General features: G+C 38.0%; 1 protein-coding gene across 2 annotated transcripts; it reads left to right on the forward strand.

Annotated features, from left to right (window-relative positions):
• Positions 1-3314: 3314 nt before the first annotated feature.
• LOC126411338 (C-factor-like) lies at positions 3315-50689 on the forward strand. 2 transcript variants are annotated; one of them, XM_050081357.1, is made up of 5 exons: positions 3315-3678; positions 4451-4502; positions 23090-23283; positions 33923-34072; positions 49982-50689. In XM_050081357.1, the coding sequence occupies exons 1-5, from the start codon at positions 3649-3651 to the stop codon at positions 50204-50206; spliced, it is 651 nt and encodes a 216-aa protein (XP_049937314.1). In that variant the 5' UTR covers positions 3315-3648; the 3' UTR covers positions 50207-50689. The 2 variants fall into 2 exon arrangements, with proteins under 2 accessions (XP_049937314.1, XP_049937313.1); XM_050081356.1 differs by lacking the exon at positions 3315-3678 and adding an exon at positions 3765-4287.
• Positions 50690-69271: the final 18582 nt, after the last annotated feature.

Consider the following 69271-nt stretch of genomic DNA (forward strand, 5'->3'; position numbering starts at 1 on the left):
TACTCTTCCTCAAGCTCTTTGTATAATGTGGGAAATTCCCCTTCTGTTCCACTTAATGCCTTTTTTTCGGACCCACGCACTTTCTTTGTGTTGTTTTGCACTTCCGTGTTCCTTCCCAGCAAGATGTTTTGCACTTCTGTCTTCCTTCCCTCCAAGTTGCGACCATTTTAGTCCAATAAATGTCATTTTCGTACAAAAAGTGCGCTCCAGCATCCATACATACAAGCTACCAAATTGTGCAAGTGCATTGTGGAGTTCACGCATAAAAACAGTTGAAAATGGCCTTGCGAAGATCGCGATTCTCGCGAAAAGAACAGTTGAGGACAGCAATGCAAGTTGATGGTGTTGTGACGGACAGTGTGAATTGGCCTTTATGAATTTGTGTTATTTATTAAATAATTGTATGTTTCAAGTTTTTGAACTTGTAAACAGAACGACATACGTACCTAGTGCGAAGTCAAGGGAACATTTTAATTTAAATCTTCAGTGCTAATCTTTCATACGGTCCTTGTCATTTCACATAATGTGATTCAATTTCTTTTCAATTTATAACAAGTGTTACGATATCAGTAGCGCTGCTATTAACAACATCTCTATAGATACATCGAATAAATTGTGTATGCCTAAACACTTGCAGTTAAACATCAAGACTAATGAATAGAAAAGGAATTGGGGACTAATAAACATGAAAAGAATTTCACTGGCATGCTGGAAAGTTCACACAATCGATTTGGCATCGGTGCAAAATGTAATATATGCCATAAAGTAATCTACGGTTCCCAAGAAAAACGTTTCAAAACAAGTTTAATAACATGTATTTAATTTATGTTTTGCAAGTATTCATGGTGATACGGAAATCAACTGCAATTGCTGCTAACCATAGTACATTTTCCACAGCAGAACTACTTGATATTGTGACGCACATTATATTAATTACAATTGCTTGGCAAGTCTCTCGTGTGGGGGTGTCGAGGCGAGCGACCGATTGCAGGTGACATCGCAGGCAACGGATCGCTGTGATCCTCCGCTCGTGTGTGGGGCCCTTTTAAGGGGCGTCACTCGAGTGGCTCCACAGGAATTTGGGCGTCTCCCACGTAACTTCGATTACGCCATTTCACTACAGGCTATGACACCTCACTTTTGTTGCATGCAGGGGGATGAAAATCATATAGCGATTTCCTGTAATACGACTTATTTTGCTGCTGGGCCATTTGGAGCACTGCAAGCTTATCAGCCCTTCCTTATTTAGTTCTCATATTGATTTAAAGTTGTCCGTATTTGTTTTCATCTTGTAGTAAAGAGAAAGAGATTTCGTTCCACTGTTTTTATGACTACGACTTCTTGTGTGTATTGTACTCTTTGAACTGCATTGTTGCTCGTATTCTGCCACATTTTTCTCACATCCGTAACACTGGGCGAAGTAAAGCATTCCACATTTGTTTTTGTTTCATATGTAACAGAATTTGATTTCGTCACATGATGTCTTGTGGACTCAAGTATAATTTATCCCTGATGGCGTATCCGTGTGTCAACTGCTCGATTTAAATATTTTGTTCTAGTCTGCTTTATTTTTGTTCGCATCCACTTTCCCAAACCCTCTCACACTTAAACAGGGTTCTCTCAAATGTAGATTTCAGTGGTGCAACTTAAGAGACGCAACTTTTGCTACGCCACAAAAAATTGAGCTACTTGTATTAACATTTTGTTGCGCCACTCTCCCACCACCATTCTCCTTGGTGGCAGTATTTCGAAACACGAGCATTCTGTCGCAGATATATTGCAGTAATTGCTGTTCTACGCCATTCGATTTCAATGTGTTTTTATTTTATTTCTGGAAAAAGTTAAAACAATGGTCAGCAGGTACAGGTACACTTCGACAACTTCTAGAACTTCAATAACACCAACCTGTGTGTGTGTGTGTGTGTGTGTGTGTGTGCGAGGATATCCCACAGTCTTCAAAGGTTTTTGAATGAACAAATAAATAAATTTAATATATGTGACCAAAAAAGTGAGTCGTACTAACTTCGTAATTTGTGAGCCCTGGTCGTAGGTTGTGTTCCAAAAATGGACAGCATGGAGACAGAAGTGATGACACTTTCAGCAAGACCTGTCCATCATTTTGCAGAGCAATGCTCAAGCACGTACAATGAATGCTGTTGCTGATTTGTTTGACTGATGGGGCAGCTAACTTGTAAGTGCTATACCACTTACTGCACTCCCCAGACTTAAGCCCTCGTCATTTCAACTCGATTTCTAAACTGAATGACACACTTCACGGCATTCGCTTCAGAACTGCTACAAATCTGTAGGGCAATAGACAGCGCTGCTCGAACTGTCAACACAACTGGCAATGCTAAGAGTATCCTACGATTTCCACATCGCTGGCAACGGGCTACACACAATGCTGGTGACTACTTTGAAGGTCAGTAAAACTTTGAAACACGTATCTATTTTGTACGAGCTGTAAATAAGTAGTTGCTACTATTAAAGTTACAACCCTCGTATTTACATGCCAGCAGTTGGTTAGTTTGCCATTGCAGATAGCATTTTCGCCTATGAGTGTTATTTCTTCTAGAAATGTATTTGTTTCCCTTGATTTATCCCTGTGCGTAATCTATTTTCGAATCCAACATTTGGGTTTACTCTTCCCTGTATTTATATCTTGTCACAGCTCTAAGACCATAACCATCACTATAACATTTATACCCGCCCACGTGATATCAGATGACGTCAAAGCGGAAGGTGTGCAACTATGTAAAATTTGCAGCAGCCTGTGTGGACAGAATTGGCAAAGAGGCTTCTGACAGGATTGGCATTCGGTTTTATTACTTCTTCACGGAATGAGTATGTAATTCTGCTTTGTATGGTGTTGCTTCTTTCCCAGAGTCTTCGTAGTCTTAATGACTAGAGAATTCTTCGCTACAAATTTTGTACGTGCAACAGTAGTTACACAAATTTGTTCACACGTTAATAACAGATACTGCAAACTCTACATTTTAGCGAGAATAAATGTATTAGTATCATCTGCTCACTGCAATGAAAATTTCGTTGGCAATCATGAACAGCGATAAAATACGAAAAACGTATGCAAACGTATATAATGTATGAGTAGATCCCAAAACAATGATAAGATTAGGATCGAGTGTTATTGGCTATCGACGATTACATATCGATGTAGACTTCTTAATAACAATGATAACTTCTTATCGATATCGCGATTCTTTGTTAATTTTTGTAGTGTTTTCTTTTCTGTACACTGGCTACCAAGTACCAACCTTGCGATTGGCGTCCCTCATTATTTCTCGATGTGTTCAGATTTATTGTGAAACAATGAGTGCTGAAGCCAGTTCCTGATTTGTCTGAGCGTAACACACAACTCTTTCTCGAAGAAGAAAGGTTACCATCACCCACTGTCAATGTTGCTTGGTGTGAGACGAAATGAATCATGAGTTTGGTGGCTATTCTGCTTCAAGGAGGCGTGCCTCGTTTCTTCTGCAAAGTTGCTCAAATGCTCAGTGAATTGACTACCTTTTTCTGCCACCACTTGGGACAGATGCGTGTCTGTTTCTACAGGTTCACGTAAATGGGACTTGAAGTCTGCCAAGAAATGTTTTTTTTTAATTCCTGAGAAAATTTCCCATATTAAATATGCTAATAGTATACACGACAGCTAACAAGGTTTGTATGCTACTAATAAAATTAAAAGACAATCAATGTAATATACGAGTGGCTAGTAACACCACCTCAAACATTAAAGACGTTATTAAGGTTTTGACAGAAACCGCGGTTTTGTGGAAATTGTTTTAACGAATAACAAACAGAGAAATGATTGCAGTATCATTAAGACTGGGATACGTTACAACCTAGAACCACGAATGGGCATCATTTTAGTTGATCGTCAGTAAACGACAAATGCTGCACACTTTCCACCTCAAGGTCATACAATGAATTTGCGCGCTACTGAGGTAGATATTAACTAGACTGACAGTAATCTAAGTAGCCTGAAGGCCTCGCTCTTGCGTAATTGAACGAGTTTGGTAGGATTCTAGTACGACAAAAAAAGTGAAATTAGTGGGCGCCTGCCATTCAACTGTGAGCAGCATTATCCTGTACGAAATCAGTCTTATCTTTCTTATAAATTCTAACAATAAAAACAGTCAAATGAGGTCGGTACTGATTACTGGTTGTAGCAGAGGCATTGGTCTCGAGCTGGTAAAGCAACTGACTGGCCACAAATCAGCCCCAGAATTCATAATTGCAACATGTCGCAAACCGGAGGAAGCAAGGGTAATGTTCCACAATGTTTTATTATAGTAATTTTAAAAGCTGTAGCACAGAAATCGCAATAGGCGTAGCTACAGAAACATGTCTCTACGTGAACTATAAAAATTGTAATTTTTTCCCCCTTCTGTGTATAATCATGGGGTGTATCACTTTCTTTCTCTTTCAGGCTCTTCAAGAACTGTCTAAGAAACATAAATCTATCCACGTGTTAAAGTTAGGTAGGTGATCTAAAAACTTACCTGCACGTCTATAATTTTCGCTTCTTGTACCTTCCCAGCTAACCGCGGAACACCAATTCCTGGGGGGGAGGGGGGGGGGGGACAGTCGCATTATTACCAAACCATCGTACCGCAAATTTTACTCCACATATTATTAAAAGGAATCATAATTTGTAGTTTATGCATTAATTATTTGCTGTTATAAGGTCTCCTGTGGTATGTCACATGCAAAATAAACTGTTTAGCTACTTATATCGACACACAAAATTGGTAACAATTGCAAGAGTTAGTAATCTGCGGTCAATCAACTTTACACAAAATGCTGGTTAACGTACCAATAAAATAATAGAAACATATTAATGTACAAGGACTAGGCAACAAAATGTGTGAGCTGGAAGTAATTTTTAACTGTAACCTTAAGGAGGTTTCTGTGCTGTTCATTAGTGAGCACTGGATTCAGGACACCCAGATTTGTGCAGCAAATATACCAGACTTTGATTTAATAAGTAGCTTTTGCAGGGAAACTTATATAAATGTGGAGGTGTATGCATCTATGTTAGAATTAATGATAAATCTAAGGAGGTAAAACTTAGCAAGGTGCGCCGAAAAAGATTTTGAATGTTGTATTTGCGAACTTACACACTGTCAAACTATCATTGCTTGCATCTATAGGTCCCCATCAGGTGACTTTACCCAATTCTCATATTATATAGATGATCTTTGAAATGAATTGCGAGACAGGTCAAAATGCACAATAGTTCTTGGTGACTTTAACATTAATTTTAACAAAAGTATTAAGAACAAGGTACAATTATTAAATCTGTTTAACACATACAACATGCAACCTACAGTGCAGGAAATTACCAGATTTGGGGATGGGTCTGAAACAACACTTGATCAGATACTTACCAACAAACAGAGCTGTGAGCACAGTGTTGAAGTAATAGATACAGGCTTTTCTGACCATATGGCTTTAAAAATGATGATAAGGAATGAGAACAATAAGAAATACACAGTCACTGAAAAATATGCAAACAACATAAGGGTATTTAATAGTATGCTAAAAAGGGTGCAGTGGGGCATAGAACAAACTGATTATGCAGGCAGAAAGTATGACAGTTTTCTCACTGATTATAAATATTGCTACGGTGTAGCATTCCTGTTAAAAAGAATTAAAGGCAGTGAGAAGACAAACACATGGGCGACACAAGGGATTAAAAAATCAGCAACCACCCTTAGAAACCTAAGCTAAAATAAATACAACAATAAAACCATACCATAGGAAATATAGAAGGGTCTATAGGAAAGTTTTACAGCCAGCAAAAAGGGTAACCAGTGATTCATACACTAATAAGGGAAGCAATAAATCAAAATCGATTTGGAAGCTTATAAACAATAGCTTAGGAAAATGTAAAACCAAGACCCATAATTTCAAAATTAAAAGTTAGGGTAAAGTGATAGAAGATGGTCAACAGGTAGCCAATATATTCAATGAACATTATGTGAACATAGCACCAAACCTAATTAAAAGTCTGTGCAATTCAAACAACAAAAACATAAAAGTACCAACTTGTGAAAAGACAATGTTTCTGTACCCAGTAACAGAATATGAAGTTACAAATGCTATTAATAAACTACAAAACAAAATGTCTTGTGGGATTGATGGAATTCCAGACAAGGTAATCAAACATAGTTCTACCAGTATAGATACTCACCTAACTGACATTATTAATACTTCTTTCAGGACAGGGGTGTTCCCATCAAAACTAAAACTCTCCATAATAAAGCCACTTCACAAAAAAGATAGTACAGCTGACATAAATAATTATAGGCCAGTGTCATTACTGTCAGGTTTCTCTAAAGTAATTGAAAGAGTAATGTATGAAAGGCTGGCTGACTCACTGAATAAAAATAAAATACTGACTAATGCTCAACATGGGTTTAGAAAGAATAGATCAAAAGAAACAGCAGACTTCCAATTCATGAAAATGGTTCTAAATGCCTTGGACAAGAACGAATTAAGCTGTGGAATGTTCTTAGCTTTATCTAAAGCATTTGATTTAATCAGCCATGACTTATTGCTTATGAAATTAGAATGTTATGGGGTCCGGGGACTTGCCTTCAAAAGGTTCAAGTCTTATCTCTCTGACAGACAACAGAAAGTACAAATATGTCACAAAGACAAAGAGTATCTTTCAGATTTCAAAAAAACTAGCTATAGAGTGCCCCAGGGTTCCGTGTTAGGCCCTCTGTTGTTCTTGGTGTACATAAACGATTTGCCAAACCATCTGACAGTTGCAGAAACGGTGATGTTCGCTGATGACCCTAGGATTTTTATAAAAGGATACACTGAGGATGATGTACAGTAGAGTGTCTCTAGGACAATAAATGTGACAGGAAAATGGTTTAGTGATAACGCTTTGATCATAAATAAGGATAAAACAGTATTGATGAGTTTCAGTAATATTAAAAGTAAAACTAGAAGAAGAGTAAAAGCTGAGTTAGGGAACTGTGTTATTGCACAAGCTCCTTACACAAAATTCTTCGGTATATGGGTGGATGAGCACTTGAGATGGGAAAAGCATGTAGAATTTTTGAGTAAAAAATTAAGTAAATGCTGATATGTGCTAAGAAGCTTCGGGAATGTTGCAACACTGCTGTGTGCCTATTATGCTTACATGAACAGTTTGCTAAGATATGGTGTGATCTTCTGGGGAAATGCAGGCACGGCAAAACAAGCTTTCAAACTTCAAAAAAGACTATTAGAATAATGAAAGGGGTACCTTGCAGAGTGTCATGCAGGGAAATATTTAAAGAATTCAAAATAATGACTCTTCCTAGCTTATACATTTATGAATGTGTATGCTTTCTGAAAACTCACCAGGAATTTTCAACATTAAATAATCAGGTTCGTAACCATGAAACAAGGAACAGGGATGATTTTCACAGAGACACCCACAAAGGAGCACTCTACCAAAAAAGTGTAAACTACCAACCCAAAATACTTTTTAGTGCATTGCTTTCTACAATAAAGAAAACTAAAGAATGTCATAAATTCAAGGTAGATCTTAAACAGTTTTTACTAACACACAGTTTTTATAGCGTTGAAGAATATCTGAATATGGAAAAGTAATATTATTTATATATACTGATATAAAATATTTGTATTTATTATTCACATTTTGAAACAAATTTAAGATAAGAAACTATATAGTAATTGACTACATCCATACAATGTATATTGTTAACGGATGAATAAAGAGACGGATTGTTTGATTGATTGTAGTATGAAAGGAAGCAGAATGTTAACAGAATTAGTTACAGTAAAAGTAGCGAAGATCCTGTGTTTAGAACAGTTATCCCTTGGGAAAAAATGTTGATTTACAGTAATGAGCCTGTATAAAAGGCTTATGCTATTCCTGCTACCAACCACAACTATCAGCAAAGAGTAGGGCACAAATCATTTTACGTTATAATTATTAGTATACAAACAGCATAGTGAACACATTATTGTGGCCAAGATAGACACGAAGCCCACACCTACTACAGTAGTACAAGTTTATATGCCAACTAGCTCTGCAGATGATGAAGAAATTGATGAAATGTAGGATGAGATAAAATAAATTATTCAGGTAGTGAATGGAGATGAAAATTTAATAGTCATGGGTGACTGGAATTCGAGAGTAAGAAAAGGGAGAGAAGGAAACATAGTAGGTGAATATAGATTGGGGGTAAGAAATGAAAGAGGAAGCTGTCTGGTAGAATTTTGCACAGAGCATAACTTAATCATAGCTAACACTTGGTTCAAGAATCATAAAAGAAGGTTGTACACATGGAAGAATCCTGGAGATACTAGAAGGTATCAGATAGATTATATAATGGTAAGACAGAGATTTAGGAACCAGATTTTAAATTGTAAGACATTTCCAGGGGCAGATGTGGACTCTGACCACAATCTATTGGTTATGAACTGTAGATTAAATCTGAAGAAACTGCAAAAAGGTGGGAATTTAAGGAGATGGGACCTGGATAAACTGAAAGAACCAGAGGTTGTACAGAGTTTCAGGGAGAGCATAAGGGAACAATTGTCATGAATGGGGGAAAGAAATACAGCAGAAGAAGAATGGGTAGCTCTGAGGGATGAAGAAGTGAAGGCAGCAGAGGATCAAGTAGGTAAAAAGACGGGGGCTAGTAGAAATTCTTGGGTAACAGAAGAAATATTGGATTTAATTGATGAAAGGAGAAACTATAAAAATGCAGTAAATGAAGCAGGCAAAAAGGAATACAGTTGTCTCAAAAATGAGATCGACAGGAAGTGCAAAATGGCTAAGCAGGGATGGCTAGAGGACAAATGTAAGGCTGTAGAGGCTTATCTCTCTAGGGGTAAGATAGATACTGCCTACAGGAAAATTAAAAAGACCTTTGGAGAAAAGAGAACCACTTGTATGAATATCAAGAGCTCAGATGGAAACCCAGTTCTAAGCAAAGAAGGGAAAGCAGAAAGGCGGAAGGAGTATATAGAGGGTCTATACAAGGGCGATGTACTTGAGAACAATATTATGGAAATGGAAGAGGATGTAGATGAAGATGAAATGGGAGATAAGATACTGCGTGAAGAGTTGAACAGAGCACTGAAAGACCTGAGTCCAAACAAGGCCCCGGGAGTAGACAATACTCCATTAGAACTACTGACGGCCCTGGGAGAGCCAGTCCTGACAAAACTGTACCATCTGGTGAGCAAGATGTATGAGACAGGCGAAATTCCCTCGGACTTCAAGAAGAATATAATAATTCCAATCCCAAAGAAAGCAGGTGTTGACAGATGTGAAAATTATCGAACTATCAGTTTAATAAGTCACAGCTGCAAAATACTAACGCGAATTCTTTACAGACGAATGGCAAAACTGGTAGAAGCTGACCTCAGGGAAGATCAGTTTGGATTCCGTAGGAATGTTGGAACACATGAGGCAATACTGACCCTACGACTTATCTTAGAAGAAAGATTAAGGAAAGGCAAACCTACGTTTCTAGCATTTGTAGACTTAGAGAAAGCTTTTGACAGTGTTGACTGGCATATTCTCTTTCAAATTGTAAAGGTGGCAGGCGTAAAATACAGGGAGCAAAAGGCTATTTACAATTTGTACAGAAACCAGGTGGCAGTTATAAGAGTCAAGGTGTATGAAAGGGAAGCAGCTGTTGGGAAGAGAGTGAGACAGGGGTGTAGCCTCTCCCCGATGCTATTCAATCTGTATATTGAGCAAGCAGTAAAGGCAACAAAAGAAAAATTCGGGGTAGGTATTAAAATCCATGGAGAAGAAATAAAAACTTTGAGGTTCGCCGATGACATTGTAATTCTGTCAGAGACAGCAAAGGACTTGGAAGAGCAGTTGAACGGAATGGACCAGTGTCTTGAAAGGAGGATGTAAGATGAATATCAACAAAAGCAAAACGAGGATAATGGAATGTAGTCAAATTAAGTCGGGTGATGCTGAGGGAATTAGATTAGGAAATGAGACACTTAAAGTTGTAAAGGAGTTTTGCTATTTGGGAGCAAAATAGTTGATGATGGTCGAAGTAGAGAGGATATAAAATGTAGACTGGCAAGGAAAGCGTTTCAGAAGTAGAGAAATTTGTTAACATCGAGTATAGATTTAAGTGTCAGGAAGTCATTTCTGAAAGTATTGGTACGGAGTGTAGCCATGTATGGAAGTGAAACATGGACAATAAATAGTATAGACAAGAAGAGAATAGAAGCTTTCGAAATGTGGTGCTACAGAAGAATGCTGAAGATTAGATGGGTAGATCACATAACTAATGAGGAGGTACTGAATAGAATTGGGGAGAAGAGGAGTTTGTGGCACAACTTGACAAGAAGAAGGGACCGGTTGGTAGGACATATTCTGAGGCATCAAGGGATCACCAATTTAGCATTCGAGGGCAGCGTGGAGGGTAAAAATCGTAGAGGGAGACCAAGAGATGAATACACTAAGCAGATTCAGAAGGATGTAGGTTGCAGTAAGTACTGGGAGATGAAGAAGCTTGCACAAGATAGAGTAGCATGGAGAGCTGCATCAAACCAGTCTCAGGACTGAAGAGCACAACAACAACGTGGTAATGAGAAGGAATTTGATATCCACATCCATGATCTGGAAACCATATTTTGATCTTATAATTTGATCTCTGTAAGTAACTTTACAACACTTATGGATAAAGACAGCAGAGCCTTAATTCTAAACGCAAGAAATTAATTGTTTATTCAGTAACAAATGCTCTCTCTGACCACAGTGCACAGTTAGTTAGAATAAGTAAGATAGTGCTTCGTAATGTGGATACTTTTCAGTAGAAATCAGTTAGAATAATTAATGACTCTTAAGAATAGTTTACAAGAGATGACTTGGGGTGAAATTTATAATGAACCAAATGCTATCAAAAAATTTAATCTACTCCATGATAAATTCGTATCATTATTTGAAAATAGCTTTCCACATAATCTAATCAGAAAGGAAATTAAACAACCATGTAAAAAAATTATCACAAGAGGTATTTAAGTATCTTGTGAAAGAAAGAGTGAAATGACTGGCAATAACCAGTCGTTACACACTACAAAAACTATTCAAAATGATTAAGAAAAGTCATTAAAAACCTAGGAACATGCACAAATAAATAAATACATGATGTCAGAAACCAGTAATTCTGACAACAGACCTAAGGCTGTATGGAATGTAGTGAAATGAGAGACAGGACAACCAGCCACAGAACAGGACATCATCACTATTGTACTGAATGGTAGGGCTATAAATGAAGAGTCACAGGTAGCAAATATATAGTGTAGGGACTAACAGTTCAAGAGAAAAATTGTGGCAGTATGTTGAAAAAGCAGCTCTCATAAAATTCAAGCATCACCTACTTCTCCTTCGGGAATTAAGTATATTATATATTTTCTCAAAAATAAAAGCTCGCAGATTTGTTCCCTTACAATAAGCCCCGCCTAATGTGAAATATGTAATGCATCACTAATGTAAAGCATTTTTCCAGAGAGGCTGCAATATGTCCTTGTTAAACATCTCTTTAAGAACTGTGATAAGAGAGACATTAATAACTACAAACCTGTTTCACTTCTGTCATCCTTTTCCAAAATTTTTGAGAAATATATTCCAGAATAGTATCTCACTTAAGCAACAATAATATCCTCAGCAAATCACAGTTTGGCTTTCAGAAGAGTTGCTCTACTGGAATGCCATTTACATGTTTACTCGCCAAATTTTACAATCATTAAGTGGCAAAAAGAGCATAGTTGGTATTTTCTTTGAAGTATCTAAGGCATTGACTGGATGAATCAGTATTCTTCTAGATAAATCAAAGTTTTATGGTATTGATGATATAGTCAACCAATGGATAATGTCATATTTAACCAAAAGAATGCTGAAAGTTGTACTTACTAATGCAACCAATGTTGTCTAGGGACATTCTGACTGGGGAAAAAATCATGTATGGGGTTCCCCAAGGTTCAATCTCTAAGTCTGCCATTGTTCCACATGTATGTAAACCATCTCCCAAGCAACATAAAACAAACAAAATTAGTTCTTTTTTCAGATGACACTAGTATTGTAATCAATCCAAGCATCCATACATAAATGAAGAAATTGAAACAGTTTTCAAAAGTATCATTGACTGGTTTTCTTTGAAGAGTCCGACTGTTAGTTTCAAAAGACACAACATATTCAGTTCTGCACATCTAAGGGTACTACACCAACAGTAAGTGTAATACCATGTGAGGAAATAATAAATAGAAATTCTTAGCTGCCCATACTGATGAGAATTTAAACAGGAAAAGCACATTTTTGTATCTCCTAAAACAACTTAGTTCATTGCAAATCTTGGGGAGAGAAAAATCATTTAGTGACTTTTTATTGCATATTTTCATTCAGTATTGTCATATGGAATAATATTCAGGGCTAACTCATTGCTAAAATATGTGCTATAAGATTAATATATGGTGCTCACCCACGACAACTTGCAGACATCTGTTTAAGGAGTTGGGCATTCTGACTATTGCTTCACAGTGTATTTAATCTCTCGTGAATTTTTTTGCAAACAGTCCACTGTAGTTCAGAAGGAACAATGATATACATAGTTAAAATACGAGAAGGAAAAATGACATTAATTACTCCACATTAATGTTGTCTTATGCACAGAAAGGGATGCACAATGCTACAACTAAAATTTTTGATAAATTATCCTGTGATATGAACTGTCAGACAGCCACCGAAGAAAAATTTGGAAACATATTGAAAAAGTTTCAGCTTGACAACTGCTACTCTGTAGAAGAATTTGTATTATTGTAATTTGTAAAGGATGGTGTGTAACAATTACTAACTCACATCTGTAAATAATGAATGTTTAGTAAGTAGCCTTATTTATAAATTAACTTGCAATGTACAGTGACTCCTTCCATATGCAAATGATCCACAGAACATGAAACTAACTAACTCATCCATGACTGTGGACATGAACCTACCCAATAAAGTAAGGTGGCACATTAGTATGCACTACATTCACACGTGGGAGGATAGGTATCCAAACCACTGTCTAGCTTCTGGGTTGTGTGATTTCCCTTAGTCATGAGCACACATATTTCACACGGCCATTATGGTAAATGTACATTCTGATGTTGGTGATATAATATAGGACACATTTGGTAGATACCTGAGTACCCCTGCCCTGTCCTTTCTTAATCCAGTCCAAGTTTGTATATATTTTATATGTAGGTATTATATCTGTGATGTATCTGACACACACACACACACACACACACACACACACACACACACACACACACACGAGTTCACTGTGGGATGTAGAAGATATTAATATTGTGATGTTGGTAGTGTTACATTCAGTGTTAAGATACAGGAGACTCTTGATTGATAACTATGGTTGACTATGTTTGTCACAGAGACCACTATAAAAATTGTGTTAGAACAAATAAGCCCTCGGTCACAAATATAAAGTCAAAATTGACCAGGTTTCGACGCTACTGTGAGTGTCGTCTTCAGAATTAAACTAACTGTTCTAAAACATATTAGGTATATAATACATTAATAAAATTAAAGTTTTTACTGACTGGAAAGAGTTGCAGTACTTACAAGTCACATTTTAAAAAATCTGAGCCGGAAAGGCGAAGTCATTAATAGTTGTAAATAAGATGGCGAGCCGCTAAGGGCTGCTCGTACTTGAGTGAACAAGGGTTGCAACAAGACCCTGTCATATCCTGGTGTTGTAATGTTGTGGGTGAGCAGAGAGAGACGGGAGGGGGGAGAGAGAGAGAGAGAGAAGGATTAGTGAAATGTATGCAAAATTTAACTACATATAGCTATTTTGGATATCATTGGTGGACCAACACAGTATTAAGTGAATCTTCACTGTTGTATATGGAGGCTCATGTACTATAGCCAAAAGACGTTTGTAGTCATGATGTTTGAATATAAATACAGATGACAGGAAGTAATTGACTAATATTGTTAATTCAGACTGCAGGTAGAGGTTAGCTGCTTGAAGCCACTGATGTGTGTCTTTTATTTGATACATGAAGAACTCATAGTAGAATCTATAAGTTAGAAAATTTTTGTGTAATTGGATGAAATAGACTATCAAAGAAAATCACATGAACATTTAAAATTACTTAGCTTTCTATAACTAACAGTAACCCCATTACTGAAAGTTTACAGTACATGAAGCATCTTCTAAAACTTTGAAATTGTTGTTATGTTTCCGCACTTATTGAAATAATCTTTTTAATCCTTTAAATTTTTAGAAAGACTATTAGATAATAAATACTGGATAAGGTGCACTTACAGTGCCTGTGGCTCTTGCATCACATGCAGATGTTGGCAATCTGTTTACATTGGTTACAGACAGTCAGGTGACAGTATATGGTAGCCATTGAGAATCACTGACTCTAATGATTTCTGTCAGTGGAAGATATGAATTGATTAAATTTGTTTTCAATACGAATGAAAGGAAACTAGATGTGCTGACAGCTTGACCTGCACAAAGTCCAATGTCTTGGTTGGGATGAAATGTGACCATTGGCTTGTTAATTGGCAAAGATAACGAATCTCAGCCGGGAAAAAAGATTATCACAATAAACTGATGTGTAGTGTAGGCCCAAGATATATATTCATCATTCCAATAACTTACTTGTATGTCTTATTTCTGATTTTAACAATAATTTCAACAGTATGGTTAGGATTAATTACCAGTTAACTTTACTTACGAACTATAAGAGATTGCGAGTGAGAAGTTCTGATTGTCAGCTGACCACTGACTCATTGCTTGATGTAATCAGTTCCCATGGTTCACGATGCCAGTTGTTACCAATATTGGTGCACAACACAACCAGCACCTGCTTGATGTCATCAGCTGCGTACCTTATCTGTCTAAATACTATTAGTTGGTAGCAGTAACAACAGTATTATGAGAAGGAAAGTTGCTATTCACCATATAGTGGAGAACCACACTGCAGCCGTGTGTGTGAGTTGTGTTTGCATGAATGTGTGTGTGCGCTTATGTGTGTCTATTATTGACGAAGGCCAATGGCTGAAAGCTTTAATTGTGAAAGCCTTTTTGTTGTGCGTATCTCCGACTCACCATCTCCGTTATATGGTGAGTAGCAACTTTTTTCTCGTAATATTGTTCCTATTAGTTGGTTTTATTCTCAGCAGATGGTACTAAAAACTTGATGATGTAGGGCCTATTACCTTTACAAAAAATTGACGATTTAACAGTGTTCATTCTACTGATTACAAATACCCATTTATTGATATGTTGAAGAATAATTCTGACTTTACAAAAGAAATAAGACTTTTTGCTTTGTAATTAATGGGACAAGAAATAAATTTGGAAAAATGGTGTCATTTAAATACAAAAGTAGCTTCTGTCACTGGGCGAACAGAGGAAACTGACTGAAATCTCAAGTAGGACTCATTTTATAGATTTAATATTGACAGATAGAAAATCATCTTACCTAACAGCAGCAGGAGAAAGGCATAAAATATGTGGAAATACACAAGCTTTCAGTGTCAGTGGCTTCTCGTTCTGGAAGAAGTGTGGAAGGGAAAGGAAAAGGAATGAAAGAAGAAGACTGGTGAGGTTTAAGAAATGGAAAGAGTTACAGAAAAGTCAACCAGAACTATGGGTCAGGAGAGACTTACTGAAATGGATGATAATTGAAGACTTTATAGCAAGCTAAACTATACTCAGCAGGAGGAAGGGGTTCATAATAGAAACAGACAAGTTATCTTTAGAAGTTGAGTTAAATTCATTCAAATAAAACAGAAATAATCAGTTGGGCTGAAATTGAAGAAATACAATAGCATAAGGTGTTATCTATGCAGAAATGCCTAATCTGCATTGTAATGAATATGTCCTGATAAATGAGAATTTGCTTCACACAATTTTTCAAACTTGGATTCTACTTATCACAAGCTTTCACCTTTACACTGGCCATCCATGTTTCCTTTCAGGAATGACACAAACATTGGTCATTTTCCTGCTATCTTTCCGAACTAATCTGTGGAAGTTCTCCTATTGGAAGCAACATTACCTGGGGAACGTATTTGGCTGGAGGATTCAAGACTGTTCATATACTAGTAACCACATAAAAGGGGCTGCTATTTTACAAACTGGGTTTAGTGGTTGTGTGATTATTTCCACCCTGTGAATGAGTGTAATGTAATTTGTCAGGAATAAGTAGCTTAAAATATTTTAGAAGGAAAGGAGATCATTCGCTGAGAAGCATAAGCATTGAGGCATCGACAGGTACACGCGCACGCGCCCACACACATACATACACACACACACACACACACACACACACACACACACACACACACACACACACACCTCTCTATCCCCCTACAAGGAGCCGACTGGATGCACAACACCATTGGTGCATTTTGGCTGGCAGGCTAGACTGAAGTTGAGGAAGTATCAGGTGGGATGGGTAGAGGGAGACATTGTTGGGGGTGAGTGGCTAGTAGCTTATACAGGGGCAGCTAGTTTGCCAGCAAAGAATGCCAGAGGAATGGGTGGCAGGTGTAGGGGCTATGTGTCTGATACATGAGTGTTTGAGCTGGTAGGGAGCAGTGCACAAGGTGACACGGTGATGTGAATTGGGAGGGGGTGATAGGATGGAAGATAGGGAAACTGTTGGGTGGAGGCTGGGGGGGCAATGGGTGACTAGAGACTGAGGCCAGGACAATTGCGGAAGCAAAGGATATGCTCCAAAGATAATTCCCATCTGCATAGTACGGGGAAAGTGACGGTGGAGGGAATGATCCAAATGGCCTGCATTGTGAAGCAGCCACTGAAATTGACCTGGTTATGCTCACATACATGTTGTGCTACTGGGTGATCAAGATTGTTCGTGGTAACATTTTTGACAGTGGCCACTGATGGACAGCTGATAGGTAATCATACCAATGTAAATACCTGTGAAGTGTTTACAAGAGAGTTGGTTTATGACATGGCTGCTTTCACAGGTGACCCGGCCTCTGATGGGGTATGATGTGCTTGTGACAGGACTGGAGTAGGAATTCTGGGTGGGTCGATTGGGCAGGTCTTGCACCTGGGTCTTCCACAGGGATATGGTCCCTATGGAAAGGGGCTGGGAATGAGAGTGGCATAGGGATGTTGTGGAGATTGGGCAGTGACAGAACACCACATTAGGAGGAGTGGGAAGGATTCTGGGTAAGGTGTCCCTCATATCAGGACATGATGATAGAAAATCGAAGCCCTGACAATGGATATGGTTCAGTTCTCCTGGTCTAGGGAGATGGTGATGAGAGAGGGTGCTACCTTGCAGCTGATCTTTGGGTTAGTGGGAAGATTAGGGTGCAGTAGGATATGGCACAGGAAATCTGTTTGCAGAATGGGTTTGAGGGGTTGTGCCTCTCTGTGAAGTCCTTTGTTAGATCTTCAGCATATTGGGCAACGGAGTTCTTGTCACTGCATATATCTAGTCCACGTGTGGCCAGGCTATATGGGAGGGAATTTCTGGTGTGTAAGGGAAGGCTGTCGCCAAAATGCAGGTGGTATTAGTGATTAGTGGGTTTAAAGTGGTCAGAGGTGTGGATGAAACCATCAGAGAGCTGAAGGTCAACATCCAGGAAGGTAGCACATTTGGTTGAGGAAGACACGGTGAAGTAGATGGGAGAGAAGCTGCTGGGGTTGAGGAAGCTCGAGGATAAGCCGTCTTGGCCTGCATCATCGAGATCATGAAGATATAATCAATGAACCTGAAACAGACCAAGGGTTGGGAAGTTCTGGGAATTTAGGTAGTTTTCCTCTAAATGGTGCTAAACAAGTTGTCGTAGGAGAGTGCTGTGCAGATGGCAGTGGGTGTGCTGTGTACTTACTTACTTTTTTGTCTTCCCCTCAAAGGAAAAATAGTTGTGTCTGGATAGAGTTGGTAAGGTGTATAAGGAATGAGGTAGTAGATTTGGAGTCTGAAGGACACTGTTGTTGTTGTTGTGGTCTTCAGTCCTGAGACTGGTTTGATGCAGTACCTACTGCAGCCTACATCCTTCTGAATCTGTTTAGTGTATTCACCTCTTGGTCTCCCTCTACGATTTTTACCCTCCACGCTGCCCTCCAATGCTAAATTTGTGATCCCTTGATGCCTCAGAACATGTCCTACCAACCGGTCGCTTCTTCTTGTCAAGTTGTGCCACAAACTCCTCTTCTCCCCAATTCTATTCAATACCTCCTCATTAGTTATGTGATCTACTCATCTAATCTTCAGCATTCTTCTGTAGCACCACATTTCGAAAGCTTCTATTCTCTTCTTGTCCAAACTGTTTATCGTCCATGTTTCACTTCCATATGTGGCTACACTCCATACAAATACTTTCAGAAACGACTTCCTGACACTTAATTCTATACTCAATGTTAACAAATTTCTCTTCTTAAGAAACGCTTTCCTTGCCATTGCCAGTCTACATTTTATATCCTCTCTACTTCGACCATCATTAGTCATTTTGCTCCCCAAATAGCAAAACTCCTTTACTACTTTAAGTGTCTCAATTCCTAATCTAATTCCTTCAGAATCACCCGACTTAATTTGACTACATTCCATTATCCTTGTTTTTCTTTTGTTTATGTTCATCTTATACCCTCCTTTCAAGATACTGTCCATTCTGTTCAACTGCTCTTCCAAATCCTTTGCTGTCGTCATCGGCGAACCTCAAAGTTTTTATTTTTTCTCCATGGATTTTAATACCTACTCCGAACTTTTCTTTTGTTTCCTTTACTGCTTGCTTGATATACAGATTGAATAGCATCGGGGAGAGGATAAAGCCCTGTCTCACTCCCTTCCCAACCACTGCTTCCCTTTCATGTCCCTCAACTCTTATAACTGCTATCTGTTACATTTGTCCTCTAGCCATCCCTGCTTAGCCATTTTGTACTTCCTGTCGATCTCATTTTTGAGACAATTGTATTCCTTTTTGCCTGCTTCACTTACTGCATTTTTGTATTTTCTCCTTTGATCAATTAAATTCAGTATTTCTTCTGTTACCCAAGGATTTCTGCTAGCCCTCGTCTTTTTACCTGCTTGATCCTCTGCTGCCTTCACTATTTCATTCCTCAAAGCTACCCATTCTTCTTCTACTGTTTCTTTTCCCCCATTCCTGTCAATTGTTCCCTTATGCTCTCCCTGAAACTCTGTACAAGCTCTGGTTCTTTCAGTTTATCCAGGTCCCATCTCCTTAAATTCCCACCTTTTTGCAGTTTCTTCAGTTTTAATCTACAATTCATAACCAATATATTGTGGTCAGAGTCCACATCTGCCCCTGGAAATGTCTTACAATTTAAAATCTGGTTCCTAAATCTCCTTGATACCATTATATAATCTATCTGAAACCTTCTAGTATCTCCCGGGTTCTTCCATGTATAAAACCTTCTTTCGTGATTCTTGAACCAAGTGTTACCTATGATTAAGTTATGCTCTGTGCAAAATTCTACCAGGCGGCTTCCTCTTGCATTTCGTAGCCCCAATCCATATTCACCTACTATGTTTCATTCTCTTCCTTTTCCTACTGTTGAATTCCAGTCACCCAAGACTATTAAATTTTCATCTCCCTTCACTACCTGAATAACTTCTTTTATCTCATCATACATTTCATCAATTTCTTCATCAGCTGCACAGCTAGTTGGCATATAAACTTGTACTATTGTAGTAGGCGTGGGCTTCGTGTCTATCTTGGCCACAATAATGTGTTCACTATGCTGTTTGTAGTAGCTTACCCGCACTCCTATTCTTTTATTCATTATTAAACCAACTCCTGCATTACCCCTATTTGGTTTCGTATTTATAACCCTGTTCCTCCTGCTGCCGAACTTCACTAATTCCCACTACATCTTACTTTAACCTATCCATTTCCCTTTTTAAATTTTCTAAGCTACCTGCCCGATTAAGGGATCTGACATTCCACGCTGCGATCCGTAGAACGCCAGTTTTCTTTCTCCTGATAACGACAGCCTCCTGAGTTGTCCCTGCCCGGAGATCCGAATGGGGGACTATATTACCTCCAAAATATTTTACCCAAGAGGAGGCCATCATCATTTAACCACACAGTAAAGCTACATGCCCTCGGGAATGGCAGAAGGAAATGGGGGCCAGCAGAAATGGCACAAGAATACTCTGAAGTCTAGTGAGAAGTGCCACATCAACACTGATAACTGGTAGAATATTACTCCTGTTTGTCTGGGTTGGCATCAGCTCACACAGAATGACTGACAGCATTTTGGAGAACAAGTGCAAAAATGTGAATCAGACAAGTAGACTGCTAACTAGAAACAGAGGCAGTGTCCCCTGAACAACCTCCTTCAACTACTACCAGATGCACCCAACACAAGTCACTACAGTAGACAAGTTTTCAATTCGAGACTTTGACTGCATAATCACCTAAAGTGTCATAACCTCAAGAGACAAAGAAAGGTTACCATTTGCTGTGTTTACAACATTACTTTATATCAGAAATTATAATTAACATTCATAATCAATAGAGGAAAAGCCATAGGAATGAAATTTTATTTGTCACCATTGAAATTTGATAATGAGAGAGAGTCTTTATATCAACCAAGAAGTGTTGACCTTGCCTCAATCCTAAACACAACTGCACATATCAGTAGTATTTGGGGTTAAAATGAATCGCTAGTGGAGCACAGTCAGACTGCCTGGGTGCTACTCATGTGTAATGTCTGACCTTCTTAGTTTCCTGGGCATACATTTCCACTGCAGTGAAAGCTGGTTTTAACCCATTAATTGAGATCATGGTAGTCAAAACTTATGTCTTGTTATCAATTATTTTTTCACAGAGAACTTGAAAGGGCTCATCATATGGGGACTCGATCAACTTAAATGTCACATCATGTGTGCACAGGTCTTTGATGGTGGAAGTGGTCCAACAGTATATATGTAGACATGCTCAAATTATTTGTTTGGCAGAACAAAAGTTTCCTAATAGGGAGGGGGGGGGGGGGGAGGTTATATGCTATTTCAGCTGGCAAGCATCTCACTGCCAGATATAATTCAAGCTGTCCTTTTCTGTATTCGGCCAAGCAATATATTGTCCTGGATATGAGAGATTGTGAAGTGAAGAAATGGCCTGATGTCACAGCTCTGTGGTAATAAACAGATGTCCAGTGGATACTGAGACATTGAAATATAGTCTTGAGTTTGAGTCTGGTATGCTTATGTGCAGAAGTTGCATGCAGGATAAAGAAGAAAAGAGTAACTTTAATTCTTCATCATCCTCCTATGCATTTGAAAGTGATTCAGAATTTGATTATTTTGCCGTGACCTCATTGTTAGAAAGGACATGTGCTGGTATACTCCGTGCACCATTAACACACTCCATTGTTAGAAAGGACATATGCTGGTATACTCTGTACACCATTAACACACCTGACATCAGTAGTAAATTGAGCTGTATAGTCTTGATGTTGTAGCTGTTGCTAGTGTGTATTGATTTATGTATTAACACGATTCACGTTGTTCATCGCACTTCACATAGTGTAGACCGGGAACTGTCTGCTAGGCATGCCCGATGTAAAACTGACTGGGCACGGCCCGTGCTGCCTGAGTTGTTCTTGTTCCACTGGCAGAGGGTGCAGCAGAATTCTCATGTGCCCTCTGGTGGACGGGACTTTACTTGCGGCAACTACTGTCCGTGACGCCCCGTGCCGATGTGTGTCTCCCGCAATCTTTCTGGTGGCTACTGCAATTTATCATGATGATCGTGGGCAGAAGCTTGTGTGTCATTGTAAGCATCTGATTCCACCTGTCTGTTTTGAACCATTGTGTAATGACAGTGTAGTGTGTGACGTCACGTGGCATGGTATTTTTGAGTTGGTTTGTGTTTGTAGATGTTGTGTTGTTGTATTTGATGGCACTCTCTGGTGTCGGATGTTGTGCTGAGTTTAGCCTGTGGTATTGGGTTCATTTAAATTTTGGTTATCACTGTGGTAACCTGAGTTTATTTGAGTCTGGATAGTCATTGCTGCAACATGGATTTGGAATCATTTGCTTTGTTTTCAGTGAGGTTTTTTTTTTGTTAGGTCTGATTAGTTTGGTGTGTGTCATTGTGTGTGTGTGTGTGTGTGTGTGTGTGTGTGTGTTTGTTTGTTTGTTTTGGTTTTGTTCTATAGTAATTGTGATGTTTTGTCTGTTTTTCGTTTATGATATGTTGGTTGTGTTTTAATTGATCTCGTGAATATGGGGATTTTTGGGTTTCTGTGTTGTTGGGGCTTAGGTTTCAGTGTTGTTTTGTGAGTTATGTAAGTGTGCAAAATTTGTTGTTTCTTTATTTGTGGTTTGCCAAGAGGTATCAAGAGCTATATAGGTCAAGGGAAATGTCTGATTCTGTTTTTCATAGTTGAGGGTGTCATTTTTTCGTATTGTGGGCTTGGTTTGAGCTATATAGGTCGAGTGAAGTGTATGATTCCTGTTGGTTTTGTGACTGTAGCGTTATGTGGTAACTTGAGTTTTTTTTTTATTATTGATAATATTTGTTTTGGAATGGTGCAGTCTTTTGCATGTTATATATTTAGCTTGTCTCTGCCCTTAATCCTCTTTTTCCCACAGTTGCCCCATTAGTTTCATTTTATTTTTGAAGTGAGAAGTTCTTGTGCCAGTTTTATTTTTGTTCGCATTTGTTATCATGTGCATGTAGTGATGACATCGTCAACATTTTATATACGTTGGAAGTAGGTGTTTCTGCTATAATTATGATTTCACAGGTCAAAGCAGTCAGCTGGAATTGGATGCTCCCCTAATGCCCAACTTGTAAATAGTTTACCTTTGCTCAATTGTGAGCTAAAGAAGCTAATGCTGAAATTTTCAGCTTTGAATCTGATTTGTCTCCTAATTAAAGTACATTAATATCAAAGTAATAAATGTAAATGTAAAAAAAAGCTTTCAAATTCTGTTTTTCTGACAATAATTGGAATTCAAAAACCTCTTATTAAAATATGTACTGCAAACACGTTGCTGTCAAATAGTTAATATGTTCTTGTAATTTCAGATGTTACAGATTTTTCCAGCCTAGGGGGGTTTGCAAAAGATGTTGAAGGAATTGTTGGTGATGAAGGCCTAAATCTGTTAATAAATAATGCTGGAATAAGTGGAAACAAGACTGCTAAACTAGCAGATCTTAAAGCAGAAGAACTTGCTGAAATATATAAAACCAACACAATTGCTCCCATTCTGTTGACCCAGGTAAGAAACTTTTTTTTATATCTGGTGGACAATCTTAGCATAAATGGTCTAGTTAGTATTTATGACACAGTATTGTAGTGATATGTATCCTGTAACTACAGAACCAGTTTGTCACCATAATTATCTCTACATGACTTTGCTCATCATTAGTTTCTACAAAAGCTTAGTAGTACCAGGGACATACAACTTTATACTTGTTTCAGCTAAGTGATGGCAAAAAGGTTGTTTGTACAAAATTAAACTGTGAAATTTAATGTTGGTTGTTAGTTTACTTGTGCAATGAATGAATGGACATATTTTGCACTGTACATTATAGCCAAAAATTACATTGTCATTCCCCCCTTCCTCCCACCAACTTCACTGTCTTTACATGTTGTTGCCAGAATGTGTAAATCCAGAACGTTGTAACACCTTCCTAGTTCCTTGTGTGCCTCATCCCTAATGATCTAGAAATGTTAGTTACAAATCCCCTACTGGAATGCCCTCAATTAAAGATACTGCTTTGTTTCTGTGGTTATCATAGGTATAATAAGTCTATTGGATAATACTGAATGATATTTAATTATGAAAGCTCTACTATGAGTGCAAGACTTCAGTGAGTACTCGAAAGACAAAATTATACACTACATTAGTATTTCCTGACTATTTCTACAACAAAAGCAATATGTATGTGATCGTGCTAGCTACCAGCCTTTTTTTTTAGATGCAATACTTATGCATTTATTGCACTTGATTTACCCCCAATATGTCTCCTTGAAATATTATTTTAACTTTGTGTATACATCTCTCAATACTTTTACATCAAGCTTGTGCTTTTGTTTCTCCACATAGCTGTAAGGCAAAGATCAAACCCGCTCAATAATCAGAGATGTTACATCCTACAATAACTCCCTTTGTAGTTAGAATTACATATAAACTTTTTCTTCTTCCTTTAAAAAATGCTTCCCTTCGTCTGTTCCTTTCTTTCTGTTTGTTTTACTTTTTATTACTTCATCTTTCCTTCTTCCCAATACATTCTTCCAGTTATCATTTGACTGCAATGAGTATTTCTCAGCTCTGTTGTTCTCACTCTCTTTCAAGTAAAACCAGCCAGTTACAAATGGGTCTGTCTGTAGAATACACATATATTTGTGTATCCTTTTTAATTAAGAGTGGTGAAGTGCCTGCTACATTTCTGCAGGGGGAAACAGCTATGGAAGTAAGAAACAGTTAGACAAAGCTTTTGTTGTTGTAATTATGAAGTAAAGACCTTTATTCTCAGTTGCACCATACATTTGCAGAAAGCGAGTCCCCCTTCTACCCTTAATTCTACCGCTTGATCTGTTCTAACAAACAAACAAAATGTCTGTAATTACCACCACCACCTTTGCCCTGTCCCTTAATTTATTTTTCAAATCTCACCTCCTTCGGGCACTGGCTTCTGTCTATCAGATTTATCCCACTCATTTGTATATAGATATTGTGGAAACTCAATCCAGCATCAATACCAAGTGACTAAAACCACCTTCTGTGGTTTTCAGTAGTTCCTTTTCTTTATAGAAATTGACCTAGTCAAAACATTGGCATATATGGAAGGAATCTGATCATTCAGCCAGCTGCTTAATATGTTCAGTCGCTAAAAATAGCCATTTTTCTGTAGAGCATTTGATACTATTAATCTCAAGGGTACTCACACCAACCTGCATCATATGACAAGCAAACAGCCCTTTTTGTAAACAATATTCTGGAATGGCAAACTAACCTGCACAGAATGCCCATAAATCTCTCTTCGTCTACTCCAAGATTCAGAATTGAGTTGTGCACAAAACAGTAAGCATTCCAAATCATGAAAGATTGTTTCAGCCTGTTCCTTTCGTAGTCATGGATTTTGAAACTAGAATTATATTCAAATTTGGTTACTTTACTCTTACAAAATCTTAACTGTGACCTGCCCCTGATCAGAACTCCATTAAACAGGAACTTAAATTCTTCAACAGACTAGATTCCATCACTGATTTAGTCCAACTTAAAAGAACTCTCTTCAGTTGAGTCACCCTTCAGATGTTAGTGGCTTCCATCTGAGCAGACTTAGTATGTCAATGCAAAAAAAATATTGTCCTTTCAGGATCAATGACCCAATTCATTGCTACTAAGACCTTACAGAAAATATGCTATGGAACTATTTTCAGTCAACAGAAGAATGATATTTTTAACCCTTTTTAACAATAATTCTCTTTTTTGTGGATGGCTGTCATTGGCCATTCAAGTGGCCAGCTTCTCAACTGTAGGTGATGACTGTCAGTCAAGGATTTTCCATCCTCCTGTTGCTATCTCGCATCTACATTTATGCCACTTATCCTGTCTCTTTATGTACCTGCTAGCCAAAAACATACAAACATAAACGCAATAACATATTACCATAAAATTAATCATTCATCACTGGTCTGTTCTTGAGACTGCAACAACTCTTTTTAATGACTGTGACTCTCCACTTTGGTCCATCAGAAAGTGTGACAGAATAGTGAGGAAGAGATTTCAATGCGAAGTCTGTTCACATTGTCCCCATATGGGATTTTTTGTTGCAACTTACTAGTAATACTTATAACTTGCCCTATGGAGTTGTTAGAGATGGAATATGCAACTGAAATAGATTTTCTAATTTGAAATGTTCCATGTGGTGAGTGGAATTACGTGCAAAGGACCTACTTTCAATATGGAAAGCTCTGGTAATATTCTGCTTGCTACATGTTATATCATACAGTTGGCCCACAAAAGCTTAATTGAAATACAAAATTCAAGATGCACTTACATAGAAGTTACTCTGAGTTTCTTTTAAACATAATTCAAACAGTCAATTATTTCAAACTTAAAAAAACTAAAATTTTATCATCCGAGACATTGTATCTGTAATGCAACCGTATGAGGCTCACGATGTAGATTCTTATCATGAATGAATGACTTACACATGCTCCTCACAAAGACTAATAGTTAACGCATGTTATCTCAGTCAACTACTATTGACTGGCTGCTCCAGAGTGTTCTGAGCAATGCTCACAAGTGCTAAGAAAGCTCCCTCTCATAATAAAAAAAATCAGTCATAACTTTCATAATTGTAATCTTAAACAGTTGTCAAATTTTCCATGGTTACGGAGGTTTTCAGAGAAGATGGATTAATGTGAAGCTACTACTTAAATAAACATAAACACTGCAACTATTTAAATAGAGCTGGTTATAGACTCCAAATTTGCGTAATTATAACATACCATACCTTAAAGTATTACATTTTCAGAGTTAAAAATTGGCACAGCTTCATGATTTTATGAGGTGGAATCCAAAATTTTTCGGTCTGGTGCTGCCATCTGGAATGTAGGAGTAGTAGATCTTTGCACCGCTAGGTGGTGAGAGCTGCATATCTGATGAGTCAGTGTGTGGAGTGGCGTTTAGCTGGGAGGACGTGTTGCATGTCCACTGTGATTTCTGTAATACTCTGTGTTTGGTGTGTGGCAATTTTACAATGGATCCATGAACAGAACAGTGCATGTGTATCAAATTCTGTGTGAATCTCAGGAAAAGTGCTACAGAAACCCTTGCAATGATTAAACAAGTGTTTGGGGGCAGAGCATGAGCTGTACATGTGTTTTTGAGTGGCATGCTCAGTTCAGGGCAGGCATTACAGATGTCGGAGATGATGCTCACGCTGGAAGGCCCATTAGCCGCACAACACCAGACATTGTTGCCAAACTTCAACAATTCGTTCGTGCGGATTGACATCGAACCATTCAAGACATGTGTATGAAATGGGTATTGGTTATGGAACATGTCAACGACTGTTGATTGGTGAATTGGGCACGCATCATGTCGCTGCAAAATTTGTGCCAAGGATCTTAACTGCTGATCAGAAGGCACAGTGTGTTGAAGTGTGCACGGACATTCGTCAGACCGCATCTGACCTTCTTGTCACGGGTTATCACTGGCAACAAGAGCTGGATTTATGGTTATGACCCAGAGACAAAGCAGCAATCATCCCAGTGGAAGAGTAGAGGCTGTCCAAGACCCAAAAAAGCGAGACAGGTGAAGAGCAAAGTGAAGAGCATGATCATTGTTTTCTTTGATACCAAGGGAATTGTGCACAAAGAATTCATCCCACCCAACCAAACAGTGAATTCCGCGTACTACTGTGACATTTTGCGACAGCTCCGTGGAAACATGCGGCAATGACGGCCCAAACTTTAGCTTCAAGGAAACTGGCTGCTGCATCACAACAATGCGCCCTGTCACACATCCTTGCTCACCAGGACCTTTTTGGCAAAAAGCAACTTGGCCGTTGTACCCCACCCACCATACTTGCCAGATTTGACACCTTGCGACTTCACGCTACTCCCAAAACTGAAACTCAAGTTGCAAGGCCATTGGTTCAACACTCGAGAGAGGATTCAAGAAGCATTGCTGGCGGTGATAAACACCCTCAAAGAACAGGACTTCCAGAAAATGTTTGACCAGTGGCAGAAGTGTTGGGATCAGTATGTATGTGCAGATAGGAACTACTTTGAGAGCAATGGTGACCATTAGTCCAAAGGTAAGGTTTTCAACAGATGGCAGCACCAGTCCCAAAAATTTTGGATAGAACCTGGTACATGCCAAATATTATGTTGACATGCCTAATCTATAAGTTAATCAAAAGAGATTGTCAGTCTACCTTGTTCAGTGATTTTCTACCAGAATTTCTATTTATTTTATGATTTTGAAAAATAATAAAAATGCTTTAAAATTGACTCCAAGACAAGGTTTTTATAATCAACTATCAAACCTGGTAATGCTATGCAATTGCTAAACATGTTTGGGAATTAGATATAGATGCTAATCTCTTCCCAATCTCCTTCTCCCCCTGTCTCTGTTCACCACCTCCTCCCTTTCTCTTCCTGCTCCTTCACCCTGTGTCTATGTCCATTACTCCTCCCCTCCCCCCCCCCCCCCCCCCCCTCCTCTTCTCTGTCCATCGCCTCATCTCCCCTTTCTCTAGCCTTGAGCCTTGTTTAGCAAATGAGACCTTGATTGGAATTGAAGTTGCTTGAAATGAATGAGTAAATCAGATGGGATCATTGGTATATGGTGTGTGAGAAAGACCTCTCTGGCTGTTGGATATGTGAGGATTGTAGCTTCATTGACAGTATTTTGCATGGTTTTAATCTGTGAACAAGTAGGATTACAAAGATTCATACAATTAGATTGCATAGTAATATTCCAGTCTTAAGCCAATAAGCAATACATACAACTTCCTGTTTTCTGTTGAGACTGACTGCAAGGAAGAAAACAAAACAGCATTTTGTTGTGCAAACAATTTTTGTTTAAAATTATATATAAGAAAAAATAATATATGTGGAAGAAACAATTTGTCTAATGATTTAAATGCCCCATTATCATAGTTAAAGCTGACTGCAAGAAAGAAAACAAAACTAAATATTTTCATGACACAGCAAAAAATTTTCTTTTCATAGTCAGTTTTAACAGAATACCCATACATTGTTGTTTAAAAAGAGTTTAGCTTATTTCTGTCTAAATGTTTAGTAGAATACCATTTAAAAACTTGAAGTAACTTGGTGAAGAACTTCTTCAAATGTTTGGTAACAAAAAGTCTTGTCATTATGTAGTAGTATAGATTACACATATTATTCAATTTTCAAGTTTACAGTTATTGTTTTTAACACACTTCAGCATTATGTAAACATCAGTTTTCTTGGAACCTACTACATGAGTTGGTGGCATACTCAGGACACCGTACTTTTACATAAATCTAAACGTAACAAACTAAAGTTTGTTACATAACAAAGATCTTAGTGATGTGGTGTAAAACAAATGCTGTCCACCGGTACCAGGTTACAGCTTGTGTGGTGGGAGGCTGGGGAAGTGCTACAGGGTGGTAATGCTTACTGTGTCTGTGGCATTCAACAAACCACACTTGCCTCGTGGGTCATGCCAAATAGTGAGCACCTCTGGGGCTTCAGCATTCATTGGCTGAACCTTCAGTGAACACCATGTGATGTGGTGGTGGAACATTGTGTGACACAGAGAACTGGAATCTTGGTTTAACTAACCATATCCAAAAGAGGGTAGAAAACTCTATTAAAAAAAGCCTAAACCTCAAGGTATGGTGTATGCCAGTGGGGTGGATGGCTGTGGAAACAGAAGAGTCATTAGTGGACAACCTCAGAGGAAGCTGCCATACCTCAGTTGTTGAAGACTCACACAGGAAGTGGTGTCTTTGTCTTGGTGGACTCTTATTTCCCTAGCTCTATCCATTGGTTCAAGTCACATGTGGAGGAACTACTACTATTAACGCAGGGAGGATAAATCTGTACATGTCTCTAGGAGAAACATTTTAAACTATCCAATGCCCCTGAGCTGCATGCCTGCATCCTTCACAATTAAGATTACCTTAATTGAATGAGAGCTACAGGAGTGGCTATGTTTATAACCATTCCGTGCTTCTGTGTCTCACTACCAGCCTGAAAGCAGTCGCTTCGTCAGTACATGAGTGTCATGGGTTGACAATATGTCCTACCCACAGATTTACAAAACATTGTTTTTGTGAAACACAACTACCTCTTAACTCACATGAAGTGTTGAGTGCTGAAGGGATTTCAAATTGATTCCATACTTCTAGATTTCCAGAAGCTTCTCACACTGTACCTCACAAGTGGCTTGTAGTCAAATTGTGTGCCTCAGTTATGTGAATGGATTCGTGATTTCCTGTCAGAGAGGTCACAGTTTGTAGTAACTGACAGAAAGTCTTCAGGTAAAACAGAAGTGATTTCTTGCATTCCCCAAGGTAGTGATACAGGCCCACTCTTTACAGATGCCACCAGAATAACAGAACTGTCATCTTCTCTTTTAGACAAATTTTCTCAAATATGGAGAATGGTATCACTGAGCCACTAAACGTAAACTTAGGTCTTTCAGATCACAATACACTATTAACATGCATAAATTACTCTATCCCCAAGGCAGTAAAATATAAGTGGGGATACAAAAGGCACTTCTATACAGAAAAAGTAAATACTTTCATCCAGTTGTTAGCTAATGAAGCCTGGGAAGATGTCTTTGCACAAACAACAACCGAGGAATCTTTCAATGCTTTTTCTAGTACATTCATGTCCCTATTTGAGATGTGTTTCCCAAAAAAGCTCACAAAGATCAATGTCATGCCTAGGAACACAAGCAAGTGGATAACACCTGCTATTAGAGTATCTAGTCAAACACTAAAACATATCAGTCAACTCAAAAAAGATAACAAAGATGAACACTTCACAGATTACGTTAAGACATACAAGAAAATTTACAGGAAGGTGATCAAAAAAGCCAAGACAATGCACAACGACAGTGTAATTGCTGGGTCAGCAAACAAATCGAAAGCTATATGGAATGTAGTAAAAAAAGAAATAGGCCCAAGCAAAAATGTTAGAAATCCAGATGACCTTGTTTTAAAAGATGATCAAGGTGTGCTAGTCAGAAATCCTACTTTCGCAAATTACATTAATGACTACTTCATAAATAGTCCAATCAATCTGAGTAAAAATTGTTCTAAGATTAGTAGAACATCAATCCCAGAAGAACAAAGTGTTAATTCATTATTGCTACCTCCCACGAACAAATTGGAAGTTAATCGAATAATAAAAATAATGAAGAATAAAATGTCCTCAGGGATTGACGAGATACCTTGCTCAGTCATGATGAGATGTGCTAGTGTCATATCAGACCCACTCTCACACATCATAAACATATCATTTTCAGAAGGTGTCTTTCCACAACGATTAAAAATTGCAAAAGTAAAACCATTGTATTAAAAGGGCAATATACATGAAGTGGGAAACTATAGACCAATAGCTTTATTATCGGTATTTTCAAAAGTAATAGAGACAGTCATGAAAAACAGAATTACAAATTACCTCGAGAAATTCAATCTATTGTCTGTAAACCAACACGGCTGTCGCAAAGGAATGAGTACAGAGTCAGCCATCACCCAATTCATTGAAAATATTGTAGCTGGGCTAGATAAGAACAACAGTACAATAGGAATAAATTTAGACCTCTCAAAGGCATTTGATACTGTCCAACATGATATCCTGCTAGACAAATTAGAATATGTCGGTGTACGAGGAGTAGCTAAAAAGTGGTTTCAGTCATATCTCCATAATAGGAAACAGGTAGTAGAAATTGCAACAACAAACAGTAAAAACCAAAGTATTGTTTACAGATCAGATATTCAGACTGTGCCAATTGGGGTACCGAAGGGGAGTGTTCTAGGACCTCTCCTATTTCTTCTTTACATAAATGATATGAAGATTCCAGTAAATGGTACTCATATAACCCTGTTTGCAGATGACACAAACATTGTAGTAACTGACATAAACCGGGTATTGCCAATATCTGCAACCAGAGTTATAGAATATTTGCAAAATTGGTTTGAAGTGAACAAATTAACCATAAATATCTCTAAAACTAGTTATATCCATTACAGGAAAGCAAAGTCACACTCTGATCTAGATCTCAGAATACAAAATAAAGAAATTGTGAGAGTTGCTACCACAAAATTCTTAGGTGTACATATAGACGAAAATTTAGACTGGAAATCCCATATCCTGTATCTCTCGCATAAGTTAAGCTCTGCCTGCTTTGCTTTACGCGTTATTAGCTTTGTATGTAGTAGGGAATGTAGCAGAGCTGTTTACTTTGCTTATATACATTCTGCTATTACCTATGGCCTCATCTTCTGGGGTCATAGTAAGAAAAATCTCAAAACCATCTTCACTCTACAAAAACGAGCTGTTAGAATAATTACCAACAGTTCAAGGCTAACTCCTTCAAAGGAGTTATTTAAACAGCGGAATATTCTACCCCTACCATGTCTCTATATACAGAAAAGCGTAATTAATGTAAAACGAAATATTAACAATTTCCAATCCAACTCGGATCTACATACTTACAACACAAGAAAGTGCAATGACATTCATATAAAAAGAGTTAACAAGGCTTTGGTGCAGAAACAAACAAACATACAAGGAAGCAGATTGTATAACAAACTACCGGTAAAGATAAAAGAATTAAAAAAATTGTCTTCATTTAAAGAAGCAGTATTCAAATTTTTAATGACCAACTGCTATTATAGTGTAAAAGAATACCTGGAATAGCTTCATACTAAACAATTATATTTATGTACTCTGTGCCAATAGTAATTTTTATCTGACTGTTGCTATGATCTAAATAAATAATATGTACAAAAGTGCTAGAATTGTATGTGTTATATCCAAATATCAACTGTGTATTCCATGTAAAAAGACTTTCTCATACATCAATGTAAATAATCAAAGTTGTACATGCTATTTCAATGTGGTCTGATGTTATGTAGTCTACTATGCACATCTGTATTTTGTATAGTATTGTTCACCCTATATGTGTGTATATATATACTATGTATTTTTTGCGAAATCCATGCAATGTAAATTGTCTCTGGATGTATAAATTACTACTACTACTGTTACTACTACTACTTATCTGTGTAATGATTTAGGAGACAATCTAAGCAGCTGTCTTGTATATTGTCTAGTAAAGTCATCAGATGATCAAAATAAATTGCAAAACAATTTAGAAAAGATATCTGTATGGTGCAAAAATTGGCAATTGCCTCTAAATAATGAAAAGTGTGAGTTCATCCACATGAGTGCTAGAAAGAACCTTTTAAATTTTAGTTGTGTGATAAATCAGTCAAATCTAAAGGCCATAAATTCAACTAAATACCTAGGAATTACAATAGCGAATGATTTAAATTGGAAAGAACGGATAGAAAGTGTTGGGAAGGCGAACCAAACACTGTGTCTTATTGACAGAACACTTAGAACATGCAACAGATCTTTTAAAGAGACTGCGTATGCTAAGTTTGTCTGTCCTCTTTTGAAGTACTTCTGTGGGATGTGGGATCCTTACCAGATAGGATTAATGGAGTACACTGAGAAAATTCAAAGAAGAGCTGCACATTTTGTATTATAGAGAAATAGGAGAGAGTGTGTCACTGACATGATACACCATTTGTGGTGGAATAATTAAAACAAAGGCATTTTTCGTTGCGGCAGAATCTTCTCATGAAACTTCAATCATCAACTTTCTCCTCCAAATGCAAAATGTTTTGTTGACACCAACCTACATAGGGAGAAGTGATCATCATAATAAAATAAGGGTAATCAGGGCTTGCACAGAAAGATATAGGTGTTCATTTTCTCTGTGCAGTGTTCGGCATTGGTATAATAGAGAATTATTCTGAAGGTGGTTCAATTAACCATCTGCTAGGCACTTAAGTATGATGTAGATGTAAAATTCAGTGATTTGTTTGCTCCATTTTTCAACCTGTACTTCATGAAAGGCTTTTAAATACTGCATTGTTCTTTGACGATACAAGTGTACCACTGAAAAGCCTAAACTCTTCTGTAATAATACAAGAGATGGATTGTGTTTATAGCCATTTGTGTGTTACAGAAGTCTACAGGTGGAATTTCTTTCATTTGTTTTGTATTTTTCCTTTTAAATGGCCGTTGAGTGCATAACAACTACCAAACAATAGATTATAATTTAAATGACATTTAGTTCTAAATTTTTGGTGACACTGTTGCAGGCTCTGGTTCCACTCTTGAGGAAAGCTGCAAGCCACAATGCATCTGCTCAGCTGGGTATTGGGAAAGCTGCCATTGTCAATATTAGCTCTAGCCTTGGTTCAGTGTCACGAAACACTTTTGGAGGATATTATGGTTACAGGGAGAGCAAGGTGCTGTACACTTCTATTAGTTTTACAATAAGCCTACCTTATTACATTCTCTTGTAAGCTTTCCTGATCCTTGTACAGCAAGCATTTCTTTGTAGACCAGAAGAACTACTTTGTACCAGTAATGTTTGTTTGCAACAGATTGCACTGCCTGCTATCAGGCCTACAGCTGCTTTTGAATCATCCAAGTAACAGTTTATTAGCAAGCTTCTGCCGTGTTTAAGAAATGTTGCTTTGTTCATACATGATAATGAAGTTGTGCCCATGGGCAAAAGTGACCTACTTCGAAAGTGACCTGCTGAAACTCTACGTGAGTCGGAGTAGTGTCCTGCAGATAGAGATTGCAAGTTTAAATATCAACATACACTGCTCTCTGAAGACTACACAGTAGATAGGAGATGAAATGTCAAACAGAAATCACTTGTAATACTGTTACGAAATATAAGAATGTCCTCAGCAGTGCATATTTTAAACTTGCTCTCAGAATTTGATTTGTAAAATTTGCAACCTGTTCACCATTATTATGTGGTTATAAGGTAGCCCCACTATTGTTGACTTCTCAGAATCTCATGACAGAATAAGTAGCATGTAAAAGAGTTCTCTGAAACGTAACTAAAGGCCTTAAATTGTTACATGCTGCAAAGAGAAGAAAACCTATTTCTTTGGGTGACCTTATGTAAAATCCAAAATCCTGGTACTAAGTTGCTCTTAGATGGTAAAATAAAAGGCCAAAGAAATAGGGCCAGAATATGATATCCTGATTGGAGAATATAAAAAATTGTCAACTACTAAACTCCTTCTATACTTGACAGTGAACAAAGATAAGATGAATCATGTGATAACAAATGGATATGCATACAAAGAGGGAAAAACTAACTCTACAGTATAGAAGAAATGGTCAGGGAGAAATAACTTTAATCTGCCTTTAAAAGCCTTACCACTCAGTAAGACATTTTGCTTCCACAGGTATAATATTAGAGTTGTGCAGTTAACACTTTTTCTGTCATTAGACTGTAGTAGCGGTCATTTTTCCTTTTTTCCTTGTCCAGAATTTTTGAAAGTATAAAGTAACCACATGCATGCAAAACCAGTTATTAACTTTTATTAATATGTCATTTACAATTTCTTTTGCCAATGCTTCTATGGCATGACATTAATACTCGCCCTACCTGAAGAAAAACGAAATATATTTTACATCCTCTAATTTGTACCCATGTGTGGCATCATTCTGTGAATTACACAAATAACCTTGTATAGTTGGCACTGGCAAGCTTTTTCTGATATAAGAATTGATCCAGATGTGTACTGTATTTGTATTCAATAAGATTCTAATTTGTCTAACAGAATATTAGAATTGACAAAACCAAATGCCTTGGATAACTCACAGAAGATCTCAATTGGTGTTGTTTCATCACTGAAAAATGCTGTGTACCAGTCAATTTATGAATAACTGCCTCAGCAGAATAACTCTTTTAAAATCCAAATTAATGTTACCTAAACATCATCTACAACACCGTTCATTTTCTGATGGTACTGTTCCTTCCACATTAACATGAGAATGAGTGACCACCCAAATAGGCTCTTTGGAAAGCTGATTGTCACCCTAATATTTGATGCTACACTACAAGGGAAAATGCTTGATGTGCTACAGGGCACAACTGCCACAACAACAGAAGTAAAAAAAATTAATGATACAGACAATAAAGTCCAGAATGGAATAACAACAGTGTTATGAAAGGATAGATACCTATTTGATGAGTAGCATGGTGACCAGTGTCTCTAAGCTGGCCAGAGGCAGTAGTCATGTGAGCTGTGAATGTGTGTGTGTTTTCTATTTTGGGAGAAGGCTGTTGTCAGGAAGCTTAAATGATTAACAGTCCTTTTGTAATGCCTGTCTGCAACTCAGTGTCTGCTCTATACAGGGTGAGTCACTAACTATTGCCACCAAGAATAACTCCGAAAGTGTGATAGGATCTGAAAAGTTTATGGGACAAATGTTGCATGAGAGAATAGGGGCCATAATATGACTTCTTCTTCTTCTTCTTCTTCTTTTTTTTTTTTTTTTTTTTTGCTAAGTGAGGTCAACTTCATAGATATGAAGGTCAACTTTTTTTATGGGATACTATAGTTTGGTACTTATTTTCTGATAGCAGCTATTGAGATGAATCCAATGATGCATAGCACTAAGGTCTTGGAAGGTCAACGAAGGTCACAAAGGTGGCATGAACGTCCATTTACAGAAGGTGTTTGAAGAGATGACCATTGGTATCAATGCAGTGCTGCAATCTTCTTATCATGGATTGAGTGGTATCGTAACACTTCAGCACTTATCGAAGCACATGCTCCGACAATTCTCTCTCACATATCTTCAGGTGTAGTTGGTACATCTTTATTAACAATGTCTTTTATCAATCCCCACAAGAAAAAAATCTAGAGGTGTCAAGTCTGGCAAATGAGCCGGCCATGACACATCTCCTCCACATCCAATCTAATGATTTGGGAATTGTCTCTGCAACTCATTTCTAGCCATGAGCAAATAATGTGTCGGACATCCATCATGTTGATACCACATTCTGTTCCTTGTTCCTAAAGGTATTTCTTCCAATAACAGACCTAATGTTTCTTGCAGGAATGTGGTGTACTTCCTACCATTAAGATTTCCTTCGATGAAATAGGGGCCTATAATTCTGTCCTCCAGAATCCCACATCATACATGCACCGATCACGGTTTTTGGTGTGCAACTTGCCACAGCCAACATGGATTTTCAGTTGCCCAATAATGTATGTTATGCAAATTAACATTTCCATGGTTCATGAATGTAGCCTTGTCAGTAAATAAAATCAAATTAATAAATGTGTCATCCCTCTGAATCTGAAGTTGAGCCCATCCACCAAATTCAATGCTATGCAACAATCTGTACCAGTTAATTCTTGGTGGAGACTGATATGGTAAGGATGATATTTATAGCAATGCATAACACGAACAACACTACTCTGGCTCATGCCAGATTCCTTTGCAATTTGACGTGAACTAACACAAGGAACTCGAACCACAGTGGCAAGACTACCAGTTTCCGTTTCATTGTTAGTAGCTTTCCTTTGATGGATATGTTTCTGATGCATTAAAGATTCAGTTGTTCTCAATTTATCGTACACATATTTAAATGTATGACGTGTAGGGTGAGTGCGTTGAGGATATCTTTCATTGTATAAGTCTCTAGCTTTCACTGAATTTCGTTGGCATTCTCTATAAATGAGAAACATATCGACTTGTTCTTCAAAGGAATACATCATTCACATTCACTTGATTCGATGATACTAGTCTTACCGTTCCGATTAGTGTTGTATTGCAAAAACGTCGAATGGTGTTTAAATGTCAGTGGCATGTTAGATGGATACGCCGTATTCAGCGAATATTTACTATGTGCACGATATACAAGAGAGAATCATCAGAGCATGTGCTTTGATAAATGCTGATGTGATAAGGAATACCACTCAATCCATGATAAGAAGATTGCAGCACTGCATTGATACTAGTGGTCGTCACTTTGAACACCTTCTGTAAACGGATGTTCATGCCACCTTTTTGACCTTCGTTGACCTTCAAAGACCTTACTCTTACACATCATTGGATTTGTCTCGATAGCTGCTATCAGAAAATAAGTACCAAACTATAGCATCCCATTTAAAAAAGCAAAGTTGACCTTCATATCTCTGATGTGACCCCACCTAGTAACAAAAAGCCATTGTCATATTATGGCCCCTGTTGTCCCATGCAACATTTGTCCCACAAACATTTCAGCTACTATCATACTTTCGGAGTTATTCTAGGTGGCAATAGTTAGTGACTCACCCTGTATAGTGAGTAGCAATTTGTGTTTTTCATAACAGAATTAATGATACCCTTTTCCTTGTTGAGGGTCCAACTACTACCTCCCTCTAACCAGTCCTGTTGAGATACAGGATACTGTTATAGCTGTTGATGATCATAGCAGGTGCTCCAACAATGCAAGCATCACAAATCAGTGGTCAACCTTACCACTTTTAAAAGGCTCTCTGTGTTTGAGCATGCTACTTTATAAAATGGCAAAAAGTGAATGCTGGGAAAGATATGTAGCCACCATAAGGACCATGTTCTATTTCACCTTTGGTTGCCAAGTGACAACTTCTCTATTGGTATTGTTCTTACTGAACCTACACTTCTCAAAACATATTGCAGTGTACTTCCACTGAAGCAGCTGCATCTTAGAATATTTCCCCCAGTTTGCAAATACACAAAAGGGAGTGGAGAATAACAATGTCTACTTACTTCACAATATTTTTAATGATATAATGTCCCTTTGTGCAGCTAGAAACTCCTCTGCACTTTGGCTGTGTGCCACAACACTCATTTCCAGAATCAAATGCAGTAAAATTTAACTGTGGATAGCTAATGCTAAATCCTTACAATCTATAATTGCATTTAGCATTAGCATGATTCCACAACCCAGTGAAGGGAAGCCACAATTGATGCAGTCTTGAAACTGGCTAAAAACCCATATGAGAGGAATGCACTGAGAGTAATTAGTTTTCTTGAATGAAAGTATTTTAGGAAGGCCAGTCTACTACTGACTACTGAATTCACATATAGTGAACTACATAGGTGGCTTCTGAGCATCGCAACACCACATCACTGTCCTCTTTCATATGAGAAAAGGTGTTGTCTTAACATACTGCTACCATATCATCATCCTATTGTAAGGGTGAGGCATCAGAGGCCCGCTTCCAATCTTTAACTGGAGCTTTCACTCCCACTTGTCATATTGTGTTCATGTTGCTGCATCCCACAGTACTCCTCATGTCGTACACAGAAGAATGGGGTCTCACAGGGATCTGTGCTGAATTTGACCTCTTTTCCAATTGTAATCAGTGGTCATATGAAGCCTTTGGGACCTATGATAACTATTCCTCTATGTTTGATGACATTTGTATTGATTACAGCTCTTCAGCTATGAGTTTCATGGAACACCAGTGGCATTACTCCATAAGGAAAGTGCAGTGTTGATCTCTCACCCATGGTTTGCAAATTTCCACTATCAAAACAGGTGTTACGTACATATCCTGCTATGCTTTCCTTAATTGATTTCGGAAATTCCTTATATACTAATTCAGTTTGATCAGATATCTCTTTTTGGATGACATAATTATTCATAGCAATTTCATCATATATCTGATTTGTAAGGCCTTCTATTGATCTCTGCAGACTTAGCCATACAGATATTTAATCCACTGGAAGCATCTTAAACAGCGATTATTTACTTTACATGAAAATTAATCAGAAAATTTATATTAATTTTTGCTGTAAGAACTGAAAAAACGCTGCAAAATTTTAGAAGTGTCAAGTATTGTTTTTGGTGAGTTTGTTACGACTAAACAAGGATTTACAAGTGGTATAAGTGTTTCAAAAAAGGCTGTGAGGACATTGAAGATGACAAACACCCAGGAAACATCGTCAAACATCGAAATTGTGCGAAAAGTGAAAGAAAAGGTTATGAACACTCACTGAACCACAATCAGAGAAATTGCTGATGATTTTGGCTTGTCAGCTTACTGATGTCATGAAACTGATTCCAATGTTTTGCAGATGAATGCGAAGGTATGCTCACTGTGTTCTTCAGTTTTAAAGGAATAGTGCATTATGAGTTCTTACCACAAGGTTGAATGGCTAGTAAGGAGTACTACTTTCAAATTCAACACCATTTGCATGCATGAGTCTGAAAAAAATGCACAGGTTTGTGGGGACATTATCCATGGCATTTGAAAACTCAATATTCACCAGACGGTGTCCCATGCACCTTTTTTCTTTTCCAGAAAATAAAGAAAACTGTAAAGAACCATCTTCCTATAAACATGAATGAGGTTAAAAAAACCATCACAAAAAGAGCGGAAAGTTTTATCTAAGGTCGACTTCCAGAAGCGTTTTGGGAGATTAGAACAAGTACTGGGATGAATGTATAGTATCTATTGCAGACTATTTTGAAGGGGATAACATTGATGTAGACAAATAAATCAATTTCTCTCCAAAAATCAAAAAAATCCATTAACACACCACTAATGTAAGACTGTGTATCTTTAATGACTTCAAAGATCTGAGGGTTGTTTGAAAAGTCCTCGGAATGGATAGTAAAAAAGTACCTACATCACTGAAACTTTTCTTTAGTCTCCATGTGGTTTAATGCACTTGGTCCAACAATATTCCAGTGCCTTGACCCCATCTCGAAATTGACTTTCCTCCAGGCCTGCAAAATAGTTGTCAGCTCTGGCTATCAGTTCTTTGTTTGAAGTGAATCTTCATCCACCAAGAAAACTTTTCAGTTTTGACAAGAGATGGAAGTCTGACGGAGCCATATCAGGTGAATAAGATGGGTGCGGCAACAATTAATACCTTAGTTCGTGTAATTTTGCCATGGCGACAGCACGTGCATGTGGGTGCATATTGTCTTGATTGGAAGATGACTTTCTTCCTTCCTAAAATTGGTCTTTTTTCAAGCATCTTTTGTTGCAATTTGTCCAGGAGGTTAGCATAGTATTCTCCAGTAATTGTTTGCCCAGTGGGGAGATAATCTACCAACAGAATCCCCTTTGCATCCCAGAACACTGATGCCATGACATTTCCCGGAAGGAATTGTCTTTGCTTTCTTCGGTGATTTCCACTGCTTTGACTGTTGTTTTGTCTCTGGGGTATAGTAGTGTACCCAAGTTTCATCTATGTTCACAAACCGGTGCAAAAAATCTTGTTTGTTTCTCCTAAAACATGTCAAACATTGTTCCGATGCATCCATTCACATGCGTTTTTGATCCAGTGTCAAGAGTTGTGGCACCCATCTTGCAGATAATTTTTTCATTTCTAATTCTTCAGTTAAAATATGGTATACCCTCTCAGATGACATCTGGCAAGCATGAGCAATTTCACACACTTTCAATCGGCCATCCTCCATGACCATTTTGTGCACTTTTGCAATGATATCTGGGGTAGTGACACATCTTGGCCAACCACTGCACAGATCATCATCTAAGCTCTCCCAACAAAATTTAAATTCATTTGTCCCCTTGGCAACAGTTGAATATGAAGGAGCAGTATATTCTGGAAATCAGCATGGATGTCCTCTGCTTTCATACCTTTCTTTACAAAGTACTCAATCGCTGCTTGGACCTCGATTTTTTTTTTCCATCTTTGCAAATCACTACGTGGGAACAACAACAGAGCCACATCACTGCCACAGCTCTCTTCCAAGAGCAATGATGTGGCACGTTTTTACAGGCAACAGTCCAATGAGTATCACATGAACAACTCATTGCACTAGCACTGACCTCTTGTGATGATTCTAAGAACCTTTCAAACCACCCTCGTAATTTTTGTTACAGGTACATAATAACCCACAGAAGAATCAAGAAGTTTTCTCCTATTAAATTCTTTGAAAGTCATAACATTTTATTATTTGTCTACATAGGACCCTAAATTCTCTTAACTCTGTGTTAATTAGTTATCAAAGATTTCACATAAACTCTTTCAGTTTTTGTATTCACATAGTTTTAAGTATTCTTTTTTAATAAAATTTAGGGTAAAAGAGCATTTACACTGTCCTCGGCTGCCACATTGTATGCTTATGTGGGTAGCAATTAATGTGATGAATGATGGGAACTAAATACATTGAATCTTGAATTGATTATCAATAGCCAAGGAGAAAGCTCATTCATAATTTCCTGTGGTTCATCAATAAAGTTGGCTGGTATTTTGTTCTATTAGATTAGAATTTAACCACATTGTCAAAATTTTCAGCAAAATGGAAGTAAGGTAAACTAATAGGGGTCAATTCTAGTGTGCGATAAACTTATGGGTGCAATTGTATGCTAGAACTTATCGAAAAGTAACACATACTCTAAGAACCTCGGAGTGACAGTAATGGTAAAATGTAGGAAACACAACAGACAGTAACAAGATGTAGCTAAAAATCACAAAAAAGTATGAAACATGGAATTGACAACTATAATTGAGCTATATAGCTCAAGTACACAGAGTGATACCAAAAAAATTAAAACCTAAAATAAATCACACTACACATCTAATAAGAAATTATGAAAAGTAATAAAATGTGGAATGGACCACTTGAACTGAGTAGACAGAGCTGACAAAAAATAAATCCTAAAAGGAGTTATACCACATTTGGGAAAAACAGTCAAATATTTACAAGAACCCAAATTATAAATGTGATTGCTATTTGTTTCACGCACAACAATTTAAGCTGTGCTCTTAGATTCCTGCTAACCACACCTTGGAAATCGTGACATATTTTGAATAAACAGCATAATTTATGCTAGTTATTAAGACAACCACAGGTAACATTTAATATCAAACTGCTTACAGCTTTCACATCATAAACTTAGGATGTCATGGCTCAAAGCTGAGAATTGGAATCACACACTAGAATTAACCCTTAGTTCCTCCCCATTCAGAACTCCACTTTTCTGTGGGTGTCCCATTAATTTGTGTATTTAGTATTAAGAATTTCAGCAATTCTGTAATTTGTGATTACTTTTTGTGCCACATTCACCATTTTGAAATTTTGTGTGTGTTGCACCTTTATGTCCGGTGTGATGCCAGTGGTCAAAGCTGACAGATGGAATCATACTCTAGAATTTATCCCAAATGGTTTATTGCAATAATGAACGTATATCTTGGGCTACACTACACGTCAATGTATTACGGTACTCAAACATCTGTGTTGAAATTTGTTCGCTTCACCAGCTCACAATCGAATTGCCACATTCCAGCCTAACCTAGGCCTTGGGTTTCCTATAAGTCAGCCTACCAGCACATCTAGGTTTTTACACCTACTCACACAACCAAATTGTCGTATTTCATTCTAACACAGGTCTCAGGCTACACTATAGGGCAGTCTGTCAGACCATTTAGCTTTCTTCCATTCTCCATAGTGAAAATAAATGCGCTCATTTCATATCTTCCACTGGAAGATTATCATTAGATTCAGCAGTCTCATTAGCTACCATGTCCTATCACTCAGTTGTCTATGACTGACATCAACAAAATGCTAACATTGGCATGCGATGTGAGAGCCACAGACACCATAAGTGTACTTTAGCCAAGACCTCACTTAATAGCACATTTTTTGTAATTGATCACTTTGAGTAAAAAAGTGTTTATAATTGGTGTGCAGAGCGTTTTTATGGTCATGTTTCTGTCAGTGATGGATTTCGTTAAGGTTGACGAAAATCCATTGTCGTTCCAGAAAATAGGTTTGGAATATTACCTACCATGAAATAAAGGCTTTCTTAAGCATATTGAAGGCTGTAGTACATTTGGTATAATGGTAAAAAAATACCTGTTCCCAGTGTATCCTTCACAGTTTTTTGCGAAGCTCAAAAACAGTATCTTCACAATTGGGGTAAGGAAATGTTCAAAAAATTCTTCCAAGGAAATTCAAAATCTTGTGCATTATCGAAACAGGAGACAAAACTGGATGTCTTGCTATGATCCAGAAAGTAAGTAGCAGTCAACTGCTTGGGTGTACCAAAATTAACCAAAACCAACCAAAGCAGTTCATTCGCAAAACACTTCCAAGGAAATGATCACTCAGTGCTCAGTTACACACTGAACACGTTGTGACCATTTCTTTAGAGGACCAAAGGACAGTTAATGCTAAATAGTATACAACAATTTATTTTCTGCAGATCTTTGATCCAATCAGGAAAACAGTCGAAAACCCCATATTGGTCTTTATCATGACACTGTCAGCAGCCACAGAGCAGAGAAAGTGGTGGGTGTCAAAACAACCAACAATTGAATTGAGTGTGTGGTCAGCTAATGGATATGTTGACAACAGGAAAAGCAAGATGTCAATATTTATGTCAGTTTGTAAAGTGAAAGAGATTGCCACAGATCAATGAATGGTTGTTGAGTCCTGAGTGAAATGCAAAATCAAATACCTTATTTTTTTGTTGCCAGGAAGTCTCACCTGTCATTTTACAATAAGCTACTTCAGTGTGTATGTAGCTCTACAGAAATGCCTTGTGCTGCAGTGAAAGCTGGGCAATGAAATACTGTTCCAGGGAATGATCTTTGAAGAACAAGTTTTGTAGCTTAGGGAAATAAGAGTTTTGAAACACTACTATTGGTAAATAGCATAAGATATGTTGATCCCAGTTAAGAACTATTATTTCACTGTTGATTCATTGTCTTCTGCTTAGATGAGCACTAGCCTAAACCAAGCTACATCATTTCTCAGAAGCCCAAAAACCATATTTTTGGTATTCACATAATTATAACCATCCTGCATGCTGAGACAATACAGAAGCTCTCTGGCAGAGAAACTGTAATGGACCCACCACTGCTCAGGCAAACAAGAACATACAGAAACATTGCTATAGATTCATTTAAATTCTTCCATCATCAACACATGTAATCATGTAATGAAATCAAAATAACTTAGTTGAAGAGTAGCTCTTCATTTAAATGAATGAGCACACAAAGTACTAGGTATGTTTGAAAGAGGCTGACTTTTAAATACATATGTTCTGAAGGGTAGTAGAAACCTGAACATATTAAAAAATTCGTCTAAAGAGATATATTGACTATGCCATACTGTGGAACTTTATAGTTGAGAGTGTTTAATTTATTCATAAAATTTTAAGCTCCCATGATAAAGGAAATGTCTCAATGATGTATAAAGCATTTGGGTATGGGTATATATTTCTTGAAAACAAAGATAACAGCAGCAAGCTCTCTACTTGAAAAACTCCTAGATGTCACATAAGGCTAGAAGACAGCACTATATTAACCACACCACATGATTTGTCCACTCTTGAACTCATCTAGCTGGCATCCTGCTGTCAAACGTGTAGTCTAGGCATCGTGCGCATTCTTGTGATGCTCTTGTGACACTATCCACTTTTATATTGGCTGGAATGGCCATTTGCAGCCTTCTTGTATTAAAAAATGGGTATAATGTCATGGCATCACCCATGCTCCCCGAATGTGCAGCCAACTGTGCAAAGGGAACATTGGCACAGTTGACGGTGTGCAACGTATCTACCTGTTTGCAGTGGATTGGTTGGGTCCTGGGTGCAGCTCTTTTTATGGTGATCAGTTAATAAAGATATTGTGACTTTTCAAGCTGACCGAATAGTTTTCATTTCCTCAGGATTTGTTTGCAATGGTAAATTACATGTTTTTATTGTTACTTGTTCTTTGGTGTGAATTAAATTATCCACATTCCAAAAACTGGTGCATTTAGCCTAGAAAGTAATGTTATGTAATACTTGTTCTGTTTTAGATGTTTACAATCATAATATCCATCTTTTCAACAGATTCATTACGTCCAGAGGTGTGATGGATGCAAATACTCAATCAGTTTTAGATGTTGGCTATCTCCACCATGAGGGACTAAAATGAGTACACTATAATGACATTCAAATGAAATTAGAAACTGATCTCTTTGGAGATGCCACATTAGATTTTGTCATGTTTCGTTGTTTAATATTATAATCTTCTGCTTATGACAGTATGCTGTTTGAAGGCAGTTTTGCATTTCAACAAACACATCACTCTTGGTACAATTTGTTATAATTAAATGTCAGTTAATGAGACAGCCGCAGTAAATGCCTTCGGGAGATCCAGAAATGTATAATAATATTGTTGAGAGTTGTATATTTTCACCATCGTATTGTGGTTACAGACGTGGAGTTGCAGAATCATAAAAGTAGGCTCCCATCCTGCTATATGCTAATAATTGTGTCCACTTTTGCAACAGGCTCTTCAACTTTCTTATTAATGTAATGTAAATATGTTTTGGAGAACATTTGATGTTATTTAAATATAAGAGCGTGCTCTCTCAGGAATGAGTTTCTTCAAGTTTGGAAAATCCAGAATGGAATGAAACAATATTATGAAAAGGAAAGTTGTTCCACAAAATTTTGAGAGAACTGCTGGGTGTTTGTAACTTCCTGCCACAATAGTTTGCTGCAGAGTCTTCTGGCCATCTTCATATGATACTGAAGATGACCAGAAGACTCTGCACTGAAATATTGTGGCAGGAAGTTACAAACGTCTGGCAGTTATTCCGAAATTTTGTGGAACAATATGTACGCCGGGAAAGTTTTAAATCTCACAAAAGGAAAGTTTCTACTCACCATATAGCAGAGATGCTGAGTCGCAGATAGGCACAACTAAAAGACTTTTCCAAATAAAGCTTTCGGGCCATAAGGCCTTCGTCAAAAATAGAGAACACGCACGCACGCACACGCCCACACCCACACACACACACACACACACACACACACACACACACACACACACACACACGCAATTGCAACTCACACAGTCTAAAGCAGCTGTAGCCACACAGTTTCATCTTTATATGAACTTCCTTCAGGTAAAAAATTGCTACAGTCTGGAAGATAACTATGCAGGGATGGACAGAAACACACCAAAAGCACAACATGTTGCCAGGCTCATTATGTTATAGGAAACCAGTTGGCATTTAAAACAGCTCCTAGTCATCTTGGAATGGATAAATACAGGTCCTGTATGGTTTTCAAGGGAATCTTACACCATTCTTCCTGGAAAGCAGTCACAAGTTCCGGTAACAATGACAGAGGTTGATGGCGAGCATGCACACGTCTTTCCAAAGTAGACAATAAAGCCTCAATAATATTTTGATCTTGTGACTGTGGTGGCCAGGAGAGATACAATAACTCATCCTTGTATTCACAAAACCAGTTCCGGATTATGTGAGCTGTGTGAACTGAGGCACTGTCATCTTGAAACAAAGCATCACCATTGGGGAACAAACATCGTGCTGTGAGATAGTCCTGATGAGTCAAAATGGTCACATAATCCTTGGCAGTAGTGCGACCTTGCAGAGTAACCATGGGATCCATGGAATACCACACTATGGCCGTCCATGTCATCACAAAAACGCCACCATGTTTCACTCTGGGGACATAAACTAGGCTATAACTTGGAAACAGTCTAAAACAAGGCTCATCCAACCAACTGATTTTCTTCCTTCACTTCAAAGTCCCAGTTGTATGGCATCGGCACAACATCTTCCCTGTTACATGCTTTTGGAATTCCAGCTTGCCCTGCAATTCCAAGCTCATGCAGTTCCCATTGTGTTGCTTTAGTGCTAACAGGGTTTGCTAGTGCAACATTTAGTTCTGCAGTGACTTTTGCACTTGTCATCCTCTTTATTTTTCATCACAGTCCTCTTCAAAAGCAGTCTGTCACAGTCACTCGGCACACAATTTCATCTATGTTGTGATGTAGTACTTTCACTGATCAAATACTAAATGCAATGAATAACCAACCATCACCCATTGGGATATTTTGTGATCTCTCAAAGGCTTTTCATTGTGTAAATCATGCAATTCTTCTAGATAAGCTTAAATATTGTGGTATGAGTGGGACAGTGCACAAATGGTTTAATTCATACTGGAAGAATGCAGAAGGTTGAAATTAACAGTACAAATAGTCTACAAAAACCAGCAGAGTCCTCTAACTGAGGCGGTATCAAGAATGGTTACCACAGGGTTCAGTCTTGGGTCCCTTACTGTTCTTAATATACAGGGTGTTACAAAAAGGTACGGCCAAACTTTCAGGAAACATTCCTCACACACGAATAAAGAAAAGATGTTATGTGGACATGTGTCCAGAAACGCTTAATTTCCATGTTAGAGCTCATTTTAGTTTCGTCAGTATGTACTGTACTTCCTCGATTCACCGCCACAATTTTCACAATCAACATGTGTGGGCTGACGAGAATCCGCACGCAATTGTGCAATCACATCATCAACACAGATCTTCTGTGAATGTTTGGGCAGGCATTGTTGGTGATGTCTTGATTGGGCCCCATGTTCCTCCACCTACTCTCAATGGAGCACGTTATCATGATTTTATACGGGATACTCTACCTGTGCTGCTAGAACATGTGCCTTTACAAGTACGACACAACATGTGGTTCATGCACGATGGAGCTCCTGCACATTTCAGTCGAAGTGTTCGTACGCTTCTCAACAACAGATTCGGTGACCGATGGATTGGTAGAGGCGGACCAATTCCATGGCCTCCACGCTCTCCTGACCTCAACCCTCTTCACTTTCATTTATGGGGGCATTTGAAAGCTCTTGTCTACGCAACCCCGGTACCAAATGTAGAGGCTCTTCGTGCTCATATTGTGGACGCCTGTGATACAATACGCCATTCTCCAGGGCTGCATCGGCGTATCAGGATTCCATGCGACGGTGGGTGGATGCATGTATCCTCGCTAACGGAGGACATTTTGAACATTTCCTCTAACAAAGTGTTTGAAGTCACGCTGGTACGTTCTGTTGCTGTGTGTTTCCATTCCATGATTACTATGATTTAAAGAGAAGTAATAAAATGAGCTCTAAGATGGACAGTAAGCATTTCCGGACACGTGTCCACATAACATATTTTCTTTCTTTGTGTGTGAGGAATATTTCCTGAAAGTTTGGCCATACCTTTTTGTAACACCCTGTATATTAACGACTTGCCACTCTATATTCATGAAGATGCAAAGTTAGTTCTTTTTGCTGATGATACAAGTATAGTCATCATACCAAAGAAGCAAGAATCAGCTGAGGAAATTGCAAATAATGCCTTTCAGAAAATTATTAAGTGGTTCTCTGCAAATGGACTGTCATTAAATTTTGAGAAAACACAGTTTATACAATTCTGTACAGTAAATGGCATAACACCATTGATAATTATAGACTATGAACAGAAGTCTGTTGCTAAGGTAGAATACTCAAAATTTCTGGGTGTGTGCATTGATGAGAAATTGAATTGGAAGAAACACATCAATGATCTGCTGAAATGGTTAGGTTCAGCTAGTTATGCTATTAGGGCTATTGCAAATTTTGGTGATAAACATATCAGTAAATTAGCCTACTATGTCTATTTTCATTCACTGCTTTCATAAGGCATTGTATTTTGGGGTAATTCGTCATTAAGAGAGAAAGTATTAATTTCACAAAAACATGTAATCAGAATAATTGCTGGAGCCCACCCAAGATCACCTTGCAGGCATTTATTTAAGGAACTCGGGATATTCACAGTACCTTCACAATACAAATATTCACTTATGAAATTTGCCATTTATAACCCATCCCAATTCAGAAATAACAGCAAAGTGCATAGCTACAACACTAGAAGAAAGAATGATATTCACTATTCTGGATTAAATCTCACTTTGGCACAGAAAGGGGTGAGTTATGCTGCCACAAAAATCTTTGGTCATTTGCCAAATAGTATTAAAAGTCTGACAGATAGCCAACCAACATTTAAAAGCAAATTAAAAGAATTTCTGAATGACAACTCCTTCTACTCAATAGGTGAATTCTTAGATATGAAGTAGCTAATAAATAAATTAATTAATTATTTTGTGTAAAGGAAACTTATGTTAAATTGACACGTTCCACATCATTACGAAATGCTGTATTCATGACTTACAGAACAAGGATTAATGTATGTATGTATGATGTTTTTCCACTTTTGCCATATAAGCTTCATCTACTGTGGCTACAGACCCACCCACCTTACAAGCACCAATAATTTGCCTGAATTCGAATTCACTTAGCTCTAACATAGTGCACTTACAATGACTCAGAACACTGCTCTGATCATGACTGACACTTGCAATGTATTTAGGACATTGGACAGGTACTGTTCATGTTCAAACATAAGAGTGCAACCTGTCAACTTCTGCATTTATGTTCAAGCATGCATTTCTTGTGGTGTCTCCATATTTTTGTCCAACCCCATGTTTTCCAACACCAATTTTAAAGTTACTGAGAACTGTCCAGTTAAATTGCTTTCTTTTGTTTTGTTTTCAGGCTGCTTTGAACACATCAACACGTTCTATTAGCCATGAATTAGCTACTGATGGCATACTTGTAATGACCTTACATCCTGGTTGGGTCAAGACTGATATGGGAGGAAAAGAGGCTGATCTTACTGTAGAATTTAGTGCTGCAGAGATAGTGAAAACACTCTTCAAATTGGGCAAGGAGCATCAAGGAGCATTCCTCCAGTATGATGGCTCTGTTTTGCCATGGTAACGAATGCTTTCAAAATGGTTTCATGGCAAATATTTCTGGCTATATAAAACTTTTTCTGTAATCATTGTCTTCTATATTTTTGTCTATAGCTCTCGCCCCAGAAATGTTGGGATTTTGATTCATTCTGATTTCATTGCACATTTCATGCTTTATTTTCAGCTTTCCTGAAGAGTAATGCCTTTCCTCCTCTGTGTGCTTTTCAGTTGTAGTGAAACAACCTCTATCCTCCCTCTCCTCATGCATTTGGTTTTCCTTCCAACATTTTGTAGTACTTTCATTAACATTCCCTAACAATGTTTTACATTAACTAAAAAAAAGCCATGGGCCATTATCACTTTCTGTCCATAAACAATGTGACATTGTAATGTATTTTCAACACTTTTATTTTAATCAGCTTTCAACAACAGGGCTGTTTAGTGCCTTAAAGCTATGCTGAAGCTGCACGCCAGATATCAATTGCCTTTTCTCCCCCCCCCCCCCCCCCCCCCCCCGCCCTCTTTTCCCCTTGGTTGGTTGATCAAATCACTCATGCTTTATCAAAAATAAAACAAATGTATTATGTTGATATTCATATGAATAAAAAAACACATTGAGGCAGATTCTAAAGCTTTACATTTGGCAACCCTATATGACCCATAAATAGAAATGGCCAAATACTAACACATGAAAGTAACAGTTAAATAAAATACAATTTCTAATGTTATCTCAATAGTAATTTTCATCTGAAATATTTTACGCCAAATGAATTCTTGTTATGGTACAAAATAAAAAACAATGAAGAAAAAGTATGTAAGGAGGAAATGCCTTCATTTTTAAGGGGAAAATAAAATATTGATCGTGAGTTATACATTGAATGAAGCATATAAGTTACTATCAACACAGTGGTTTTATCCACATAAAAGGTAGTTAATGCTTGTGATTTATCAGAACATGACAGCACAAATGAAGTGGGATAAAAGCTTGAAGTATTCTGTTCAGCTGTAAAGCAGTAGTTCAGTTACGCAGTGTGGTGTTTTGTAGTGGTTTATTACTTAAGTACCTTCAACCAATTGATTTCTGTAGTATACATTTTGTCAGTTTGTTTCAAAAATATGAATGATGTGTAAATAAAAGTTATGTTGAAATACTTTACATATACATAATTTTTTAAAGAATAACAGGTAAATACTTAACAAACAACACACAAACATGCAATAGATACATGATTTTGTTCTGTGAAATATCAGGTCACTTGTTTCAGTTTTCAGAATTGTGTATCACTATGTTGTTAATTGTTTTATTTTTATATGTAGTCACACATTTACTTTTGCAAAAAGCATATATTTTTGTAAATGATAAATTTTTTAGGGACTTCGATTCACTATGAAACTAAGATATTTGAGAGCTTTTCTTACCTGCAGTTATTGACTTGCTTTCATTGGACATCACTAATAGAGTGTGTACTCTTGACACACCTTCTAGAAAAATAGGTTAAACAGTTAAGAGAGCTTAGAAAAATTGCTGTGTATGATTTTTTGTCAATGCACGCTTTATCCTTACTTTCATTTCCTTACACCCTTTGAAAAATCTGGACTTCAATGCAATAATAAAATAAAAACATGACTCCAGTGTAGCAAATCTTTCCAAACAAGCTTTTTTACTTTAATTTGTGTCACAATGATGTGAGGCACAAAGGTATTTTGCTGAAACACGGTGGTTGTTCCTGTCATATTTGTAGCCGTTTTGTGTGTGATTTATTATCCTTGTTGCACTGTGTTGTGTTGACCAACATGCCAAAGCTATGCAGTATGTTTAAGATTGTGCTGCTGTTTCATCTATATTTTATGTGTATTTGCCTCCACATGAAATTTTGTTGATTTTGGAGGACGAGATTTTGTACAGATCATTTATTAGTTTAAAGAGGATCCTCCTCTACTCTTAGTTGATCAGTACACATACAATGTGATTGATTTTGTCCCAGTGTCAAACTATGTTAGTTAGTTTTTTTGGCATTTCATGGTATCTATCATCATTAACTGTAAGAAAGTAAAGTATGGCTTAAAGCGATCATCCTTTTCTGACACAAATACATGATCTGCCACTGTTTATTGAAGTTGTACAGCTAAATGTGTATTACATGACATGTGGATTTCTATATGCCAAGACCAGTAATACATCATGATGATCGTGGTGGTGATGATGATGATGATGATGATGATGATGATAATTTCATGTGGCTCAATTGCTGGTGCATGTCTTTCAGTTAACCTACCCCCATTATTCCACTGCAGCAAGGGGGTCTACAGTTTAAATTGGAACCTGAAGCATGTGTCATTTTTGGAATATTTATTTATTTATCGCATCATTGGGAGATGAATGCTAGGTTAAAAGACAGACAGAAAAATCTTTGGTCCAATCAGGGCTAGATCCCACAATCTTTCCAAGTGCACACTTTATCACCAGGTCCAGCTGTAATCTGTGATGTATACTATTGAGATGTAGTGGCATATCTTTCAGTCACTGTGGTGACAATACAATTTTCTTACATCTTTGGCTGCAAAGAGTATTGTTACTAGAGTAGTGTGGACATCACATCATACAGTAGAGTGTTTTCAGACAGGGACAGTAATACTAATTTTTTTAGTTATTTGTTAGTTTATGAACTTGTGTCTCAGTAAGAGTACAATTCTTCTGTTGCAATGGAACTTAGTCATACAATGGGGAGTACTGGCAAGTGCAGAGTCAGTTAAATTGGGCTGTGTCAGGAGCTTAACTGCTAAGGCCACCTGCCATTGAAGCACTTTTATGCTGCATTTGTTATGCCGTAGAGCAACCTTCACATTGGTCTGAACACTGTATTGCATTACTAGGCATGGTGGTGTGCTCTTGACTTCTTCCCACCCCTCAACCGACCTGGACAGCCAGTTAGAGTGGGACCTACAGTTCAATATGTAGTCCAAAACATGGTGCAACTGGACTTTTACATCTACCTGCATACTCCACAAGCCACCATACAGTGCCTGACAGAGGGTACCCTTACCATTACTAGTCACTGCCTTTCCTGTTGCACCCGCAAATAGAGCAAGAGGAAAACAACTGCCTCTATGCCTCCATATGAGTACTAATTTTTTTTTTATTTGTGTGGTCCATCAGAAAAATGTGCACCGATGTAAGTAAAATCACTCTGCAGTCAACTTCAAATGCTGGTTCTCTAAATGTTCTCGGTAGAGTTCCTCAAAAGGAATGTTGCCTTCCCTCCAGGGATTCCTGTTTGAGTTTCTGAAGCATGTCCGTAGTACTTGTGTTTGCCTACCAGTAACAAATCTAGCAACCAGCCTCTGAATTTCTGCAATGTCTTCCTTCAATCTGACCTGGTTTGGAGCCATAAAACTCAAGCAGGACTCATATGCAGTCTCCTTCACAGATGAAACACACTTTCCTAAAATCCTCTCAATAAATTGAAGCTGATGATTCGTCTTCACTACTACGGTCCTTACTTGCTCCTTCCTCATTTCATATCACTTTGCAATGTTATGCCTAGATATTTAATTGACATGACTATCAAGCAGCACACTACCAATGCTGTATTTCAAACATTATGGGTTTGTTTTTCCTATGCATCGGTGTTAAATTACATTTTATATATTCAGAGCTAGCTGTCATTCATCACACAAACAATAAATTTTATCTGAGTCACCTTGTATCCTCCTTCAGTCACTCAATGACTACACTTTCCCCTACACCACACCATGATCAGCAAACAGCTGCAGATTATTGCTGACCCTGTCCAATAGATCATTTACATACATAGAAAATAACAGCGGTCCTACCACACTTCCCTGGGGCACTCCTGACGATACCTTTGTCTCTGATGAACACTTGCCACCGAGAACAACATACTGGGTTTTGTTAATTAAGACATTCTCAAATCACTCGCATATCTGAGAACCTATTTTGTTTGCTCATAACTTTGTTAACGATCTGAAGTGGAGATCTAGGGATATGGAATTTGCTGTTGCCCCCTTGATTAATAGTTTGCAAGATATTCTTTGAGAAAAGGGAAAGCTGAGTTTCACCTGAGCAATGCTTTCTGAAACATTGCTGATTTGTGGGCAGAAACTTTTCCATCTCAAAGGAAATTTATTATACCTGAACTGGTGATATGTTCAAGTGTCTGCAGCAAACTGATTTTAAGGATATTGGCCTGTAATTTTTGTGAATCAATTCTTTTTTTCCTTTCTTATATACAGGAGTCACCTGTGCTTTTTTCCGGTTGCTTGTGACTTAGCACTGGCTGAGAGATTCGCGATAAAAGCAAGGTAAATAAGGGGCTAATGCCACAGTGTACTCTCTGTACAACTGAACTGGGATTCCATCTGGGCCTGGCTACTTATTTGCTTTCAATTCTTTCAGCTGTTCCTCTACAACAGAGATGCTTATTACTTTGTCCTCCATAAGGGAGTCTTTACAATGATCAAACGACAGTATACTTGGTTGATATTCCTGTGTGAGTGATTTCTTAAAAGCAAAATTTAAAACTTTGGCTTTCCTTTTGCTATCTTCTACAGCAACACCAAACTGGCCAACAAGTGACTGGATAGAAGCCTTAGACCCACTTAGTGATTTTACATGGGATCAGAATTTTTTCGGATTCTCAACGAGATATTTTGCTAAGTTATGACCGTGGTATTTGTTGTATGCTTATCGCATTGATCCTTTTACAACCATCCAAATTTCTAGTAACTTTTGCCTGTCATCATATGTACATTCTCTTATGGTTCCTCAGAATTTTCCAAATTTCATTGTTAAACCATGATTGTTCTTTCCCATCCTTAATTTGTTTACTCAGCGCAGCTTCTCCTGAGCATGATTTACAATCTGTTTAAACTTTGCCTATAATTCTTCTATGTTCCATCATACTGGAATTAAATGATGTCAATTCATTGTCTAAGTAGAATGCTAACAGCTGCTTATCTGCTCTTTCTAGCAGAAATTCCCTCCTTGCTTTCTTGATTTATTTATTAGCTTTCATAACCATCGTCCCTATGATGACATCTTGGTCACTAATGCCTGTCTCTATTCTGATGCTGCTAATAAGGTCAGGCCTGTTTATAGTTACAAGATGTAAAATATTTCCATTGTGCGTGGGCTGTGTAAAATATTTCCATTGTGTGTGGGCTGTCTAACTAGCTCCTCAAGACAGTTTTCAGAAAACATGTTCAAAAGTAATTTACAAGGCTGTCTGTTTGTACCCCCTGTACTGAATCTATAATTATCCCAGTCTATACTAATTAGGTTAAAGTCGCCTCCAACTAATATTGGATTATCTGGGTATTTCCATGATAGTGATCACAGACTTTCTTTGAATGACTCTAAAACTGTCACAGCAGAATCGGATGGCTGGTAAAACCTAGACCTGTTACATGACCAGATAATGTCACTGTCAGGCTCAACTCCAACCTCAATAATAACAATATTTTTGTCAACTGCAATGAACACTCCCACTCTTATGGTATCTTTGTGATATACGTTCCATAGATCACTAAATATCTCAGAACTTTCTACTTTGGATCTCTGCCAGCTCTCAATTCCAAGCACAGTCTGAGTGCAAGATCTTTCCTGGAGGACAGTAAATTTGGGAATTTTATTACAAATACTTCAACAATTTACTGATAAAATTTTGGCAGTGAAAGTGTCATTACTCTGAACATGGTCTAGTTTCACTATCTTAGTGTTATCTGGCAAGTGTTTATCGGAGTACCTCAAACTACTGCCTAGCCTGAAAGACCCCCATGGGCACTTCACAAGTGCTCTGCTACACGAGTAACTGCTTTCTTTGTGTAGTGTACCCAAGACCTATCAAGGGAGTCCTACAATTCCCCATTCAATTGCGCAGGTCCACAAATCTGCAGCAAAGACGGTCACAGCATCAGTGAATCCTTTGGTTGAGCTCCTCCATGTATCTCCAAACCACAGACACCAATGAACTCTGGGAACAATGCTGCAAATTGTGAGCTCTGCCCGCACCCTGCGTGCAAAGCCAGCAGCCTTCACCATTTCTGCCAGGCTCGTGTAGGGACTAGGGAAGGCCTCAGAACCCAAGCAACAGGCATCATTGTTGCCAACATGAGCCACAACTTTCTGATGACTGCACCTTGCATACTCAACAGCCACAGGCAAGGCCTCCTCCACATCTCAGATGAGACCCCCTGGCAGACATACCAAATGCACACTGGCTTTCTTTCTGGCTCTACCCTCTATTCCAAAGGGGCTCCATAACACAGCTAATGTTGGAGCTCCCAATACCTAACAAACCCCTACCCCCATGTACCTGCTCGGGCCTTGGTGTAGAAACAGCCACCTGTCCACTCACAGGGCAGATGAGAATTGCCAGAACAGACAGTCTTCAAATTAGCCCTGTGCCTTGAGCCACATGAATGCATTACCACCTGCCACTCATCCTGTTGTGATAGTAGATACAATAGGAAGTGCCTCAGCAGCAGAGACCATGGGTGAAACAAGCAACACGTAAGGTGCCCCATGCGATGCACAAGATGCTCTGCCACTGCTACACCCCAAGGCAGCAGCCTGAAGGTGACAGACCGTAGCCAAAAGCACATTCAGGTGTTGGCAGATAGACAGCTCCTCCAGAGTCCACACACAGCATGCTCACGTCCTGCCCATCCTAGTATTACTAACTTAAGGATTTACTATGAAAGCACAGACAGAATCCTAGATATGCAGCTTGCTTCCCTCCTGGCATGTCAGTAATGGAGGGTGACGTCTTATGATCTGTGTAGCTGGGCAACTGTGTTACTGACTGGCACTTACAAAAACACAAGATTACACATCTTAAATAGGAAAACATGCACAGAATTTAAGAAATATGCTAGCTAGAAAACACAATAAAAGCTAAATACTTAATTTGCTGCTCCACAGGCATGTACCAGGCAAGAGTTGGTGTCTGACTGATTGGCTTACTAGGTTGAAATGAATGGTCCCTGGCTGTTCAGAACAGCCAAATGAATAACTAGTGCTCTATTTAAGACGGCCTGAATTCACACTTACAATTACAAAATACAAAATTATACCACTTAAACAGAAAAACATGCAAAAAATTAAGAAATAAATTACTAAGAAAACAGTGAAATCTAAATACATAACTTACCATACTGCAGGCTTGTACCAGGTGAAAATTGGGGCCTGACTGACTGGCACACTACGCTGTATTCTCATTGTTGCAGATGGCAGAAGTGATCACTAACTAACCTTCATAACTGTAGTCTGGAACTTAAGCATTGAGCCATCAACGTTTTTCTGATCAAATCATTGATAAGTAATTTATCAGATAGACACTTCACTAGCAAAGGAAACAAGCACTAGTTCTAGACTTCTGAAGTGAACAAATAAATTATAGTGACATTCTACATTATTCTTCATTTAAGTTATGAATAATTTATTTCTGAAGAAATGTATTTGAATGATCTACTTATTTGAATAATTATCTAGCAGAAATACCAGTAATATCCACCCCTGCTTACCATTAAATTTTGTACTTTCTTCCTCTTTTTCTTCAGTGCAGTTAACATTATTAAGTGTAATGAGTCCTGTTACCTCATTTTCAAGATTTACTCATGAGGTGCAACCTACAGTGTACCTCGATTGAAGTTTTTTTTATTATTATTATAAACAAAGTTGACAATCATAATAAGTTGTGACACTTCTCAGCATAAATATTTCTCATTTTTCTGTCCAAAATATGTCTGTGTCAGAGTAATTTTAGCTGCAAGCATTATTTTAACAGCTATTCATTAACCATCAACAAAAATTTACAGTTCCACAGCTGCCAGAAATTACCTTCAATAACATTCAGTATTTGATTGTGTCTTTAATTTCGTTATATATAATAATACTCAGTCGCTGTGGTTGTATTTGATGGATCTTAGATATACAGCATACACTTCCTCTGTAGGAAGCATGGAAAATTGACAGCTACAAGGAAATTCTAATTCTAAGGCATTCCAATGCTTGCTGGGCCCATTAGTGCTGACATCTTGTGATGAAACTGTATTAGAGTGTATGTTTCCTTAGCCATGTGGCAGGGCCACTTAGTAAGTGTGCACCGCATGGTACCAGGTACAGAAACACCAGCCGCGAGCTTCCAAAGTGCATGCGAAATGAGTAATGGGCAGTGAGTGCTGCTCATACAGTTCTGCCATGTGTATGCTGTACTCTAGTGTATTTGTAGAACTTTAAATAACTGAAATGCTATTAACAAGAATGAACTCTGTTATTTAGCATGTGAGGTACTTCCGGCACTAATAAGCAAGTGAGCAATATTACCATCAGTGGCACTGTATGCCAACAATGGATGACAAGTATATGAAATAGTGTCATTTTATGCTATTGTGCTATGTGATGGCTGAAGTTCAACTTTGCATTCCGGTTCTTTAATTTTTATAGTTTACACATTTTTATGAATTATTGTTAATTGTGACCTCCCCAAAGATTTAGCTGCAGATCTCATTGAAACGTGCCATCCTAATTTTCTTTCTTATGTGACTATCATCCAGCTTGTAACAAAGCAGGTGGATTTTCCCCCTGTTACAGTTTTCTTTCCCCAAAATTTTTCTTTTTCTTTTTGCAAAATATTTTCAATAGTGTCATTTTTTATGACAATGTACACAATATCAAAAATCTCAAATATTAACTTGGGGCTTAGCCAACATGACTTTGTTATCCAGTACATTCATTTAACAATGTAGGAAAAGATGGATTGCCTCTTACTATAAAGAAGACACATTAAGTTACGGACAGGTGTGACAAAGACACCTACATAAAGCTTTCAGCTGCAGCCTTAATCAATAAAAGAGAAACACACATATTCAGAGACACAAGCAAGCACATATTACTGCAACTCTAGCAGCTCAGGCTGGTTAATCTGAAACTGAATCTGTTGGTAAGATTAGTTTATGTACAAATTGTGCTAACTGCAAAATATCAGTAATATAAAACTTCATTATCATTGTTCATATGTAAACATATACCCAACTGCTAAATTTCAGATAAAGCGATCAAAAGTATTTATAGATAATTATAGCATTTATACAGCTAATCTGAACCATGGACCTTGCCGTTGGTGGAGAGGCTTGCGTGCCTCAGTGATACAGATAGCCGTACCGTAGGTGCAACCACAACGGAGGGATATCTGTTGAGAGGCCAGACAAACGTGTGGTTCCTGAAGAGGGGCAGCAGCCTTTTCAGTAGTTGCAGGGGCAACAGTCTGGATGATTGACTGATCTGGCCTTGTAACACTAACCAAAACGGCCTTGCTGTGCTGGTACTGCGAACAGTTGAAAGCAAGGGGAAACTACAGCCGTAATTTTTCCTGAGGGCATGCAGCTTTACTGTATGGTTAATGATGATGGCGTCCTCTTGGGTAAAATATTCCGGAGGTAAAATAGTCCCCCATTCGGATCTCCGGGCGGGGACTACTCAAGAGGATGTCGTTATCAGGAGAAAGAAAACTGGCATTCTATGGATCGGAGCGTGAAATGTCAGATCCCTTAATCGGGCAGGTAGGTTAGAAAATTTAAAAAGGGAAATAGATAGGTTAAAGTTAGATATAGTGGGAATTAGTGAAGTTCGGTGGCAGGAGGAACAAGACTTTTGGTCAGGCGAATACAAGGTTATAAATACAAAGTCAACTAGGGGTAATACAGGAGTAGGTTTAATAATGAATAAAAAAAATAGGAATGCGGGTAAGCTACTACAAACAGCATAGTGAACACATTATTGTGGCCAAGATAGACCCAAAGTCCACACCTACTACAGTAGTAAAAGTTTATATGCCAACTAGCTCTGCAGATGACGAAGAAATTGAAGAAATGTATGATGAAATAAAAGGAATTATTCAGATAGTGAAGGGAGACGAAAATTTAATAGCCATGGGTGACTGGAATTCAGTAGTAGGAAAGGGAGAGAAGGAAACTTAGTAGGTGAATATGGATTGGGGCTAAGAAATGAAAGAGGAAGCTGTGTGGTAGAATTTTGCACAGAGCGCAACTTAATCATAGCTAACACTTGGTTCAAGAATCATAAAAGAAGGCTGTATACATGGAAGAAGCCTGGAGATACTGACAGATTTCAGATAGATTATATAATGGTAAGACAGAGATTTAGGAACCAGGTTTTAAATTGTAAGACATTTCCAGGGGCGGATGTGGACTCTGACCACAATCTATTGGTTATGAACTGTAGACTAAAACTGAAGGAACTGCAAAAAGGTGGGAATTTGAGGAGATGGGACCTGGATAAACTGACTAAACCAGAGGTTGTACAGAGGTTCAGGGGGAGCGTAAGGGAACAAATGGCAGGAATGGGGGAAAGATATACAGTAGAAGAAGAATGGGCAGCTTTGAGGGATGAAGTAGTGAAGGCAGAAGAGGATCAAGTAGGGAAAAAGTCGAGGGCTAGTAGAAATCCTTGGGTAACAGAAGAAATATTGAATTTAATTGATGAAAGGAGAAAATATAAAAATGCAGTAAATGAAGCAGGCAAAAAGGAATACAATTGTCTCAAAAATGAGATCGACAGGAAGTGCAAAATGGCTAAGCAGGGATGGCTAGAGGACAAATGTAAGGATGTAAAGGCTTATCTCACTAGGGGTAAGATAGATACTGCCAACAGGAAAATCAAAGAGACCTTTGGAGAAAAGAGAACCACTTGTATGAATATCAAGAGCTCAGATGGAAACCCAGTTCTAAGCAAAGAAGGGAAAGCAGAAAGGGGGAAGGAGTATATAGAGGATCTATACAAGGGCGATGTACTTGAGGACAATATTATGGAAATGGAAGAGGATGTAGATGAAGATGAAATGGGAGATATGAGTAATTCTTTGGTACTTGTTGGTGTTGGAAAGTCCTTTACTGCTGTGGTAAAACAGGGATCCGATTTGACACCTTCCTCACTTATTATATGCCCTAAATATTGTACTTGTGATTGGGCAAAGGCACACTTCTCCATTTTCACACTCATGTGGGCTCCTTTCAACCTTTCCAATAATTCCTTCAATCTCTCTGCGGTTTCCTTCATGGTCTCAGAAAAAATGATAATGTCGTCTAAATATACTAAACATGTTGTGGGTTTTAGTCCGCGCAGCAAGAAGTCTGCAAATCTCTGGAAAGTGGCGGGTGCATTCCTCAAATCAAATGGCATTCTTACAAATTCATATAGCCCCATAGGTACAACAAAAGCGTGCAACAGGTATCTGGTGATATCTAAAGCGCAAATAAAATGTGGTGAAAAACATACAGTTGCCAAGTCTGTCCAAGGTATCATCGATACGTGGTAGGGGATATGTGTCCGGAGTAGTTACTTGGTTCACCACCCTCATATCGACACATAGTTGATAGGCTTTCTCGCGATTTACTGACTTCTTCAGCACGACGACCATGGGAGACGCCCATGAGATTGAGGAAGGCTGGATAATTCCTTCTGCTAACTGATGCTGAATTGTATCTTCGACTGATGATTGCAAATGATACAGTAAACGATATGGCTTTTGCGCAATCGGCCGAGCTTCACTGGTTGGAATGTCATGCTAAAGAAAATCCGTAGCTGGTAGAAACTGCCTCTCTTCAAACAACCAAGAAAACTCCTCTAACTTTGGCTGTAACATCTTTTTCTCCTCAGTACATAAATGGCTTAACTTCTCTGATAACTGATTCCATAATGGCGATGCTACATAATGCACTTCTCTAACTGGAAATTTCTTTTTCTTCCGTCCCTTCTCGTCTTTACTTTGTTGAATCCTGGCTCGTCCTACTTCTTCCAAAATCTCTTGTCCACTGGCGACAATAGTACCTTTCGATATTATAACATCTTTCATGTCAAAATTATCTATACTCACAGGTATTGCAAAAGTTTTCTGTTTTCATTCTGGTCGACAAATACTTCTCTTAATATGAACTAGTTGACGATCTAACACATCATTCTGGATGAGTGGATCCACCAGAATGTCTGTCTTCGGCTGCTTCCGATTTTTGACATCTGTCCAAAGAATTTTTCCACTTCTGCCTCTTATCCTTGCAGGATCAGTGGTTCTTATTGCCCACATTCGCGGTTTTATGGGAGACTGTGAACGTCACTTTCGCTGTCCCCTGATAACGGTGCAGGAGGTCATTCCCTAATATGATGTCGAAATCGCATTTCTTTAGCCTCACTAGTTCCATCTCCTGACTGTAACTATTCTCATCTATTTGCAGGTTCACCACGCACGTAGCTGCAGGGACAATTGTTTCTTCTCCAAGACCACTAATGTGAAATCGGGGTGGCTGCAGCACCCTTCGATCATTTTTATCTACAAATAACACACTAACTTGTGCACCAGTATCAGTTAGAATCTTAACTAATTTGTTCCCGAGTGTGCCACTTGCACTAATATGTTCCACCTCTTTACTCACTCCAGTCCTCACCGGGTGTATTATTCTAGTCGGGGGCGAGGGTGGGTGGCTGAGCCTGCCGCCCGATCGTTTACCTGATCTGACCTCGCGCTGCGGCGGTGACCGCGCATCTGATAAGAAAATAGCGACTTTGTTGCGCAAACATTATTGAGATGGCCTACAGTCTGACAAATAGTGCAGAGAGGTATGCGACAGCACATTGCCATGTGGTTGGGCCTCCCACAACACTGACAAATTACTTCCTTTGCTAATACTGGTAATAGCTCCGGCGGACGCAGTGCGGCAGCGTAGAAGCACAATACATCTTTGCATATCATTGCCAAATGAACAGCATCAAACAGAGAGGCGGGAGAGGCCGCTTTAACTTCTCAACCAATTTGGGGGTCAATGCCACGAATAAACACATCATAGGCACGAGCTTCTGCTTCCGAGCACAAAATCCTATTCTCACTGGCGTTTTCGCCGAACTGGTAGGTAAGACAATATACAGCTCGTATGCAGTCTGCAAAAGCATCAAAATCCTCGTTAGGCTTCTGCCTAAGAGTTGATAACTGATCTCGGTAATATCCAATACCTCTGGTGTCGGAATAATGCGTAATTAAATCATGCATATCACGCAATTCGTCCACTGTCTCCATGAACATTCTTGCTTCCTGTGTCAATTTCAATCTGGCTACGTTGACCAATAGATCTTCCAGCCAGGCACAAGTACGACCCACATCACGAATATTCTGTACAGACATAACCACATTTTCATGGGACATTCCAGAAAATACGGAAATGAAAGAAGCCGCAGAAAAATTGCTTACACTTGCCATGTTTACTGAGGTTGTGGTAGTTGTATTAGTGACAAAATTAGTATTAGCTGTCACGGGTTGTACAGTTGTTACGGGTGTGGAACTAGCCACAGGTACAGAAGTTCGGATGGTGGCTTCCAGTGTCTGTTTCAAGACACGGTTTTGCTTGACTAACTCTTGATTTATATGAATAATTTGATCATTCTAGCATTGATAGCCTCGAGCAGCTGCCTCTCTGGGAGTATCCCATTCCATTGCTCGAGTTCCCATTGTCATGTTTACAAAATCAGGGGACTCTAGTTACCATTAAATGAATGGTGCAGAAAAAAGAGGGGCCACAAAATAACCTAGTTCAGGGGCGGACACCCCGCGATGCTAAGGTTTGAAGCGACGCTGTGACTTATGTTGAAGTTGAGTCAGCACAACGTGCTGGCGGTGGCGACAGCGTGGTGAAGTGGTGGACAGCGGGTTCGTCGGCGCTGTAATTGATGCAGGCTGGCTGCTACTGGACTCACGGGCGGCGGCGGATGTGTTGGCGGCTAATGACCGTAGCTCGCCCGGCACTCATGCGGCGGTAGACGGCACGGCGACGTCCGTCTCGTGTCGCTGATTTTCTCGGACTAAAGCGGCAGCGTCACTGCAGCGTGCGCCCTGTGTGTTTCCACGAACACAGCCACGTACCGTGTGGTGTGAACGTGGCGGCTGACTGGCGCATTCTCTACGCACGAAATGCTCGGCGCTAAAATCGTAATGTAGTGGTAAGTCCCACCACGGCGTACCGCTCATTGTCCATAGAAAAGTGCTAATAATGTTATTACATAGGGCTAGTGCCAAGATACCCCCCCCCCCCCCCCCCTTCGGAAGAATTTAAATTAACGACAAAGTCGCTATGGGAATGAATCCCGATTCTGACACCAGTTTGTGCAGGAATGGCTCTGCTAGGAGTGGCTAAGGCGTTGGGTGAATGTGTTGAACGAAGTTGTTCTGACACCTTTTCTTGAAATGAGGCAATTTATTGGCAGAGAAACCAACATGTGCGAATTCAAATGGGCAACATGAGTCAGGCCTGAGGAGGCGACAGTGAGCCAAGAAGTAGTGGTGGGCGAAATATAGTTCACAGGAAACTTAAGCGAAGTTAAAGAAAAATGGTGGCTACCATTCGGACAAGTCCAAATGGCGTGGCAGCTACAGAAACAAAGTCCTCGGCGCCGCAGCACCGGGAAGAGAAGATGATCTTCACAGTCACAGGGTGCGTGGCAGAGAGCGTTTTCGGCCGACAGGCGGCAGGGTACCCCCAGCACGGCCACGTGATTTCCTCCGTCCTGATTGGCCAGAAGCCGAGAAAACCGCGGGGGCGGCATGGAAAGTTCCGAAGTGTGGCTTGGTTAGCATCGCCTAAGCGGCGTTACCTCGTCAGCACACAAAGGAGGCACATGAACGAGATCGCCCACCACGGTGCTGACTTGCTGCTGCCAGACCATGGGACGAGAAAATTACAGTCAGCTGAAGCTACCGCCTAATGCTTGACTGTAACAAGAGAATGTAATAAACCTTTTGAATTAAAATAAAGATAGCCTTACATTAAATCCTAAAATTTGATCAGCACCATCTACTTTATCCATAAATAATTTTTATCACTTTGGTTAACAATCCTACTTAAAATTTTATCTGCTTTAATATGAATATTTACATTTTTCGAATGAATATATTTTTCTAAATTTTTCAAACTATATTGACCAACAGGAATTTCTATTGTTTCTCCATCAGAATAAAGTTCATTATTTTATGATTTAATATATTTCAGGTTAAAAAAGTTGAATAAAAGCAAACTAGTCAAAAGTTTTTGTAAGTTTTCCTTATTGGGACAGTTAACTGTTTTTTCAGAACACAAGAATTATCACTCAGTTAAAATAATATAATCATTTTTATTACTAAATATTATGTAAATAAATGACAGATTGGGAACCAAAAATAAGAATTCAGGAAAAGAAATCAATAAAATAAACATGGTAAACTTTTACCAAATTTTATTTCATGTGCACTTATAGGACCAAGTGGATGTGGAAAAACAGAATTAATGATTGATGATTACATTTTAGCAACAGGATGGTTAAAAAGGAAGAAATTGATCATTTGTATGTTTATTCAAAAGTTTAGATCAACAAAAATGTCTAGAATTTATAAAAAGAAAATTATTGTTAGTTTTATTAAAAACAATGATGAAATTATTCCATTAGATGAATGTGAAAATAATTCAGTTGTAATTTTTGATGCTTTAATTCTTGAAAATCAAGATATAGTTAGATAATATTAGACAAAGACATAAAGGAATAGATTCTTTTTATTTAAGTCAAGCATATTGAAAATTCCAAAACAATTAGTTAGAGATAATTTTAATTTTTTCAATATTTTTTGACACCATAATACAAATTCGAATCATATTCATCATGAATTTGTTGGTTGTGATCTAAAGTCTGATTAATTTAAAGAAATATGTGGTAATTGTTAAAAAATGGATAATTTCGGTTTTGTAACTATTGAAAAAATAAACATAAAATGTTGAACATTCTAACGGGGTCTTTTGGACAGCCGAGTAAAATGTTATTGAGTCCATTTGCTGTTAGGATGGGATGTGTGGGCGGTAGTTCCGGGTAGTGCAGAATGCGGAACACGGAAAACTTAGTTTTACCATTTATTAATAAAGGCGGTGCGACAACGCATTATGCGTGTCTGGTAACCCGTCTTCACTGTGTCAAGAGCGATACGTGCTCGCACTGGCTGGTCGCAGACTGACTGCTCTTCATAGCCGGTGGCTGCGTACACGCCACGGTGAGCATCTCAGATTGCATTTCCCATCAGCATTCCGCATGATAAGTGCGGCGACTCTGGTGCTGTCCACTATGGCCGTACAATTCTGCCATTACAACATGAACAATAAACATAAAACGTTGAACATAAATCATAAACATGAAAGTTAAATGTAGAACAGATATGATTATGACGTTTTTTAATCTTGATAAATTTTTCCAAAAGTGATGCAGAAATTGTTAAAAAAGCCAAACGAAATGAAAAAGTAAGAACAATTAAAAGAAGAGTTGAAGAAATGGAAAAAAAGAACAGAAAATGAAACATTTGCAATAAAAGATCAACCAGTTAACGATACAATTGAAAAGTTAACAAAGGAATTGAAGTATTAGGAAAAAAGTTTTGAAAGCAATTAAAGAAAATAGAGAAGTCGAAAAACAAATGGTTCCTTATAATCTACATTATTGAGAAAATTTTTATGATATTCTGACATTTAAACAATATGAAAGTTGACATGACAAAATATGACAGTTTGACAACAGTTTAATTGAATCCAAAATAAATAGTTTATTAGAGAATTATGAAAAAGAAAGAAAATTTAAAAACAAAGATTTAAAAAATATGAATATGACTGAAAGAATGTTACAGTTTGTTAATTATATTGAAGATAATGTTTTTGGATTTAGACCTGTTGGTCGATTTAAATTTGTTGGAAAATTACCAGATAAAGTCAATGGTGATAAATTAAAAATCGATGATAAAGAATATGAAAGAACCAAATGATTTAATGAAACTTATAACTATGAAACAAATAACTATGGATGATTTAGGAAAAGAATTTGATTCTCTTGATTTACACAATTGCGCAAGAAGTTCATTTGATTCAAATGCTGTACATAATGAAAAAAATCTGATTAAAATATAATCAGATAAAGGTATTAAATATGATAGTTCAATAAGAATAATTTTGAAGAATATTTTAGTAGTTTTTCAGAAATCTTGGTGATTCATTTGATAAAGTTGGTGAAGGTTTATTAGGAAATACTCAGAAAAATCAATTGAATATATTTGGATGCATGATGTTAGAAATTTAGTTGATAGATTAACAGTAATTCATTGTGATGAATTAACAAGAATTAAAAAGTAACATAATGAAAAAGTTGGAATAATACAAATGTTAAGTAATAAATATAGTGATTTTATTATTAATGATCCAAATGGAATTCCTTATTTAGTTAGATTTTTAATAGTTTATCACATACATTTTGGGAAAGTGATAAATATGGAAAAGTTTTAGTTAATACATTAATTAACAAATTACTATTTGAGATGCATCTTAAAGCCATCGATTTTGCTGCCTGGGAACCAAATTAGAAGAAAGATTAGATACAGGAGATCAAGGAATTAATCCACTAGATGAAGCATATAGAGAACATGATATTTCTTGTATAGAGTATACAGAATTAGATAAATGACATGAAGCTGATAAAAAATTTTATTAGCTGTGAAAGAAAGTATGCACGCAAATGAAGCTTCATTAGCGAAAAAAATATCTACAACTGCAGTTACAGGAACAATGTATAGAAAACGAAAAATTATGAATAGGTTTAAATGTTAATAAAAATGGATAGGGTTTATAAAAAAACCTTTATTATTTTAAGAACTATATAAACGAATAGTTTTTTGATTGATTATACACTGTTACCTAGTGGCAAAACTAAACTAAAATCAATTAAACTTACGCTCGATAATGAACAATTAAATAGTATTGAACCACTTTTAACTGATGTACAAAAACGAAAGGTAGAAAAACGACAAAACACTCCATACAAATACTTTCAGAAACGACTTCCTGACACTTAAATCTATACTCGATGTTAACAAATTTCTTACCATTATATAATCTATATGATACCTACTAGTATCTCCAGGATCCTTCCATGTATACAACCTTCTTTTATGATTCTTGAACCAAGTGTTAGCTATGATTAAGTTATGCTCTGTGCAAAATTCTACCAGACGGCTTCCTCTTTTGTTTCTTACCCCCAATCCATATTCACCTACTATGTTTCCTTCTCTCACTTTTCCTGCTCTCAAATTCCAGTCACCCATGACTATTAAATTTTCGTCTCCCTTCACAACCTGAATAATTTCTTTTATCTCGTCACACATTTCATCAATTTCTGCATCATCTGCAGAGCTAGTTGACATATAAACTTGTACTACTGTAGTAGGCGTCTGCTTCATGTTTATCTTGGCCACAATAATGCATTCACTATGCTGTTCGTAGTAGCTTACCCACACTCCTATTTTTTTATTCATTATTAAACCTACTCCCGCATTACCCCTATTTGATTTTGTATTTATAACCCCGTATTCACCTAACCAAAAGTCTTGTACCTCCTGCCACTGAACTTCACTAATTCCCACTATATCTAACTTTAACCTATCCGTTTCCCTTTTTAAATTTTTTTCACGCTCCGATCGGTAGAACGCCAGTTTTCTTTCTCCTGATAATGACATCCTCTTGAGTAGTCCCCGCCCAGAGATCCGAATGGGGGACTGTTTTACCTCCAGAATATTTTACCCAAGAGGACGCCATCATCATTTAACCATACAGTAAAGCTGCATGCCCTCGGGAAAAATTACGGCTGTAGTTTCCTCTTGCTTTCAGCCGTTCACAGTACCAGCACACCAAGGCCGTTTTGGTTAGTGTTACAAGGCCAGATCAGTCAATCATCCAGACTGTTGCCCCTGCAACTACTGAAAAGGCTGCTGCCCCTCTTCAGGAACCACACGTTTGTCTGGCCTATCAACAGATAACCCTCCATTGTGGTTGCACCTACGGTACGGCCATCTGTATCACTGAGGCACGCAAGCCCCCCCACCAACGGCAAGGTCCATGGTTCATGGGGGGGGGAGAGTGGATTTGTTATTATAAAATTAAAGATATAAAATTTGCTTTACCTAAACAACCTGTTAACTGTTTCAGAAAATATAATCTTTACTACAATTTCGAA

The sequence above is a fragment of the Schistocerca serialis genome, chromosome 1 (assembly GCF_023864345.2).
Source record: "Schistocerca serialis cubense isolate TAMUIC-IGC-003099 chromosome 1, iqSchSeri2.2, whole genome shotgun sequence".
Lineage (NCBI taxonomy): Eukaryota > Metazoa > Arthropoda > Insecta > Orthoptera > Acrididae > Schistocerca > Schistocerca serialis.

What these genes read in the sequence shown, in the direction of transcription:
- LOC126411338 (XM_050081356.1), top strand. Translation starts at nt 4,162, where the DNA reads ATGAGGTCGGTACTGATTACTGGTTGTAGCAGAGGCATTGGTCTCGAG. An exon ending in GCAAACCGGAGGAAGCAAGG is followed by an intron (nt 4,288 to 4,450) that starts GTAATGTTCCAC and finishes TTTCTCTTTCAG; the next exon opens with GCTCTTCAAGAACTGTCTAA. An exon ending in ATGGTTACAGGGAGAGCAAG is followed by an intron (nt 34,073 to 49,981) that starts GTGCTGTACACT and finishes TTTTGTTTTCAG; the next exon opens with GCTGCTTTGAACACATCAAC.